Raw genomic sequence first — 71,762 nt, forward strand, 5'->3', positions numbered from 1 at the left:
TCTTCACAGCCTCCTCTGCACCTCCTCTCTACCAACCACATCCGTTTGTCACATGGCAGGTCGGAATCACTCCCTGATACATCCTCGACCACGTCACTTTCCTCCCTGAACTCATTTTGTGAGTTTTGAGCTCATCGGGATGAACCGCACCATCGACAAATGTGTCACGGCAAACTTCCCGCGGCCCCCCAGCCCTCAGTGCCCTCTCCATCCCTGATTTGCTGATGTTGGGCACAGTTCTAGCCACTATGCACACTCCAGAAATCTGCACGTGTGTCAATTTATACATTCATTCACCGGGTATTTCCTAGGCACACAGGTGCAGTGTGCACCGAGAATCGCCCGGATGGGGCACAGTAGGCCTTCAGAATCTCTGTCCTCGGGGAACTAACTCACCGACCAGGCGCTCATCCCCTCTGACTGCACTTAGTGCTTCTTTTCTGGCTTCTCCCAACATCCTCTGCCTACCTCCCTCCATCGTAACTCTCCTCAAAATAGAACTATCTCAGGTACTTCCCCGTAATCCCAGCGTACCATCAGCTCCTTGAGGGTAGATAAAAATTGTTTGCATCTTTATTCCCAGCGTCGTGACTTGGTTTTATAAAGTTTGTTGAATTTAGAAGTGCCTCTAGGGGCGCCTGGGTGGCGCAGTCGGTTGAGCGTCCGACTTCAGCCAGGTCACGATCTCGCGGTCCGTGAGTTCGAGCCCCGCGTCGGGCTCTGGGCTGATGGCTCAGAGCCTGGAGCCTGTTTCCGATTCTGTGTCTCCCTCTCTCTCTGCCCCTCCCCCGTTCATGCTCTGTCTCTCTCTGTCCCACAAATAAATAAACGTTGAAAAAAAAATTAAAAAAAAAAAAAAAGAAGTGCCTCTATGGTGTTTTGAAAATCCATAAGAATTGTCATCTGCATAAAACATGTGCATTATAAAACAACAGGCTATGACTGGGACTTCACATATAAAAACAGAATTAATATAAACTTTGAAAAACCTTAGAGAATAGAGCATAAATTATAGCCGAGAAGAGAAAACTGTACTAAAGATCTGTCACACACACACACACACACACACACACACACAGATCAGAGAGAAATCGTGTGAAACACAGAAGACATTAACAACGTCTATAAGAGCCTAGTTATTACCTGGACGGTCACAGTTTGGAGATGGAATGTTACAAGATGGATGAATGCTGTTGGGAAATGGTGATGTATCATCCGTCAGCGAGGGAAAAATGATGATGACTCAGCACAGAAAGCTAAGGATAAGAAATGCTTCGGAGAAAACAGACTTGAGTTTGGTTGGGGAGGATAAAGGAGGAAGATAGTGAGAAGAAAGAGGACTTGTCATTTCTATGCACAAGTAAATTCTGCACCAAAGCTAGTCAAGAGGATCTGGGATCAAGACACAGAGGAACTACCTCCATGGAGGTTCTGAAGGGAGAGTTTGCAAGAGCGAAGCTCACGCATCAGCATAAGCGAAAGTGGCTTTCACGCAGGCACGCCTGTGGCGGCATCTTGGGGGGCACAGCTATCCAGGAAGCACAGAAAAGGAAATGTAGCATCAGAATGTGGAATAGGAGGAAAGAGTCCGAAGTCGGGGAGAGGTCAGGAAGACAGAAGGTGTGCACACAGGGGCAGTGGGTTCAAGGTCGAGGACAGGTGCGGGGAAATGGCAGCCGAGTCGGGTGACTTGGGGAACCAAGGCAGGTGGAAGCTTCTAGGAGGGTCAAGCGGGAGCATCTGGCTGCAGGGAGGGTAGAACATGGTGTCCTCTGTTCACCCTTTGCTGATGGTTGGCCTCTGAGTGTTACAACCGCTGGTGGGGAAAAAGAAGGAGCCTCTATGGTGAGGAGTATTTGCTAATTCCAAGGCAAGATGTATCTGAACAGATAAGAAGGGGGTTAAAAGACTAACCAACAACGGGGTTGGAAGAGATTCCCGTAAAACAGCAGGAGAGCACGCAAACAGCAAGGAGGGAACGTTCTCTTACATCGAAGGACGGTTCCACAGGGTTACAAGCTGAGTGAAGACACGCTCCCTGTCACCCCCAGACCCTTTACCAAGTAAGAGGGTAGAGAATGGATACCGCTCAGAACCACAAGTTCAAGTACACCGACAATGGGCACCTGGATGGCTCAGTCGGTTCAGCATCCAGCTCTTGGTTTCTGCTCAAGTCCTGATCTCATGGTTCGTGAGTTCAAGCCCCGCCACAGGCCCCATGCTGACAGCGTGGAGTCTGCTTGGGATTCTCTCTCTCCCTTCTTTCTCTGCCCCTCCCTGTTTGCTTACTCTCTCTCAAAATAAATAAATAAACAAACTTAAAAATTTTTTAAAGACACTGACACCAACATGAATGCTTCACTTAAGGGCTAAAAAACAGCTCTCACTCATATTGAGGATATTGGTTAATTCTAGTTGATAAAAAGCTGTCAAATATAGACAATGGCTTTTTTTCCATCTTCCTATTGTGAATCAACTTGGGAATGTCTGAGGAGGAGGCCGGGAAAGCGATCAGAGCTCAGCGTGTCAGCTATCGTAGGGCGAGACTGTGGAGAAGGGTGTGAAGGCATCACCCAGACACTTGAGTGAGCAAATGATGTGGAACAGAAATAACGCAGAAGGAAAAGAAACCGAGAGCCCGTGTGACAACAACGTGTGCGAAGAAGCTTCCAGAAAAAAGTGACGACAGTGATAAAGAATGAAAGTACCTCCCAAGAAGAAGCAAACATTTTTCTCAAGTGATTAAACTTTAAAAAGAAATCAATTTCTGCTTTTAACATTTTATATTTATCTATTATTCTTGAAATGTCCCCGGGAGAAACTATGTTTGACATGTGTAGGCGTTTAATAATAATAAAAAAAAAATACATGGTATCTTTTTTTTTTTGTATACAATTTGGGATCATTCTTTGAAAAACAACTTCTGTCTGACAATCAGCTTTTAGGCTTTTGTTCAGGGGAAGCCGCATTATCACATTAGAACCCAAAGGTCAGACATCTGTGAAACATTGTGTTAAAAGCCAGGAAGCGGAGGTAGAAAATTTCTCTCTGCTTCGTCTCAATATAAATTGCAGATCAAACAGTGATCTGGATTGACAACGGCCATCCAATCTCAAATGAATTGTATTGCATTTAACATCCAAAATGTCACACTGGGTATTGTGTGTGGCTATAGTTTTCAACTGCCTGGCCTTGGACTTGGTATTTGTACCTTCCAAATGTGTCTTTTGACCTTCAGACGATAGGATTTTGTAGCTAGAACGACCAAGTGAAAGCTTTGTTACATGGACTGTAGCCAGTGATTGCTTATTTGCTAATCTAATTCATTTTTTAAACTATATCCACTTTGTTAATAAACAATAAGAGATATAATTTTAACTGACTTAATTTTAGCAGATGGTAACTCACAAAGAAAAATACCTTTAGCATTCTGCGCAATGGAAATATTTGACAACAGGAACTTGAAACCCCTTTTCTCAAGCAGAATCAAGAGTTAACAGATCGAATTCTAGTAATTTCTGTATATTTGACGTTCACTCAATGTTGCACATTCTACTGATGGTTGCTAAGCCTCGTGATAAAGTCATTTAAACACTCAACTCTGTTACTCTCCACGAAGGTAGTTTACTGTGAAGGTAAAGTGAAACCACCACTAGAAAAGTCCACTTTGAAAAAGCAAAATTAAGAAAGGAGATTGTTCAGGGCACCTAGGTGGCTGGGGCGGCCATGGGAAGTTCTTAGAGTAAGACAACAGAGAAGTTTGCTGCATCGATTGACTCGTCTTTCGTGAACGATTTCTCTGTAGCGGGTGATGGTTTGATAGCATCCAACCCCCAGTAGAACTTCTTTCGGAACTGGAGTCTGTCCTCTCCAACCTGCCACTGCTTTCTCAACTGAGTTCATGTGATGTTCTGTGTTGTCATCTCAACAGTCTTCACAGCATCTTCACTGGGACTAGATTCCATCTCAAGAAGCCACTTCTTTGCTCATCCGTAGGAAGCAACTTGTCCGTTCGAGTTCAGGTTTTATCATGAGATGCAGACGTTCAGTCCCACCTTTAGCCTCCACTTCTGAGTCCAGTTCTCTTGCTGTTTCACCACCACATCTGCAGTGACTTCCTCCCCTGAGGTCTTGAGACCCTCACTGTCCTCCATGAGGGTTGCAATCAACCTCTTCCAGACTCCTGGTCATGTTGATGGCCACCTCTCCCCATGAATCGTGAATGTTCTTACTGACATCTGGAATTATGAGTCCATTCCAGAAGGTTTTGTGTTTTCTTTACCCAGATCCATCGGAGGAATCACTATCTACGGCAACTAGAGCCTTATGAAGTGTATTTCTTAAATGATAAGACTTGGGTTGAAAGGACTCCTGACCCATGGGCTACAGGACGGATGCTGTGTTAGCAGGCATGAAAACAGCATTCATCTCATGGCACATTCTCATCAGAGCTCACGGGTGACCAGGTGCATTGTCAGTGAGCAGCTGTATTTGAACTGAGCATCAGGTGTCAACAGAGGGCTCCGAATATTCAGTCAACCATGTTGTGAACAGATGTGTTGTCGTCCTGCTACTCCCTCGATAGAGCCCGGGCAGAGGGATTTAGCAGGATCCTTAGGGGCTCTAGGATTTGGGGACCGGTACCTGAGCACTGGATTCAGCTTCACGTCCCCAGCTGCAGCGGCCCCTAATGAGAGCGTCAGCCTGTCCCTCGAAGCCTTGAAGCCAGGCACGGACTTCTCCTCTCCAGCTATGACAGTGCTGGATGGCATCTCCTCCCAACAGGAGGCCGTCTCATCCACACTGAAAGTCTTGCTCGGTGTGGCCACCTTCGCTCACTCTCTCGGCTGGATCTTCTGGATGACTTCCTACAGCTTCTACATCAGCACCCGCGGCTTCGCCTGGGGCCTGTATGTCATGGAGGCGGCTTCCCTCCTTAAAGGTCACGATCCAACCTCTGCTCGCTTCAGACTTCTCTTCTGCAGTCTCCTCACCTCTCAGCCTGCACAGAAGTGAAGAGGCAGGGCCTTGCTCCGGGTTAGGCTTTGCCTGAAGGCACGTTGGGGCCGGTTCGATCGTAAGTCCAGACCACGCAACCTTTCTCCGTATCAGCAGGAGGCTGTGTGGCTTTCTTGCATCCGTGCGCTCACTGGAGAAGCACCTGTCCTTTGCTTCAGGAGCTTGTCCTCTGGGTCTCCCACTTGGCCTCGCTCGCAGCCCATCTCAGCTTTGGACACACCTTCCTCTCTGAGCTGACTCCTTCCTAGTTTGTGATTCGTGACAGACCCGTGACTCTTCCTGTCACTTGAACACCGAGCGGCCATTACTGTAGGAGCATCAACTGTCCTGATTTCAGTATTGTTGTGTCTCAGGGAATCGAGAGGCCCGAGGAGAGGGAGGCGGGGGAACGGCTGGTCACTGGGGCAGTCAGAACCCACACACATTTGTCAAGTAAGTCGCCATCTCATATGGGCATGTTTTGCGGTGTCGGAAAACAATTACAATAGTAACTTCAAAGATCACTGATCACAGATCATATCAGCAGAACAAATAAATAATAGGAAAAATTTGAAATACTGCAAGAATTCCCCAAACACGTCACAGAAACATGGACTGATAGACTTGCTCGACACGCGTTGGCACAAATCTTCAATTTGTGCGACACGCGTTGGCACGATCTTCAAGCACTATCTGTGAAGCACAACAAAGTGGAATGTGATAAAACGAGGTGTGCCTGTTTACATCCAGATAGAGAACAGGCCTTGGAGTCACAACGGGGTGTGAGGGTCAAGCTCACCAACGGTTAGTTTTGTACCTTGGAAACCTTTGCTTCTCAAAGCCTCAATTTTCTCAGTTGTTCTGGCCTGAGCCATATTCGAATATGGGATAAGACGTCCTGTGCGGGCACTGCCCGGTCAGAACCAACAGGACCTGCAGTTCTAGAGACCCCAGGCCACGTGAGGCTCTGTGTCAGGACTTGCTCAGTGCTGCTTGGGGGCTGGGGGCTGGGGTTGGGGGGTCAGGGGCGTCCAGAGAATCTGGGGAGGTTCCTGCTGCGGCTGGGACAGAACACACTCTTGCCACAACAGAGGGATTCTGTTTTTAACAACCAACACTGCTGTCCTGGTGCAAGTGAGATGAACATCAGAGATGGACAAGCATTCCTTCTTTTCCTTTTTTTTCTTTTCTTTTTTTTTTTTTTTTTGGCTTTGAAGAGCCCAGTTTGGTGATTAAAGTTTCAGTGCCTCTGTGGATTTAATGTTCCAGGTTGGATGATACAGCTCTGGAAAGGGTGGGGACGGGGGAGCTTGTAGCTGCAGGGCTCCTACACACACGTGTACTCCTCCCTGTCCCCCTGTGTTCTGGGCACCTAAGGGACTGAATGGGGGCCAGGGGGAGGGCACGGGCACTCTCTCCCCCTGCCTTTCTCTCCAGACTTGCCTACAAGATAGGCGCTCCTGCTGGGGGACACGGTCCCCTGCAGTTCTCCCTCTTGGGCAGGGTCACTATGGAGCTGATTTAAGTCGCACACATGTCTTCCGTGCCATCAGAAAGGGCACTGTTGCCCCCCCCCACAAATGCGGAGCTCACCCACTGCCTCTGCCTGCACACCGCCCCTCAGAGGCACCAGCCTCACACCTGCCACACGCCCACGTCGCACCTGTCAGAGGCCAGCTTGGAACCTGGCACACCAGCCTCCCACCAGTTGGGCACACCAGCCTCGTACCTGTCACACACCAGCCTGTAGGCACTGGGCCTGCAAAGGACCTGTCAGCCTCTCCAGATGGTTCTCTGGAGCCCTCTCAGAATGTCCACTCCTGAACCCCGAGGCAAAGTCCACATTCTACGTTGTGTTTTTTGAGTAAGAGAAGGGAATACTGTTTTCTCCGACTTCTTCCTCAGACTCAGGGGAAAGCTCTCCTCTCTGAACTCACCCTCCTCGAGTCTACCCCCACCTCCACCCCACCCCCCATCTGATCTATCACCACTTCCCAACTCCAAAGTCAAGTCCCTACTGCTTGGACCGCTTGGACCACCTTTGTGGAGATTGGGAGAGGGAAAGGAAGAGGCTCCTGGTCTTGCTACAATGTCAAGAAGGTAACCAGGTCACCCTGGCTGCTGTGCTGCCATTTCCAGGGTCCATCGCCCCCCCTGCGCTGTCTTCAGCTGACGTGTAGCTCCCTCCAGTCCAGCCGTCCAGGTCTGAGCGTGTCCTCAGGCTGACCCCACCTGCCTCCTTTTCTTCCGCTTTACCCCTTCTGCGACCACCACCCCCGAAACGGCCAAAAGCGACAGTGTGTTCAGCAGCAGATACCATCTTTCAACTTTTCTTCAGGCAGTTGGTTTCTTTCCCCTCTTAATTTTATTACCAATTCATATTCAAGCAACTACGTATGTTCTACTAATAATGGTAAAAATTGAGAATCTCCATGTACAATAATAAAGACCTCCGAAATATACTACAAGTGATATTTGCAAAAATAACATACAACACTGATGAATAAATTATGATGGGTCACAAAATGATCTGTACAGTATGCGAAGACCTTCCATCTGATTGATGATGGAAAATGAATCTTCAATTTTAAAAACTTGGGAAAACAGTTACACTTCACCATAAAATCGAAAGGAAAAAGGAAAAGGAAGATTCAGAAAACAAACCCCATGAATAAAAATGCTGAAAAAATCTACATCATCTCACTCTGTAACCTTTGTTTCCAATATTTATCTTTTCACAAAGCAACCGATGATCACCAAAAAAGACAAAAACAAACTTATAACATACAAACAAGTTAGATATCCATGAAGGCCGGCCACAGCCACACAAGCCCAGACCCCACAAACCTCTTTCCAAGCTCAGTGTAAAGAGAAGGTAGCTAAAATTCCTCTCTGTGTGAAATGTCTACTTGCACACATAGAGAGAAGGGGGAGACGGAAGACTGAAAGTTCCGAGTTCTTGACGGCCCCTCTCACTTCCAAAGGCAATGAAACGAGTACAGACGTACAGTCTTCCCTTTAGCAGGGGCACTAATGGGACTCTGAACGTGCAAATACGAGTCCTGCGCTTAGCAACCTGGAGAATATACACTGTCCGCAGAGAAGGGGAGTCGGTTTTGGAGAAGATACCAAAATCAGTGAAGTCAGAAACAAAGTAAACATGTTGGCAGATATTAAGAGGTGAGTGGGTGTCTAACCATATGATGCATACATATCCTGCGTTGCTGTAATTAGTTATTAAAATCTGCGGTTATACAGGAATTTGTGTAAAACCAGAGCTAGGAAGGAGAGTAAAGGGTAAAAAGGACTTATGGCTGGAACACAGTTTGGTTTTGTTTTGATTATGGGAAAAAATCAAGGAAATAAATAGGCTGAATTCAACATTTAAACCGTCTCAGCAGAAGAAAGTGAATAATCGTAACAATTATAAGATGAAGAGCCAGGATTCCAGAATTTATGAACCCAAATAACGGTAGGAATGAAGCCCACAAAGATGTTCACAGCCCCTTGCCTTTAGCCTCAGAAAGAATTATTCCCATTTTAGAGGTAAGAGCCAGAGAGGTCAAGTGACTCGGGTATGGGAACTCAGCTAAGTCACCCTTGAAATCTAGAATAGCTGGATTTGTTTTTTGGTCTTTAATTTCTATTTTGTTTTCAGCGTATGGCTTATTTGGAGTTATTTTTCCCACTCCATGGTGTATTCAGAGGTGTCAACCCCACCTGGGAGCTTTGCGGAATAGTTATGTCCTGGATGAACACTTACAACAGATGCGTTAATCACATCATTTTTGTAGTGTGCTTCCTTCTTTCTCAAAGGAATAAAGGTGGTAACTTTTCACCATATCTAAGGGGCATGGTCAGCTATTAATTAGTAATAAATTTCTCAAACGTAGAGAATCTTTCCCCTTCCCACATACAATACTGTTTGTATTTGATAAAGTTTATAGTGATAGAATTTCTAGAGATACCAAGGGAAATATCATTAAAGTAACACAATAATTGGGAAATTTTTAATGAGTGGAGAGTTTTTTGATGCACCTTTATTCATTTAAAAATTTTAATACTGGAAATAAGTACCTTTGTATACCTTAATTTAAAAAATACTGATAGCCATATATTTAGAACTGACAAAAATACCGGTAAATTGCTACTTTTAAAATGGCACAGTACACTGTGACATTGAAATAGTGAAAGCCTTTATTGCAATCACCAAGATTTTTAAACATTTTCACTTCCTCGGAAACCAAAAAACTGTCCAAATCATGTTGGTTTTGGAAATCGTGTCTCTTTGCGATACAAAGAGATATTGGAAACGGCCAGGAGAGACTGAGTTTCATCATTTAATGCACCTTATTTAATGCAAATGTAAAGTTGCCTGAAGATTTGTGACTTTTCCCCCCATTATCATGTTTAAACAGAAAAAAAGCTTTCACAGGGATCGGCAATCTCTGTGGAAATATTGCAATATTGGACAGTAGATGGCTATGAATGAAATGGGGGAAATCCCCGAATGAGGCTTCCCCAAGCCCCTAGCTTTCATGCCTGTGGACCACAGCAATCCCTCGGTGAATCTCCGTGGCTACTGAGCGGTAAAAACCAAATCAGCTCAGCACTCAGCTTAATCTGCGAAGGGAAACATAACTCTTGGTGAAATGAAAGGAAAATATTTATATGAAGAGAAATTTTCTCCCTTGAAAATTAGAGGGAAAGCAACAGGGACAATCTAAACATGAGTAGAAGTGCAACAGATCCATAAACATGAGTTTGAGAACTGAAAATAATCCCTTTAGCTTTCAGGCTTTTGTCCCCGTGTTTTGGTTCATGACTGTCAGAAAACAAAGCGTCAGAAGCTGGACGGTCAGATCATGATTAGAAAAGATTCAAAAGGCTTTCGTGGGCATTTGCTCCTAGCGAGACATCCTTCCTTATGGAGGTCTCGCAGTTTGGTTGATGGTCTGTGTCCAAATGGCATGGATGCTGAGTTTTGATAGAATGACAGACTAAAACAGGGAACAGAACAGGGTGCAAGTGACAATCTATGCATCTGGAGCTAGCAAAGCAAGGTAAGAATTGCCTTATGATTCTCAATTTACAGTGCTACACATGGCGCTTCCTCTAAAATGAGAAGTCGTGTGTTGATCTGAAAACTCCAGCAAAGCCCGGCTGTAGCTGACTCTAAACTATTGCCAACTCGCAACACCACAGTTCATGGGCAAGTAGTAATAATAGCTTTATGAGTTCAAGGGTAAGGCTCGGAAGGGTGTTTCTTTTTTCTGTTTTTCCAAAAAATTTTTAATGTTTATTGATTTTTGAGAGAGAGAGAGAGAGAGAGAGAGAGAGACAGAGACAGAGACAGAACGCGAGTGGGTCAGGGGCAGAGAGAGAGGGAGACACAGAATCAGAGGCTCCAGGCTCTCAGCCGTCAGCACAGAGCCAGATGTGTGTCCTGAACTCACAGACCACAAGATCCTGACCTGAGCTGAAGTCGGACGCTTAACGGACTGAGCCACCCGGTGCCCTGGGGAAGGTTATTTCTTAATTGCTGTTTTAGTGAAACCAAAATTCGAGTTTGAAGTTTATTGAGCAAGTCGACATTAAAAAGTGAATGATGGGAAACCACGAGAGGTAAAGACTGTAAATCGTGCTGAACATTTATGCAGCTGGGAGAGAGAGAGTTCACTGGAAAACAAGTCTAATCCATGTGGTATACACTGAAGCGTTTACTGAGAGCACTTACAGGACAGGCTGTTCCTAAGAGTTCCTGCAGCCGTTCAGGTTCTAACTCTGTGCAAATATGGCTCTCAAAGGAGGCTTATGGAAGTGGGAGCTCACGTTAATATTACCCTCTGTGCCAGACACACATCAGGATGCCTTCCAAAAATCATTTAGCTTAGTTCTTCACAAGAAAGCTGCTCATCACTATCCCTATTTAATAAATGAGGAAATCAAATTCTTGATTTTACTTAAATTGTCCAAGGTCACAAATCTCCCAGATAGTTAAACTAAGATTGAATCCCAATCTCTTAGGACAAAGACCACGTTCTTTGCATTTTGCTATGAACTGTGCTGTTAGAGACCTGGTTTTCAGCACCTCAGGAAACAAGTAATCTCCTCTGATGAAATATCTTTAATCATCTGAAATGTATAGAAAATATAGTTGAAGGTACAAAATGATGAATAAGCTAGTTGTTGGAGCGCTGTAACTGACAGGTAATTAACATAGGCCCTCTCCACCCCCTCAGTGTCTGAAGCTATCAGTAAATGAAGTTTTTAAAGTTCTAGAAACCACAAATATAAGGCATGTGTTTTGGGGGGAAACCACGACTAATGCAAGTACGTAGAACGGGACAGGAACAAAAGAGCAAAGCAACTTCAAATCCACTTTAAACCTTTTACTGAGAACCAGGGAGGGCTTAAGATGCTGATGCCTGGAGGGAAGACAGTCTTCCACAAAGCCTGGTTTCATGGCCCAAACCCCTCAGGTGGGTGCAGGTAACTCCACTGAGTGCAGGTAAGGGAAAGAGCAGACTTTGGTGTTGCACGGATTTTTTCCAGATTTAGTTTTGCAACTTACTAGCTCTGTGGGCTTGGTTAAGTTACTCCGGTTATGCTTTCTTGAGCTTCTGTGTCCTTTCTATTAGTTTGGAATAATAAAAGTGCAGAGAGCTTCTGGGTGGCAGTTAAGTGAGAGCGTATTTATTACTTTTAAAATTCGAGTTGAGAGCTTTCGGATTAATAAATGTGAACTTCATCCATCCGGCACAAGGTTTCCACAGGTGCCAGGTGTGGCCCATTTTCTTTTCCAAATCTCAAAATATGCACCTTGGTTTAGAATTTGCTGTTGCTTTTTTCAAAACACTAAGATGATTGGGTCATGAAATTTTCAGAGAGGGTAGGTTTTTTTTGGTTTTTTTTTTTACATTTTTATGAAGGAGAAAAGTACCTAGTATGTCTTGACTTTGTCAATATATATTGGTGTCCTGTTACTGAAGTATTCAATCTTCATGCCTACCTTCTTTTTTTTTTTTTTTTTAATTTTTTAAATGTTTATTTTTTTTGAGAGAGAGACAGACAGAGTGTGAGCAGAGGAGGAGCAGAGAGAGAGGCAGACACAGTATCCGAAGCAGGCTCCAGGCCCTGAGCTGTCAGGACAGAGCCCGATGCGGTGCTTGAACTCACGAACTGCGAGATCACGACCTGAGCCGAAGTCAGATGCTCAACCGACTGAGCCACCCAGGTGCCCCCATGCCTACTTTCTTTTAAACAAGTTGAGTAATTGTGTCAAGTTCTTTGACTTGAATATAAAATTCTTTCCAGAAGTGTAACTGGTCCAACCCTGTTTGTGTTTAAGATATTTATCTTGAGAAACAAGAGTTTACTGGCCTGGAATTTGGTGTCACCAGCTCCAGGACACCTGGTAACGGTTGATCCCGTGTCTCTTGAGTAAGGGGACCAAGTCTTCTCTAAAAATTACTGGCAGCCAAGCTTTGAAATGTCACACAGTGGTACCAACAAGGTAAAAAAGCAAGCAAGCAAGCAAACAAGCAAACAAAAACCCCCCAAAAACAAACAAAAATAAAAAACAAAAACAAAAGAAAAACCAGGCAAATGGAAACCAGACCACATATCTTCCAGCCTAATTCAGTGCAATCCATAACATTCCCCACCAGGCCTTTTGGGAGAAATAGATCAGCCACCGCATATCTAGGAACGCAAAGGATCTAGAATAGCCAAGTCGTTTCTGGAAATGAAGAAAAAGCTACAAGACATATACTTCCCAATTTCTAAGTGGATTAGGAAGGTGCAGGAGTCCGAACAACGTGGTGCCACTGTAAGAATAAGAAAGTTGATCGATGAAACAGAATCGACAGTTCAGGAAACGCAATGTGTTATGGCCAATTGATTTTTAGCAAAAGGTGCCAAGACAATTACATGCCGAAAGAATAGTTGTTTTGACAAGCGGTGGTATGATAACTGGGGCGTCCGTATTCACATAGATGAATTTAGACTCGTACCACACACCGTTCACAAAAATTAACTCAAAATGAGTCATAAATGTGAATGCAAGGATTAAAACTAAAAGTCTTTGAGAAGAAAACAGAAAAAAAAAAACATTTTATAACTTCTGCTAGCCGAAGTATTCTTAACAGTTTAAAAGACACGGTTAAGAAAATGAAAGACAAGCCACAGGCTGGGAAAGAGATATTTTCAAATCATATACCCGATAGAAAAGACTTCTATGGGGCGCCTGGGTGGCGCAGTCGGTTAAACGTCCGACTTCAGCCAGGTCACGATCTTGCGGTCCGTGAGTTCGAGCCCCACGTCAGGCTCTGGGCTGATGGCTCAGAGCCTGGAGCCTGTTTCTGATTCTGTGTCTCCCTCTCTCTCTGCCCCTCCCCCGTTCATGCTCTGTGTCTCTCTGTCCCAAAAATAAATAAACGTTGAAAAAAAAAAAAAAAAAAAAGAAAAGACTTCTATGTAGGACAGAAATAACTCTTACAGCTCAACATTAACTAAACAAATAACCATTTTTTTAAATGAGCAGAACATTTGAAAAGATATTTTGCCCAGGAAGGTATGCAAATGGATAACAAAGATATGAGAAGATGGTCATCCTCATTAGTCTTTAGAGGAAAATGCACATTAAAACCACAAGATACCACTTTACACCCACTAAATGGTTATACTCGAAACTACTGGGCACACATCCATTACTAGGGATCTACTCAAGATCAATACACACCTGTTTGCGTAAAAACTTTTTAGGGAATTTTCAGAGCAGCGTTATTCATAAATGTCAATAACTAGAAACAATCCGATTTCCAATTTCACTGGTGAACAGATAATCTGCATGTGGTATGTCTATACATTGGAATACATTCATCAGTAAAAAGGGACAAATTCCCGATGCATGCTACAATATGGAGCACCCTTACAACATTGTGCTAAGGCAAAGAAGCCAGATGCAAGCAAACTCTACATATACTATGATTCTGGACTCTCCAAGAAAGGCAAGTCTCTATAGAGACAAAAAAAATACATCACTGCTGGTCTGGGACTCTGGGCAGGAACAGGGATTCAGTGCAAACAGGCAAAAAAGATCTCGTAGGGGGCGAAGGAAATGACAAAACTGATTGTACAATCCTGTAGATATAATAACATCATTGAATGTTACATTTTAATTAATAATTCATATTTCAATAAAGCTATTTTAAAAATTAAGCAAGCCAATTGGAAGTCCTTATTCCTAGAGCAAAAGTGAAGACACACACACACACACATGCACACAACACACACTTCAAATATTATTGGTTGATAATATTTACTGGTTTATTGGTTGATAAACACAAAAGTTTTCCTCAAGACTTTGAGCTGGTACGAACACCTTTAGAATAACTGTATTCTGCCATATGATTAGCTTACTACGTAGATGTTCCCATCAGATATACAATTTGCCTTAATGCATTAAAACACCTGCACCAAAGGAATATTTATCAAATTTTTAAATAAAATTTTTACTATGTATTTCATAATACTAGCTATTGAAAAACACCCTATAAGTTACTATTATCAAAATAACTTTAAAAAATTCAGCAAGCTAAATTGTGTAAGTTCTGAGGTCCTACTTGGAGAATATTTGAGACATAGAAAAAAATCCATCAGCCAATGGTCTAAAATGATATAAACATAGAAATATTCCTATGTTTAGGCATATAGGAAAGAGGAAACACTCTTGACAGTTATATCACCCATAATGAATAAAATTTAATACATATTTAGGGATCTTTTGAAAATATCCTGGCGCATGTGCTTTATTTACCTAAGTCACTATTATTGCAGCCTGTGAATTAATGCAAATCACAATGGAATTACATTTTAGTAATCTGTGTGTGATATGTGATGTGGAAAGCAAAAAAGTCAGTGATTCTGTAGAGAAAAGGGTCTAGTGTTAAAATTATAGGAGAAAATTTAAGAGATTTTAAAATATTACTTTTCAGCTAATGTTTATGGTGTAAGATACACAAACACACATATGAAGATATGTGTGAAGATAGAGATAGATCGATCAAAAGGTAGATAGATAGAGAGATAGATAGGTAGTGTATATATGAATATACAGACCTATTTATATATAATGTTTTATTCATTGGATTTCCCATGACTCACTTAGAGGAACTTGCCACAGGACAAAGTCTGGAAATACAACTTCAAGTCCTAAAACAATGCTGGGAGAGCTGGACATACCAACCAGAAGTTCTGTGCAATGGGAAATCAGCCTCTCAAATATGATATATTGTCTTTAATGTTTTATAAAGTACTAGAGGCATTTTTCTGTAGACAATTGCAAAGATCTGTCTTATGACATTACTTATATTTACTTAATGCTCTATGAATTTCAGATGAATCTGCCCCATAATCACTTCATGCATCCCAATGAAACAGTTGATGTTCCATTTGAATGCTAACATAAGTACTATTTTCAAAACCATTTCACATGCGCTACATAAAAGCTTCAACATGAGTGAGGAAATTTTGTTTCCAGGAACATATGCTTTATTTTTTATCTTCCATTTGTTCAGTGACTGAATAGATGTTACCATCCTAATAATGAAAATATAATGCCCATATCAATTACATGGGAAGGGAATTCACTTCACTTCCTTCCTAGTTGTGCTATTATTTTTCTGCAACAGAGGAAGAGTGAAACAAAATTTCTATATATAATTTATGGAGGGCATCAGAGTTTGATTAGCTGCAAACAAGCACTCTTTAAACCTATAAACACAATTTGTGTATTTGCAACTTCTTTGCTGCAAATGTGACGTTTTCTAAACTATGGAATTATTTTAACCTGTTGGTTATGTTGAAATTAATGTAAATGTAAACTTTGTGCATTTAAAATACAGGATATTCATATCTAATGTACCTAAAAGTTTCTTTGAACCATTACTGTCCAATTGAACTTTCTACCAATGGAAAGATTATAAAATTTGTATTGTCTGGTATGGAAACCATTAGGCATGCATTGCCACTGAGCGTTGAAATGTGGCTAATGTCATTTAGAAACTAAATTTTTAATTTTATTTAGTTTACCCTAACAATATTTAAATTTAGACCTAAAGTGAGGTCATTTACTACATTTGGGGAAAAAATGATTCGAAAGTCAAGATTTCCACGGAAAACTTTTTTACATGTTCATTTATTTATTTTGAGAGAGAGGGAGAGAACGATTTGGGGAAGGGGAAGAGGGAGGCGGAGAGAAAGAATCCCAAGCAGGCTCCGTGCTCATTGCTTAGCACAGAGCCTGATGCGGGGCTCCATCTCACGACTGTGAGATCATGACCTGAGCCAAAATTAAGAGCCGGATTCTCAACCGACTGAGCCACCAGGCCCCCCAGGAAGATTCCTTACTGCTAGCACAGGGAAAGCATTTCTCATTAGACTAGAAGTATGTACAAAACACAAATCACAGCGGAGCTTTATTAAAACCTCAGCGCAAAACTACCGATTTGAGAGCTGGCACGAATGCATCCCAATGCATTCCGCCAAAATTTTTCTGAGAACTTTCCATAGTACATACCTCCATTTCTTTGCTTTAATGCTTCTATGTAATCTGCTTTGTATTCACTCTATATAATCTGGCTTCTAGGTTCTTACCGCTTTATCAAACATTTCTCTCAATAAATTCTAACAATCACCCTGCTGTTAAATCCAGCTGGTAACTTCTACCCCATCTTACTCGACCTCTCAGTATTTCTCTTTTTTGGAAACCATCTTTTCCCTTGACTAAAAGCACACCACACTTGATTGCATTTTCTTTTACCACTCTAGACTTTTCTCTTTCATTAAAAACCATCTTTTCTCCATAAATCCATAAGCTACCAGGGTTGCTCAACTATACTGGTTCCAGCCATCTGTTCCTTTTCACTATATATTGTCAACCTAGAGAATGGCATCCATTTCCATGGTTTCAAGTTCCTGTATATTTACAACTATGAAACATATATTTCCTGTTCTGACCTTCTTCCACATCCTAAGCTTACTTGTCCATGTGCCTTAAAAATATGTATTTGGTTAGCCAAAATTCCTAGAAGGTCAACAGGAACAAGTCAGGGATCTTTCCCTGTCATTCCCCACACAGGACTCTCTTCTTGTTAGAACCATTATCTAAGAAATTATAACATAATTCATCCTGTCGCAGAGCCAGAAATCTAAGCTCATACTTGATACACAGTTTAGCAATTTCAGTGTATCCAGGTCCACTCAATCATAACATGTATGGATTATTCCACTTGAACACATCAAGTTATTCCCACCTCCACTGCCCCTGCACTAGACAGAGTCATCCTCCACAAATGTTCTCATCTTTTCTAAAACTAATGGAATGGTATCATCTCCCAGTCTTATCTTTCTTTCTTCCTTCTTTTCTTCTTTTTTTTTTTTTTACCCAGAATTCAGGTTTAAATTTACTATACTGAAATCTGACTTGCCATCTAATAACCAAGAAACCTTCAATAGCTTTTAATTCCTCTTATGATAAAACCAGCACCCTTAAAACAGCCTACGAAGACCTGGCATAAACTACCTCTCTCATAACGTGCATGTAACAAATTATTAATTGCTTACCACTGGTTATGAGCAAACATATATCCATCTCACACCCTCAGTGAGCTTGCTGATTAGGAAAGGAGAAAGATATCAATCAAATAATTCTATAATTCAGGGTGCCTTGTTGGCTCAGTGGGTTAAGCATCCAACTTCGGCTCAGGTCATGATCTCGCAGTTGGTGCGTTTGAGCCCCACGATGGGCTCTGTGCTGACAGCTCAGAGCCAGGATCCTGCTTCAGATTCTGTCTCCCTCTCTCTCTGCCCCTCCCCCGCTCAAGCTCTGTCTCTCTCTCTCTCTCTCAAAAATGAATGTTAAAAAAAATTTCAAATAATTCTGTAATGAAATGTAACAATTAACTGTAGTCAGTATTAAAAAGTCCACAGAGTTTTGTGAACCTATGATAAAGAGGCTTCATCTAGGCTCATAGGTAAAGGATTTTGAGCAGAAATCTAAAGAAAGATTAAGAGTTAACTTTAATTAAAAAAAATTAAAAACAGGTGCTCTGTCTTTAGAGTACATCATCATTTTTAAAACATAGAGGAAATTATTTAGATCCTTTACAGAAATAAAACACACTTTGCATGGTTCTACTCTTTTATAAGATGCATTTTATGACCAATAGTATGGACTTGTTTGACCATGTGATGTGCACTGGGGAAGAATGGATATTCTCCTGTTAGGGGTAGTATTCTATCAAATATTGTAAATGGCTTACTGAAATCCTAACTGTGACTATAGATTTATTAAACCTCAGTCATTTCTCCTTGCAAATCAGCTAGGTTTGATTCGTATGTTTTGACGGTTTCTTATTAGGTGTGCATAAACTTTTATGATTATTAAATTCAAATGATGAGCTGACCACTTTATCACTATGAAATTACCTTTTTTATTTCTGGTAGTATGTTTTGTTTTGAGTATATGTATATATACTAAAATAACCACCCTAACATTCTTTTAATTAGCATTAGCACGTAAAGTGTTCCCGCCCTTTTACTTGTATCTATTTGTCTTTCTATTTAGTGCATTTCTTAATGTAATTGTTTTGTTTTTGGATCCAATGTGATCATCTCTGCCTTTTGTGTATTTAAGGCAGAATAGTTAATGTAACTATTCATATAATTAGCCTTAAAGTCTATCGTTTTGCTATTTGTTTTCTGTTTCCCTCATCTTTTCCTCCTTTCCTTTTTCTGCCTTCTTTCAAATGTGGTATTATTCAGATTCAAATTTATCTTTTTTGGGGGGTTATTAGCTGTGACTCTTTACTTTCATATTTTAGGAGTTGCTTCTATTAGTTTTCTATTGCTGTACAACAAATCACCACAATTTAGCATCTTGAAACAACACTCATATGTCATGTCTCAGTTTCTGTAGGTCAGGATTTCAGGCAGTTTCTCTGGGACAGGATTTTTACATTCTTCTCGGGGGACTCTAAGGTTGCAATCAAGATGTTAACCCAGCAGCGTTCTTCTCGGGAGGCTCAATTAGGGAAGAATCGGCTTCCAAGCTTATCTAGACTGTTGGCAGAGTTCAGCCTCTTGTGGTTGTGGGATGGAGGGCCCCATCTTACCAGCTATCCGCTAGGATCTCTTCTCCAGCCCTGGATCCCACGGGATCCTCGCCGCTGGCCTTTGCAACCCGCCTGTTTGCTTCCCCGAGGCCGGCAGGAGAGCTCTCTCCTTTGGTTTGCTGGGGAACATTATACAGCGAAAGGGCATCACACGAGTGTGTGATTTGCTTAATGCAGCCTAATCAACAGATTGATACCCCATCACCAGTACTATATTCTGTTGTTTAGAAACAAGTCACAAGTTTCACCTTCACTCAAACAGATTATACTAGGGAGTGACTCACTAGTGGCCTCCCTGGGGCGGGTCACACGGCTTCTTAAAGAGATCACAGTCCACAGCTTTATCTTTAGCCCAGTCTACTTTCACCTCACACACAACTTTAAATAAACAACAAAGATGTGTAGTTTACTTGTGTTTTCTTTTCTCCCCACACTTTTTTTTGGGCTACATTTTACTTGCGCATACAATTCCCCCGATTGCTATTTTTATTAATATAGTTTATTAACTTTTAAAAAAAGATTTAGTGGTAAAAAAAAAAAGATTTTTATTCGTGTAGTTGCCATTTCTGGCACTGTCCATTTCTCTGTATACATTCAGATTTCAATCTAATGTCGCTTCCTTCTAAGTTAAAAGATGTCTCGCCCATTTCTTGTAGCATGGATCTGCTAATGACAAATTCCTTCAGCTTTTGTATGTCTGAAGTGTCTTTACTTAACCTTTGTTTTTGGAAGGTATGTTTCCCGTAACTTTCTAGCAGTGCTTTGAAGATGCTGCTCTAGTGTCATGTTTTTTCCATGGTTGCAGTAAGAAAGTTACTGCAATCCTTATTGTTGTTCCTTTGTATATAACATATCCTCCCACACAAAGCTGCTTTCAAGGTTTTGTCCTATGGGTGATTTCAAGCTGTGCAATCATGGTATGTCTTGGGATAGTTTTTTAATGTTTTAATGTTTATTTGTTTAGAGAGAGAGAAAGTACGGGGGGGGGGGGCTCTGTCAGCAGAGCGCGCCGCTCCAACCCAAGAACCCTGAGGAAATTTATCTAGCAGAAATTATGGGTCTGATACTTAACAGATGGAGCCACCCAGGCGCCCCTTGAATAGCTTTTATATACAATTATGTAACCTTCTCCACATTTTAGAAAATGTAACCTTCTCCACCTTTACCTCCTACAAGAAACCCCATGTCCTCCTGCAGTTGCTCTCAGCAGGCAACCAATGCCCATCTCCCCACCCTCCTGCTCCCCTGCCCCCACCCCAACCCTGGATGACCACTAGTCGGCTTTCTGATTCTCTACAAGTGCCTAATCTGGGTATTTCATGTAGATGGAATCATACAACATGTACTCTTTTGTGACTGGTTTCTGCCGCTTACCACAATGTTTTCGACGTTCATCCATGCTTCGGTAAGTAGATCTCATTCTTTTATTTCTGAAAATACCCCGTTGAGTGGATGCAGATTTGTTTTCCAGTTCACCAGCTGATGGACATTTGGATTGTTTCTACTGTTTGAATTCTGTAAATCATGCTGCTGTGGGCACATGTGTGTAAGTTTTTGTGAACACAGTTTCATTCCTTTCAGATCTATCCCTACAAGAAGGACTGTGGTCCATATGGTCACTCATGTTTAACATTTTGAGGAACAACTATACTGTTTCTCCAGGCAGATGAATCATTTAAAAAAAAGTTTTTTTAAACGTTTTACTTTTCAGAGACAGAGAGAGACAGAGTGCAAGCAGGGGAGGAGCAGAGACAGAGGGAGACACAGAATCCAAAACAGGCTCCTGGCTCCGAATTGTCAGCACACAACCCCATGGGGGCTTAAACCCAGAAACCATGAGACCATGACCTGATCCGAAGTCCTACCCTTAACCGACTGAGCCCCCCAGGTGCCCCCTAGGTGATCATTGTAAGTTTTCTTTAATGTTTTTTTTTTTTTTTGAGAGTGAGTGGGGGAGGGGCAGAGAGACAGAATGCAAAGCAGAGTGGGGGAGGGGGGACCGAAACACACCAACTGTGAGATCATGACCTGACCTGAAATCAAGAGTGGGACACAGCAACCTGAGCCACCCAGGCGCCCCCAGATGCATCATTTCGTATTCCCACCAGCAACGTGAACATTCCGCTTTCCGCACGTCCTCACCTTTTATCATCTTTTTCATTATCTCTTATTTTTTGAACATAACTGTTTTTAATATCGTTGCCTGTTTGATTCTATTTGCTCTGATCAGTGATTTTTTTTTTTTTTTTTTTACTTCTCATCATGGATTTTCTTTACCTCTTTTTTTGCAAACTTGGTAGTTTTTATTTGGCTGCTGGACACTGTAAATTGTGTGATACTGGCAGCTGGACATTTTTGTTTCTATAAATATTACTTTGCTCTGGCCTGCCACTTACTTGGTGATGTGCTAGCAGTCCAGCGCTACCTGCTCCCTGCCGCGAAGGCACACCGGGCAGAGCTCTCAGCGCAGAGCCCGCGGCCGCTGAGACTCCCATCCTGATGGGAGGAAACTGCTCCGGCTGTTTATTCCACGTTCCCTGAGCCAGTTCCGGGAGGGCCCGGGGGGCGGACCCCGGCCGACTGGTGGGCGGACCCCCACCTCCTGGACGGCCCCAGGCCCCCGCCCCTGCGCCTCCGGGATACGTGTTCTTCCCGACTGAGGCCAAGCATCTGGGGAGGTAGACCCAGTGCTTTCCTTCACCCCAACATAGTTTAAGCCAACTGGATGCCGAGTGTCTCCCCAGAGCCCAAACTCAAACGTGGCCCTCGGTCTCCCGCTGGACTAAAACCAGCTCAACTACTCTGTCCGGCCCACGCCACGCCCCCAGGCTCCAGCACCGCCTACGGGCAGCGCGCGCAGGCGCAGAGCGACGGCGCGCCGGCCACGCCCAGCCGAGACCGCGCCGGCGCTAAACAGCCGTCACGCCAACGGCTCGTCGGCGTCTGCCAATCAGAGTGCACGCTGACCCTCGCTTCCCGCCCACTGGCGCGGTAGCCAATCGCCTGCCCCGGTGCTCACAGCGGCGAATTCAAAGCTCACTGAAGGCTGGAGGCGGAAGAGCGGGAGCTCGCCGTCGGCAGGATGGAGGTGGCGGAAGACGGGGTGCGGGGCGCCGCGCTAGAGTGAGTGTGTGCCGCCGGATGGCCGCCGGGGGCGGGCTGGGAGGACCTTGCGGGACCCCGCGTACTCCCGGCGTCCCTGGACCTCACCGCGGGACGTGCAGGCAGGCACCCCCCTCTCCCTGCAAGAACCCCGGCTGGGTCCCGGGGGCCGCTCCATCCCTGCGGACCCCGAGTCCCTGGACCTCGCCGCGGGACGTGTAGGCACCCCCCCCTCCCTGCCCGCACCCCGGCTGGGTCCAGGGGGCCGCTCCATCCCTGCGGACCCCGAGTCCCTGGACTTCGCGGCGGGGCGTGCAGGCAGGCATCTCCCCCCTGCCTTCACGCCACCCAGCTGGGTCCTGGAGGCCGCTCCATCCCTGAGGACCCCGCGTCCCCTAGCGGGTAACACCGTCCAGGCATCAGATGTCTGGGAGGGTCTCTTAATTTTGGTCTGGCCTGTGTCAGCGCGCACTCTTCGGGAGACTGTTCTACCCGCACCCCTGCCTGCTGGTGAGGCGGCTGGCAGAGCCTAGAGCAGGCACCCAGCTCTCTGTCCGATCCCCGCCCCCAAGTGTCCCCTGCCCGAGACCCCCTGCTGCCCATCGGAGCGCTGCCCCTTTCCTTCCCTGTCCCGTATTCCCTGATGGCCTTCAGACCTTCCACCCAGTGGTTCCTCTTCCGTGAGACCTTTTCTGCCTAAGATCCTAGCCCCTTATCCTGACTCCCCCTGCTCTGCTTGTTTTTACTCTCCCTTCCATCCCCAGACAGCACTGCAGACCTTCCTGTAGATTCTGGTTAGGGCAAGACCCAGCGTTGTTGCGCACCTGCCAATGCGTCTGTGCGCACAGGTCGGCCAGGACTAGCGCCCCAGGAGTGTCCAGTTTTCTCCTTTTTCTTGCCCCGGCAGGGCCCTGGGCAAGCTGGCACACGTCCTGGAGCCTACAGGCCTGCAAGAGGAGGCAGAGCTGCCGGCCCAGCTCCTGGCGGAGTTTGTGATGGTATGGGCAAGCCTGGGAGCTAGGGAAGCTCCGGGGTCCCCTCGTGGGGGTACTCGGCAGACGGCCCTCTTCTGCCCTCTCTCCGAACAGGACTCCCGGAAGAAAGACAAGCTGCTGTGCAGCCAGCTGCAGGTGGTAGACTTCCTGCAGAACTTCCTGGCTCGGGAGGACACTGCCCAGGGACCAGAGCCCTTGGCTTCTGAAGACGCCAGCCGTGAGCAGGAAGGGGTTGGGGTGGAGGTGTGTCAGGTCAGCAATTTGGCTGATGGGAGGACGGAGGCCCCAGTGTGGCAGGCAGACAGGCAGGCCAGTCTCATCTTTGTTCTTGTCTTCGGCGGCTCCTTTCAGGGCAGAAGGCAATGGCTGCCAAGGAGCAGTGGAAAGAGCTGAAGGCCACCTACCAAGAGCATGTGGAGGCCATCACCAGGGCCCTGAGCCTGGCCTTGCCCAGGATGGAGGAGGCCCAGAGGAAGCGGGCGCAGCTCCAGGAAGCCCTTGAACAGCTCCAGGCCAAGGTGGGGCCAGGAGGAGGGAGAGGAGGGCAGGCACGCTGGGGTGGACCCCTGGCCACCTCCCAAATCCAACCAGAGAAACACTCTTCCTTCTTTGTTCCCCTTCTTTGCAGAAGCAAGCGGCCATGGAGAAGCTGAGAACAGCCCAGGAGCAGTGGCGGCTGCACCAGGTGGGTCCAGGCCCCTGGGGGAGCATCCCTTCTGCACCCCTGCGCGGCACTGGCCACGTCCTCTGCCCTGGAAACCTCCATTCCCTTCTCCTCTGTGAGGCCTCCCCCCACGGGCCAGGTCCTCTTCCCACGTCCTCTGCCCGGAAAACCTTCACCCCCTTCTCTGTGAGGCCTCACTGCTCGGGCACCAGCGGGGAGTTAAATCGCAGCCTCGCCACTGACAGTGTTAGGACCTTGGGTATCCCCTGACATCCTGTGCTGTTTTTTTGTCTACTCCATAAGCCAGGTGGATGACGTCATCGGTATAGCAAGTGCTTAAAACAGTACTTGGCACATGACAGACTAACGTTCGTTTGTGTGCCCCCTTCCTCCGAACACTTTGCACTAGAATAGCTTGTTCTGACCCCTAGACCTCTCTAGGCCCCTGTTTCCCCTAAAGTGAGTAGAGTTCCTCTTTCCCTCTGTGGGTCTGCACCCCAAGTCGTGCCTAGGCTGGGGGTTAAGAGCGTGGCTGAAGGACCTCCACACCTGCTGAGGCGTTTTGCTCTCACTCCGGTAGGAGAAGCGTCTGCAGCAGCTGGCAGAAGCTTCTGCGGAGGTGAGGCTGCGGCAGACGGGGGCCCAGCAGGAGCTCCGGCGTCTGCATCAGGAGCTTGGAGCCCTACGGCAGCAGGCTGGGCAGGAACGGGACAGGCTACAGAGGTGAGGCTGGGAGAGTGGGCTGCACACCCCCGTGTGGCCCGGTTTTCCTCCCTCACCAGCCACCTCTTCTCTGCAGGCACCAGACCTTCCTCCAGCTGCTGCACACCCTGCAGGGTCAGCTGCCGTTTCCCGAGGCGGAGACGGAGCCCCCACGGAAGCTGGACCCTGCTGAGGATGAGCCCCAGCAGCGGAACACCGGGGATGCCGTGGGGAGAGACGGGGCTGGGCCATCCGAGGTGAGTGAGAGGTGGGCCGGGGGCAGGGAGGCGGACAGAGGAGCTGGGAGCCAGGCCTGACCCGTCACCCGCACCGTGTGTCCCCAAGGCTGACGGCCCACCACCTGCCGTGGACGCAGGCTCGCCGTGGCTCCCTGAGGGGCAGCGCCACGGGAAAGGAAGCTAGAGCTGCACGGCGTCCCCGGACTGCAGGTATGGAGGGAGGGGCGGCCTCAGTCCACCTCCTCTCTGTGTCTGAGCTGTTGTCCCTTGGGGGCTGGAAGTGGGAAGGAGCAAGGATTCATCTTGTGGCTGAAGCCTAGCACCTCGCTCTGTGCCCAGCCTGCCCCGGGCGAACCCCTGTCTGTCTTCTCACCGTCCCCCGCCCCCATCCTTGTGGCGGGATGCTCGGGGCTCTGGAGTGCAGCCTGGTTTCTGACCGGGACCTGGGTGGGGTGGGCTCCCGAGCCTGGAGCTCTGTCTGTTCCCCCTTTTGTGTCCGTGGTCACGTGTCGGTGGGCAGAGCCACACGTGGAGCTAGCAGTACGGCAGGTGCCGGGACCAGTGTGGACAGAGAGCGAGTGGGTGGGGAGGGGCCTGGCTCGCAGCCCTGACGCTGCTTGTCCAAATCCACGGCAATCCAGCTCGCCGAGCGTATTCACTGGAGGAGGAGGATGCTTCGTGCAAGGCGGTTGGCTGTGGCGCGGTGACGGAAGTGGTGATGGCGTCCCTGCCTCAGGCTGGCCCCTTGCTGCGAGCCGGGGCCCGGCAGCCGCGGTCTGGCTAGGCCGCGCACACCTGCCCGCACAGTGTGGTCCTCACAGAACAACCGGGATGAAGAGCAGCCCTGAGAGCAGAGGGAAGCCCTGTGTCTGCCTGAGCTCCTACTTCTGTCCGTATTTGTGTGTGTGTTTCCGCGTTCACTGTCTCCGTCGCTCTTGAGTGTGTGGCTGGTGTGGGGACACCGGGGGCACCGCTCTCTGGGGGACAGCGCGTCCCTGTCGGGAGCGTGAGGACTGCCGTGTGAGAGACACCAGCGACCACCCCAGCGGAAGACCCGTCGTCCATATGAGGACGGGACCTTCCTGAGTGAGCGGGACCCGGGACCCCAGCGGCTCTGGGAAGAGCCTCGGGGGCTGTGTTTTCAGACGCCTTCCGGCAGGTGGAGATGGATGGAGGTCTTTGAGTCCTGCTCTGGGCTCTGCTTCTCTGAGGGCCCGAGTCCCTAGTGTTCTTTCAGATGTGTCGGCCCCGTTGTTTAGGTGTGAGATAGGTCTGATCTCAGAGGTGTTTGAAGACCCCCTCAGGGCTGAGTGAGGGGTCAGGATTGAGGACGCTTCTCAGTCTACCATGTGTGAGGGAGCAGGCTTCTAGCTCCCAGGTGCCCAGTCCCACTCACCCCTCTTCTTGCTGGGGGGCTCCCTCCCCGACCTTCTGCCTTATCTCTCTGGCCTTGTGGGCCCTGGGATTTCTACACGGGAGAGCAGGCACATCGGCCCTGGGGAGGAGAGCTGCTCAGGGGCGCTGGGGTGCGGTTGGGATGCTGTGGGGTTGCCCGGTGCCTGCGCGCCGGCGGCTGCTGGAGCCCGCAGGGACAGGAAGACACAGTCCCCGGAGCCCCCCCAGGCCGCTCCCAGCCCGGTCAGGGAAGAGCTGGGTGGACGAGCAGCGATCACACGAGCACACCCGAACTTCTGGCAAGCAGGCTTCCCTCCCCGAGTGGGGGCGGAGCCAGTGCGCGCGTGAGGCCCAGGGGAGGGCGGGCTGGTGTTGCACCGGCCAGTGTGGCTGCAGGACTGACCAGCTGGGGGACCGGGCTTTATTCGCCGAGACGAGCAGGGTCTCGGCCGTAGCGGTGCCCTGTGCTCCCGGTCCCCTACGGACCATCCTGGGACCCTGGTCTCATACACGCGCTTGGGCCTGTGGGCCTGCTGCCTGCCGGGGACTTGCTGTCTTTTCCACCTGCTGGAGGGACGGAGGCCAGTCCCTGAACCGCTGGTCTGGACGCCATTGCGCTGTCCTAACCGAAGTCTCCATGGTAACTAACACGGAACATTGGCCCAGTCCAGCACCAGAGAAACTCTTCTAGTTAAGAATAGTGTTTTCCTTTTAAACGTGATATTCTTCTGTGGCGAAACACTGCTTTGCTTTTTCTTGGCTAGCTTTAATTTCCCGCTTCCCAGCTACTGTTACGTTTTTCTAGGAATTTCTCATTTCTCAAGCATATTGGTGTACCGTCATAGTATATTTTTTATTCTTTTAACGTGTGCACACTGTTGCAGGGTGGCCTAATGTGTATTCCTGATATTTTTGTGCCGTATCTGATGTTCCCTTTGATCTGTCTTCAGCTGTGCATTCATTTTCACATATTTAAAGATTCAGAATTGCCTTTTGCGACCAGCTCTTGTTTGTGTCTGCTCTGGTTCATTGGCCTGTAGGCCTGGCTTGGCCATTTCCTACCTTCTGTTTCTAGGTGGAGAAGATGTACTTGTTTTGTGAACTTTTAATTTTTATCAGATAATAAACTTGTGTATCTGGTTCTTTGTTTTCTCAAATAAAAGGTAAGGCTACACATTTCTTGTGGCTTTCTCTAAATATGTTCACATTCAGTTCATAGAATTTTCTATTTCCCATTATTTGATTCGTGAGTTTCTTAGAAAAGTACTTTTGCAGTTTTCTCTGCATGGGAGGATAATCTTTCTAAGTCTACTCTAATTTGGTCAGAGAATGTCCTCTATATAAGAAATCTTTGGAAGGTGGCGAGGGATGCGGGTAGAGCCAGGAATGTGGTCTCTTGTCTTTTCTTTTTTTGTGCTTCGCAGGGGTTTGAAAGGACCTCTGTCTTGGAATTGTCCCCTGTGGTGGTTTCTATGTGTCTGTCACATTTTGCTTGTTATTTTTTCAGTTTTTGCCTCCCGGATACCAAATTTTTTGTTTTCTGAATGTCACCTCCTGAGAGGTGTGTTCAGGTCTCCGAGTATGATCTCCTTATGATTCTGGTAGATTCTGCTTCCCCTGCCCTGCGCCTACTGTGTTAGGGCACAAGTTTACACGTGGGTCTTCCTCTGAGCCGGGCTGTACCACTGTTGACGGGCGAGTGTCTCTTAGCCTTGCGATCTGCCTGCATTGGTACCAAGAAGACTGCAGCTCCCTGTGTACCTTTGCCTCGTCTGCCTCTCTGACAGCCTTGTGAGTTTCAACTTCTCTTCATCCTTGTGTCATGTTGTGTTTTTAGAGAGCGAGCGAAGGAGAGCAGGAGAGAGGCAGAGAGAGAGAATCCCAAGCAGTCTCCGAGCTGTGAGCACAGAGCCTGATTTGGGCTCGATCCCATAAACTAGGAGATCGTGACCTGAGGCCGAAATCAGGAGTCAGAAGCTCAAACATCTGAGCCATCCAGGTGCCCCCACTTTTTATTTTTATTGCTTTTATACCACATTAAAGAATGATTTTTTATTTTTTTATTTTATTTTATTTATTTTTTTTAAATTTTTTTTCAACGTTTATTTATTTTTGGGACAGAGAGAGACAGAGCATGAACGGGGGACGGGCAGAGAGAGAGGGAGACACAGAATCGGAAACAGGCTCCAGGCTCTGAGCCATCAGCCCAGAGCCCGACGCGGGGCTCGAACTCCCGGACCGCGAGATCGTGACCTGGCTGAAGTCGGACGCTTAACCGACTGCGCCACCCAGGCGCCCCAAGAATGATTTTTTAAAAGCCAGTTTCATAATTTTTCTATCTTTGGTTTTGCTTATTTTTTTATCATTTTGTTTTCATTCCTTTTATCTTTGTTCTTCTGAAGGTTGTCACTGGTTGTTACCCCAGTTTAGCTTTTGAGTTAATAACGTCTAAAGTTAAGCGTAAGAGTCTCGATGTTGAACAGGAAAGGAAGCTTGGCACCACTGATGGGTCAGCACACTCTTGACTAGTAAGATGTTTCCATCTGGTTCATTACTTCCAGCCTGTTCTCTCCTCACAAAGCGGACTGACTCTTCCCTACATTTTCTGGTCATGTTTACTCATTCACTTTGGTTTTCTGCCTGCCTGATTTTATATGTCAGAGCTTTCACATGGGGTGATTTCCCATCTGAAATACATGTGTCGGACTTTCTTTTAGTTATAGGGTCGGTAGGCTGTGCAACACTTCACTGTTTCTTACTGTGAAATGCTTTTATTCTGTTCTCATTCTGGAAAGAGGTTTTCATTGCGTAGAGAATGCTTAGGGCACAGGGGCTTTCGTTTAGAACATGACTCTAGCTTTCACTGTTGCCGATGGGAAGTCAGCTGGCCGCTGAAAGTTCTTCCTGTACGTCCTGTTCGTTCATTCGTTCGTTCGTTCATTCATTCATTCATTCGTTCATTCACAATGCTTGTGGTTTGTTGGGCTTTCTAAATCTGAAATTGCCAGTCTTTTCAACAGTTTAGGAGTATTTTCAGTATCTTCTGTATAAGGTTCTTCCACACGAGTTAGGCATCAATTAGATTTTCTAACTTTGTTCTTCATGTTATATAAACGTTCTTCCATATTTATAGTTACTTTTTTCTCTCTAGAATGCATTTTCTTTGTTTAAATCTAGTTTGTTAACTGTATGTTACTAACCTATTGGATAACCGTTAATTTCATTTTTTGTCATTAATTTTTAAGCAGCTCTCTTAGACCCCAGTCTACGTTATTTGGAGTTTTTGTGTTATTCTGGCCTACAGTTTGAGCTGATCCTTTCTGACCCTCATACAACATGTTCCAGTCTTTCCCCGGCGTTGGAAGGGTGCGTAGTTTCCATCTTTGCAGGCCTGCCTAGGTCCTCACCTTCCTCATGTGCTCCTTGTTTCTTTGTGTGGTTTATGTAGTTTTACTACCAAGTGTCCATTTTTATTGAACTTCGCTGTTGCGAATACTTTGTGGCTGGTCACAGGGGGAAAGGGTGGGTGTGTTTTCTTTTAGTAGCTCGTGGACGCGCTCATGTTCCTTGTGTCTCCTACTTCTCATTCTTGCTGGTTGAAGACTCTCTTTTTCATTCATATTTCTCAAAGACTTTTTTCTATTTTCTCTTTCTTTTTTTTTTTTTTTTAATTTTTTTTTTTTTTTCAACGTTTATTTATTTTTGGGACAGAGAGAGACAGAGCATGAACAGGGGAGGCGCAGAGAGAGAGGGAGACACAGAATCGGAAGCAGGCTCCAGGCTCTGAGCCATCAGCCCAGAGCCCGACGCGGGGCTCGAACTCACGGACCGCGAGATCGTGACCTGGCTGAAGTCGGACGCTTAACCGACTGCGCCACCCAGGCGCCCCACTATTTTCTCTTTCAAAAGCACAAGCTTTTGGCTGCATTTTAATACTGCTTTAATGTTCTTTCATTATCCTCCTTTCCAAGGTGCCACCCTACAATTCTTTATTGAATTCTATTTTTATGTGACTGTTTCCACCAGGAAGATAATTCTTGTCAACACTTGGATGGTTTCAGCAAAGTTAATCCCTTGCATTCTATCTTTACAATTTTAAAATTTGTAAAGCCGAGATTTCACTTTGGATATTCTACCCTACTGTGAAAAGAAAGCTATTCTAAAATAGAATAATATAAAATATGGTATGTGTTAAGTAATAACAAATTACATAATAATTAAAGAAAGCTATTCTGGCCATTCTGGTTAATACACGCCATTCCTATCTTACAGAATTTATGCAATTTTTTGTATTGTAATTTTTATGGGTCTTCTTTGAGGCAATTATGCGTAAGTTTTAAAATACAGAGGATGAGGGGGCGCCTGGGTGGCTCAGTTAAGCATGCGACTTCGGCCCAGGTCATGATCTTGTGGTCCGAGTCCCATGCTGGGCTCTGTGCTGATGGCTTGGAGCCTGGAGCCTGCTTTCGATTCTGTGTCCTCCCCTATCTGTACTCCTCCCCCACTCGTGCTCTGTCTTCCTCTGTCTCTCAAAAAATAAATGTTAAAAGAAATAAATACAAGAGGGTGAGGGGCGCCTGGGTGGCTCAGTCGGTTAAGCATCCGACTCGCAGTTTGTGAGATCGAGCCCCGTATGGGGCTCTGTGCTGACAGCTTAGAGCCTGGAGCCTACTTCACGTTCTGTGTCTCTCCCTCTCACTCTGCCCTTCCCCTGCTCACACTCTGTCTCTGTCTCTCAAATAAACATTAAAAAAAATTTTTTTTAAATACAGAGGATGAAATAAATTAATTTCATTATTATTCCTAACCCAGTCTTTAAATGCCCCTTTTGCTACTTTGAGCACTGGGCTCTGAGGAATTTAGTGTTTGGGCCTTGATAAACTTTGCTTTTGAAATTTGGGATAACCTAGGCATTAGATCTCAGTCTCAGGAATCAATATCTTTTAGTTTGTTTTCAGGACTTATTAAACAGTTTTTTGAGGGCACGTACATTCTTTTATTTATGTTGTTAAATTGAATTTATATAACTGTCGACGTAGTTAGGAAAATCTTCACAGAGCTCTCAGTATACCAGATTAGGTGTCGGATGCCTGTTCCCATGTACCTATAACTTCTAAACTGTCAGATGGACTCCAGCAGACCCACCTATGTGGACACGCGTGACTGAGTTCATCGTGCATTTCTTCGTCGTCACGCCCTAGTGAGGAGTTGATAATTACTTAAATGGATTGATTACTATACACCTAAAATTGCATTTCGAAATAGGAAAAAGAAGGAGTAAATCCAGAACTATAGGAGATTGTCGCGTATAAACATTATAAAAGAACTAAACCATAAAAAATCTATATGTGTATACGTAATCTGGTATGGAAGTGTTCTATTTACACATACTATAAAAAAATCACAGGAGAGGCTAATGTGAGTTGGAGTAATCAAAGTGAGGTTTGTCTTAGGGAAGAATGAGTTTAAAATATCCGCATGATTCTCAGTGTTATGAAATTACATTGCAAAAACTTCAGGTCTGATCTTACAAACCAATCATAAACAGTGAGCCTGTTTCATTAATTAAAATACTAGCTTAAAAAGGAGGTATATTAAATTCTCAAGTTTTTCATATAACTTAGCAGTGGACAAGAAGTCATGTTTTGCATGTCTTTGAGGGAAAACACTCCGGGCACAGAGGCCAGTCCCCCATCTCCGTGTTTGTAAAGTCTGGATTACCTGGGCCAGATGTTCTAGAGTTAAAAGAGGGATTAAAGTAATGCATTTAGTGAAGTTTAACGTTATCTCTGGTTGTTCCACTTGGTCACCACGAAGTCAGGACTGTGTGGGAAAGACACGCAGATTTCGTGTTTAGACTGCTCTTGACGGTGACCCAGATGCTGATCCTTTTCCCGGTGTGCCTTTTTCAACGCGCGAAGGAGGGGTGTGTTCAGAGTGCGTAATACTTGTCACATAAACACGTGGACACGTACAAGTCCACACCTAAAACAGGTGGGGAACACGCGGATCAGATGGGGGAAGTGGTTTCAGGCTCCTTTTCTCGGACGCAGGTCCTGTCATTCACACTGGCTCTGATTCCTCTGTTCGGGAACATGCGTAACTTTCGTCCACAAATGAACTCACACCAGTGCCCTCGTAATTTAAAAGGACTTAAGAAACGCTCATTGCATTGTATCCAGGGAAGACTTCTCAAAGAGCTGCCCGTTGAACTCAATTTCAAACAAATGCAATTATCCAGAGGCAGATTTCATCATCTGTTGAATGTCAGCTGTGTGCTCAACATAAGTTTTGAGAATTAGAAGAAACAAAAGGAAGATGATAAAGACAATCTGAGCTTACATTCGGAGACAGGAAGGAAAAACTAACTCTAACGAGCAGTGCTGACTGTTCTCATGGAGTGAGGGCTGGCGTGTTCAGCAGCACCGGGATGGCCACGTCCCCAGTAAAGCGCAGAAAGTGACACCAGTGACCTCAGGAGCACAAGAGGCCGGGCAGAGCCTGGATCACACTGTCAGGGAGGCCGTTACCCCGATGGCTGGGGGGAGGCCAAGCCTTTACCCAGGAGCCAAGGAAACCTGCCGAACAAGGTGTTTTCCACCTTTGGCAAAAAATCTCCGAGCCCCTTTTAACGCATTGAAATAGAAACTCTCAGGGAAGACCCGCCCCCGGGGAGGGCCTTGTGAATCCTGGCAGATGCCCACGTAGCAAGCGGTCCCGCTGCCTTCGCTGTGCGCAGGTGAACAGTGTCCCTGAGCATCCACTGCCTGTTCCTGCACGTGCCACAGTGGCAGCAAGCAGAGGGCTGAAATCCATTCGGGCTCCGGAATGGACCTCTGCTCTAGAATGCTGGTGCTTCACACTAAGTGCGGTAGTGATCACGATTACGAGCTCTCATGTTCTACCCAGGAAGACCGTCACTAGAGCCGCTCAATGACGTAGTGCTCTTGGCTGGTGACAGTTGCCGTCAGGACAAGTGCAGAACAACCAGACTGATGGATGGCCTCTCCCACAGCTCACTGTTTGGCGTGTTACTGGAGGCTCATGACTCCGTGAGAATTTTGGAAAGTATCACAACGCAACATCACTCACTGTGCCTCGGTTGTAGGCTACTTGTCAAGGTTTCAGGGACTTACAGTTGAAAACGGGAAAAATCCTCAGCCATAATTTAAAATGTTTGTGGTAAAGAATGGTGAACTATTTCCCATCAGTTAGCAAAATGACTGTGGTTTTTAAACCCTACCCTGTGACTACCATAATAACTTTGGTGTTAATGATTACATTGAACAATATTCGGAGACTTCCGGAATGTAAAGATGAGAGGAGCTTTATGTTAGGAGTCTTGTCACTGCTGGTGCCGGCGACAGGCTGCTCTTACTCTTTGGAGAAAGAATAAGACAAATATTGTTTGATTAAAACAGAAGTGTGGTTGCTACCATAAGAAGAGATTTTCCATTTTCCCCCTTCCATCTATCTCTATCCCATCTCAGGGATTTTTAGTTTTCAGGATCCAATGAACTAATTAACTCTGTTAGGGTGGTGGTGGCAGTGGTCTAAAGAAGTAGGCAGTGAAAAACAATGTTACGTTTATAACAACAGAAAGAAAGGGCTAGTAGGTATTCAGGTAATTCTAATAGTCATTATTGCATGTGGTATATCTTTTATGTAGGCGAAACACTGAAACTGTGGAGTTCCATGTGCCTCAAGGAAAACAATTTGTTTTATAGCTAAATAATGGAATTGGGTTTGCTTGTTTTCGACATTATACAACAGTTACTGGTGTGAGTCACAGTGCCTGCAATTTAGCCTTGCCATTGTCCAGCTCGAACAGGGGATGGTCTGGCCAGTGGTGGTGAGATTTTCTTTACAAGGTTTACGATTTCTGGCAAATTTCTTGCCTTGTTTGTTCTTTTTCTGAAATTGTGTGTGTGTGTGTGTGTGTGTGTGTGTGTGTGCACGCACACACACACATACGCAGTCATATTCATTCATTCCTTTATGTTTTGAGACTAAGTTGTTAATTACATGCAGATTCAGAATCGTACTAACTCCCTGGTAGTTGTGTTCTGTTAGTATTTATTGATCACACACTTAACGAACATTTCAGAGTAGCTATGTGTCAGTTACTCTTCCGTTTTTTAATAAAAATATATTTGACATAACGTATACATTTAAGGTGTACAACATGTTAATTTGATGTGTTTATATACTGTAGTATGATTGCCATTGTTGTGTGAAGCTACCCTAATTAGTACCTCTGTCACATTAATAATCATTCCTTTCAGTGGTTAGAATACTTAAGTTCTAGGCTCTTAGCAAGCTTGGTGATTATATAACAGTATTGTCTGGGTTCCTTTGTTCTGTGCATTAGATTTCTAGGGCTTACTTACTACCCGTTACAAGTCTGTCCCTTCAAAAGTGTCCATCCTGTTTTCCCCTCCCCTGTCCTTTGTAGTCATCATTCTGATCTGTTTTCACGAGTTCGGCGTTTTTAGATTCCACGTGAGTGATCCCATATGCCTTTGCCTGACATACGTCACTTAGCTTAACTGCTCAAGGTCCATCCACGTCTCAGATGGCAGATGTTCTTTAACATGACTGGATGATAGGTATGATATGTGTATGCACCTGGATATGTACGATATATATGGAGACTATTTTATATAACGTGTAACGTATCTGCTTCTTTATCCATTCATCCAACAATGAACATGTAGGTTATGTCCACATCTTGGCTATTGTGACGAATGCTGCAGTGAACAGGGGAGCTCAGATCTCTCTTTGACACCCCGTTTTCATTTCCTTTGGGTGTACACGCAGAGATGGAGCTGAACCAATGTACATTTCCACCATCAGCGGAAAGGTTCCCTTTTCTCCACATCCTCACCACACTTGTTACCTCTTCTTGTGGAAGTTTAATTCTGAGCTCTGTATTCTGTTCTCTAGGTCTACTTGTCTATTTTTTATGCCAGTGGCATATTGTATTATTACTGTGGTTTGTAGTATAGTCAGGACGTGTGAGGTGCCTCCAGCTTTGTTCTTTCTCCAGTATCGCTTTAGCTATTCAGGGCCTTTTGTGGTTCCATACGAATTTTAGGATTTTTTTCTTTTTTCTTTTTAGTTTACTTGAAGCCATTGGAATTCTGATGGGGATTGTGTTGAATCTATAGATGGCTTTGGGTAGTATGGGCATTTCAACTATTCTTTCAATCCACGTACACGATGTCTTTGCATTTGTTTGTGTATTCTTCAACTTCTTCCAGCAAGGTCTTGTATTTTTGAATGTACAGATTTTCACTTCCTTGATCAAATTTATTCCTAGGTATTTTATTGTTCTTGAAGCTATTGTGACTAGGATAGTTTTCTTTATTTCTTTTTTGGATGTTACATCATTAGTATATAGAGTTGCAACTGATTGTTGTATGTTGATTTTATATCCTGCAACTTTACTGAAGTTCCAACAGTTTTTTGGTAGAGTCTTTGGGATTTTGTATATACAAAATGAAATCATTCACAAATAATGACAGTTTTACTTTTTCTTTCCCAATTTGGATGCCTTTTATTTGTCTTGACTAAATGCTCTAGCTAGGACTTCATTACTGTATTGATTAAGAGGGGTGAGAGTGGGCATCCTTGTCTTTTTCTTGATCTCAGAGGAAAAACTTTCGATTTTTCTCTATTGAGTGTAATTTTAGGAATGGGTTTGTTATACATGGCCTTTTATATGTCATGTTTCTTTGGTACCCAATCTGTTAAGAGTTTTATCATGAACGGATGGTGCATTTTGTCAAATGCCCTTTCATCATCTATTGTGGTTATTATGTGATTATTTAAATCTTTCATTCTGTTAATGTGCTGTATTACATTTATTGATTTGTATGTGTTTGAACCATCCTTGCATCCAGAGATAAATCCCACTTGGTCATGGTACATAATCATTTTTATGTTATTTAATGTGTTCTTGAATTTAGTTTGTCAATATTTTGTTGACAATGTTTGCATCTATATTCATCATGGATGTTAGTCTTTAATTTTCCTTTCTTGTAGTGTTCTCTTCTGACTTTGGTTACATGGTAATTTTGGCTTCATAGAATCAATTTGGAGGTGTTCCCTGCTGTTTAGTTTTTTTGGAACAGTGTGAGAAGACTTGGTGTTAATTCTTCTTTAATTGTTTGGTAGAATTCACCAGTGAAATCACCTGGTTCTGGAGTTTTCTGTGTTAGGTTTTTGATTACTGATTCAATTACTTTACTACTAGTTATTGGTCTGTTCAGATTTTCTGTTTCTTCCTTATTCAGTCTTTGCATACACTGTGTTACTAGAAATTCATCCATTTCTTGTAGGTTATATTTGTTGGCATATAATTGTTTATAGTAGTCTCTTAAGATCCTGTGTATTTCTGTAGTGTCAGTTGATTTCTAATTTTATTGGAGTCTTCTCCCTTTTTTAATTAGTCTAGCAAAAGGTTTGTCAATTTTATTTACCTTTTTGAAAAACCAGCTTTTAATTTCATTGATCCTTTCCATTGTTTTTCTGGTCTCTATTTCACTGATTTCTACTGTGATCATTATTATCTCCTTTCTGCTAACTTTGGACGTAATTTGTTCTTTTTCTAGTTCCTTGAGGTGTAAAATTAGGTTTTTATTTGAGATCTAATTAATAGATGCACATAACACTAAACTTTCCTCTCAGAGCTGCTTTTGTAGCATCCCATAAGATTTGATATATTTCCATTTTCCTTTGTTTCAAGATAATTTTTTATTTCCCTTTTGATGTTTCCTTTGACCCACTGGTTGTTCAGAAGTGTGTCGTTCAGTTTCCACATATTTGTAGAATTTCTACATTTTCTCTTGTTCATTCCTACTTCATACCATTGTGGTGAGAAAAAAAAAAAAAAAAAACCCTTGGTATGGTTTCAGTCTCCTTAAATTTGCTAATATTTGTTTTGTGTCCTGTCACAATCTGTGGTCCACGTGCATTTGAGAAGAATGTGTATTCTGATGCTATTGGATGGAATGTTCTATCTGTGTCGGTTAAGTCATTTGGTATAAAGTGTGGTTCATTTCCAGTGTTTATTTTGTTGATTTTCTGTCTGGATCATCTATCCATAACTGACAGCAGAGTATTGATGTTCACTACTATTTTTGTATTATTGTCTATTTCTCCCTTCATATCTGTTAGTATTTGCTTACCGTACTCAGGTGTCCCAATGGTGGGTACCTATATGTTTATGATCATTTTATCTTCTTGATGTATTGACCCTCTTATCATATAGCAGCCTTCTTTGTCTCTTGTCACTGTTTTTGGCTTGAAGTCTGTCTTGTCTGATGTAAGTATGGCTGCCCTCGCCATATTTTTGATTTCCACTTGCACGGAGTATCTTCTTCCATCTCTTCACTTTGAGCCTATTTGTGTGGAGAGCTGAAACGAGTCTCTTTTGGCGGCTTAGAGTTGGGTCTTATTATTTTTATCCGTTGAGTCACTCTGTGTCTTTTGACTGGATAATTCGGTCTCCTTACATTGGAGCGATTATTGATGTGTAAGGACTTGGAAACGCCATCTTACTGTTTTCCTTCTGGTTGTTTTCCATGGTAATGTGTTCAGTGCCCTCTTTTTCTAATAGTTTGTGAATCTAGATTGTTGCTTTGTGGTTACCGTGAGGTTTATGTAAAACATCTCAGATAAAAGTTCTTTGATGCTGAAAGCAGCTTATCATCATTCCCCTGGAAAGGCTCCACCCTATTACTCCTCCTGTTTTATGTTTTTAATGTCACAGTTTACCTATTTTATGCTGTGAATTTATTATACATTATAGAGTGTTTTTACTGTAGTTAAGTGGCCACGGTGCTTTTCCAATACAGAGTTAGTTTTCTAATTCTGGCTGTTTACTTCTCACCTACCCAACTGCAGTGCACTGTCCTGCTTTCGTGTCACCGATTAGCACCTTTGCATTTCAGCTTGAAGAACTCCTGTTAGCATTTCTTGCAAGTCAACTCTTGTGGTTGGCAACCTTCCTCAGCTTTTATTTATCTGGGGATGCCTTTATTTCTCCTTCGTATCAGAAGGGTGGTTTTGCCACGTAAAGTATATTTGGCTGGCCAGTTTTCTCTGTCAGCACTTTGAATGTGCCATTCCGCTCTCTTCTGGCCCGCAGGGCTTCTGCTGAGAGCCTAACAGGGTTCTTTTTAAGGGTTACGTTCCCTGGCTGCCTTTAAGGTTCTTTATCATTGAGGGGTGCCTGGATAGCTCAGTTTGTTAAGCATCTAACTTCGGCTCAGGTCATGATCACAGGGTTTGTGGGTTTGAGCCCCTGCGTCAGGCTCTGTGCTGACAGTTCGGAGCCTGGAGCCTGTTTTGGATTCTGTGTCTCCCTCTTTCTCTGTCCCTCCCTGCCTTGTGCTCGCTCGCTCTCTCTCTCTCTCTCTCTCTCTCTCAAATATAAATAAACATTAAAAAATTATTAAAGAAAGATTCTTTATCATTGATTTTCGACAGTTTCATTGTAATGTGTCTTGGAGGTCTTTTCACATTGAGATGATAGGGTGTTCTAGTAGTTTTGTGAACCTGTGCCAATTTCTTCCCAGGTTTGGGAAGTTCCCAGCTATTATTTAAGTAGACTGTCCCCTTCTCCTCTTGTCCTTCTGGTATACCGGTCACTCTTCTATTTGCCCTTTTGACCTTTGTGATGGAAACTGATGGCTCTTGTAGGGTTTCTGCCCTACTTTACAATCTTCCTTCGTCTCCTCACTGAGCTGCACTCTATCTGTGTCCTCGAGGTTACTTGTTCTTTCTTCTGTCTGGAGCGATGCTTCCTTCCTCCCCTCCTTTATTGAATTCTTCAGTTCCAGAATTTGCTTGGTTCTGCCTTATAATGTTACTCTCTTTCGTAAAGAAGTGCTCTGTTCATTAATTTTGTCCCTGAGTTCACTGAATTGCTGTTCTGAGTTTTCTTGGAGCTTGTTGAATTTCTTCATGACTGCTGTTCTGCATTTGTTATCGGGTTGCAGTTTTCCGTACCGCTGAGTTGTGTTGCTGGAGGATTACTGTCTTTCTGTGACACCACGTGTCTGGGATTGTTCATAGCGTTGGGAGACATGCACTTGTGCTTCAGCCTCTGAAGTATCAGTCACCGTCCTTAAGTAGGGTTTTCTGTTGACTGTGGGTCTTACAGTTCAACGGTTTGGCCATTAGGAACCTTGTTTCTTTTGGAAGGTGGCTCCGTAGCTGGAGCGTGGTTTCTCCTTTGACTCCTCTGGCAGATGCGTGCGCACAGGGAGCTGCTGGCAGAGCCCGGGCGGTTGTGGGCTAGGCGCCTGGGGCTCTGGGGGTCCCTCTGGGCCTGGCGTGGTATCCTCCAGGGCCCCAGGGCCATCCTGCTGCCGACGTCCTGAAGCAGATGGCATGAGGCCCGTTTCTTCACGGCGCTTTGCCACTGTCGTCTTCCTCTTTCCCTGGCCTGTCCCTCCCCCGGTCACGGGTGGTCCTCAGATGTGCAGGTGCTGCTGGAGACAGGGCCCCTCCTCGGCAGCCTGTATAGCTGCTGCGGGGGTCACTCTGCCCACGGGGGAGAAGGTGTGGCCTTCGCCTTGTAGTTCACCTGTCTCTAGACCTTGGTTCCCAGTCAACGAGAGCGCGATTTAAGGGAGCCGTCTTTGTTAAGTGACTCATCCATAAAATCAGTTTTTGTGGTCAGACAGGTTATAATATTTAATTTTAGTTTGGAAACTTAAGTTATAAAGCTGTTTAGTGTTGTGTTTTGTTTTTCCTGGCGAAGTATCTTGAGTGTCATATTTTTTAAGTGTACGTGCATTTACATAAATTGTAAACTGAAGGCAGGCATTGTTCTTTCTTTATAGCTTAATTTTATCTTGTGTTATTTCTTAAGGAGTCATTTATTTCAATCATGAAGGCACCCGGAAGCTACGGGAAACCTTCCTCACTTCATCGTAGGACTGATTGCTATCCACGGTCTGCTATTTTTCATCTGTGAATCTAGTTTACCTCTAAGGAAGCTGAATGGACAGCCTGGCTCATTTTAAATTTTGTATTAAGAACAGAGTGCACTCATTTTGTTCAATGTCAGGTGAAGCCTATCTAATATTTCCTAGATGGTTAAGTATATGAAATTATATATAATAAAAAATTATAGAAAAATTAAAAATCTGTCTTCCTCCAGGCATCTCTGTCCCCACAGAAGTATACATGCTTGGCAGGAATGTGGATGAACACTCTCCATCCTTGGGGCACCTGAGTGTCCCCGGGGGTTGGGCATCTGATGCTTGATCTCTGCTCGAGTCATGATTCCCGGGTCACAGGCCCCACGCTCTGCATGGAGATTCGCTCTCTGCCCCTCCCCCTCTCTGTTTCTGTCTCTCTCTCAAAAATAAACATTAAAAAAGATTTTTAAAAAAGGAGTTGGAAGGTAAGAGACAAAAGCAAATAGATGTTTAAACTATTATTCATTTATTTTCATACTGATTTTTGTCATCTTTTAGATTATCTTAGTGAAAATAGCAGAGTTTCGTCAGCATAAATTTTAATTTTTTTTATGTTTTATTTATTTTTGAGAGAAAGCACGGGAGGGACAGAGAGAGAAAGGGAGACACAGAAGCCGAAGACAGGCTCCAGGCTCTGAGCTAGCTGTCAGCACAGAGCCCCACGCGGGGCTCGAACCCACAAACTGCGAGATCATGACCTGAGCCGAAGTCGGACGCTTAACGACCGAGCCACCCAGGTGCCCCTGTCGTGTACAGTTTTAAATCAGGATTATTAGTCAGTTCATAGGTAATAGACATTTAATGGTTTTAGGCATTAACTAGTTACATCGCATTGTTACCGATTATAGTATAAATAACTGAGGATCTGTGGTTTCACCTACAGAAACAAACCGACTATAGCAGCAGCCGGGATACTCGGGGCCATCGAGCCCGGTTTCTTTCCACGGGTCACTGGCACATACAGTGACTCCCTGCAGTGACCCAGATGTATTTTCTGGGGAGACAGATAGCTAACCTTAAAGTGTGATGTGCAGTAGACTCATGTTGAGGTTTTTGTTGTTGTTTGTTTTGTTTTGTTTTAACGTTTATTCATTTTGAGAGAGAGAGACAGAACAGGAACGGGCAAGGGGCGGAGAGAGAGGGAGACACAGAATCCGAGGCAGGCTCCAGGCTCCGAGCTTTCGGCACAGAGCCCGTGGAGGGGCTCCAACTCATGAGCTGTGAGATACGACCTGAGCCGAAGTCAGACGCCCAAGCGACTGAGCCACCCGAGTGGCCCAGACGTGTTTTTTTAAATGTTGATTTCAGCTGTCTCTGAAGATTCTGGTTCCCAATCCCCTGTTCAGATTTTGCAAATTTGCCAACCCCCTCCCGTGATTATGACGCAGTGGATTTAGGGGCTGTTTCGTGAGAAACGCTGCATGATTCCCGTGACGATCTTGGCACACTCGGTGCTACCGGCTTGCTGGGCTGGAGACCCGGAAGCCATGGACAGACCCGTTTTGAGAAGGACTGGGGAGCCGGGAGGGAAGGGAGGGGCTGGTCTCCCGGGACGGCTGGGGCCTGGTGGGATGACAGGACGCGGTGGTGGCAGGAGATGCAGCCTGAGGCCGAGGGGGTGGTCCTGAGGCAGTGGAACTTGTGCTGGAGGAGGTGTGACGGCGGGCTTGTGCGAGCGCGGTGTGTACCACACGCACCTGCGGAGTTGTGCAGGACGGGCACACCTCCTGATCGGGGAGTGCACGTTTCCGTCTCCGAAGAGCTGACTTGCCGGAGTTTGTCGTAAGCAGAAGTAGAACGTGATGAGATGTCCCCGGACCCGAAGCTCGTCTGCGCTGAGTGAGGCCCCACGGGTGCAGCCCGGCTGAGACGGGAGTCCAGGCCTGCCGGTGGCCCTGCCCAGGCCCCCACCGTGCTCCCGCGCCGAGCGAGGACAGAGCTGTGGCAGGTGGCAGGCACGTGATCCTGCTGGCCCCGCCGTCGGCATCCGCTCCTGGTGCCCGGGCAGGTGTCTGCGGTGACAGGATCGTGTGCCCGGAAACGGCCACTTGTCCCTTGTCACTCCACGCATCTTCCTCTTGGGAGACAAGCCTGCGGGCGGCACTGGAACGCTGGGCTCGGCGCCGCTGTGGCTCCTCACCTGGGGAGGCAGGTGCCCCCCCCCCCCCCCCCGGGACCTTCAGCCCTGTCCCTTCGGGAGCAGCTGGGAGCGCGTGGGTCCTCCGACGTCCCCGCGTCCCAGGGGAACCAAGCGGAGGGACGGCTGCACCCCACCCCTCCCGGCCGGGCCCTGCCCTGCAACCAGGTGTGTGATGTGCTCACCTGTCACCTGGGGCCCCGGCGACACGTCCGAGTGACGCACCAGTGACAGGCGCCTCGGGTCCCGGGCTAGCTCAGTCGCTGCGTCTCCCCCGCGGTGACACAGGTACAGCCTCCCGGGGGGCTTGTGACCCTCTGCCCCGCGAGTTCCCTCCGACGGTCCCCAGGCCCACGTGCTGGGCCTGGACTCGGGGGCTCCGGGGAAGACTTCTGAAAGCTAAGAGCTCCTTCCTCCTTGCTCTGATTTCTGGAAGTCACGTGTCTCACGTGCGGTCCTGGTCCTGTTCTGTTTGATATTTCCTTTGTGATGAAGTCCCCGCCCCCTCTGCGCTCCCCAGGCCTCAGCCAACCCACACCGACTCCCCCTGCAGCCCGCATGGGGGGGGGTGTTGCTGAGAGCTGTTGGGGGGTGGTGGTGGTGAGGGTTCGGGGGCGGCCGTTTGTCACAGACTCTTCCTGACCTCAGTGGTCTCCAAGACTTTCCCTATGAGCAACAGTATCTTTTAAAAAAATTAATGAATCTCAAATAATTGTCATCTTTTTGTTAAAAGTATAATTAGTAAAAGTGAAAATGTTGACTTTGAACAGTATGGTGTTTTAATCTAATCTCGGAGGATCTCCAGATGACTGAGTTGCCATGGCAACCTGTTAGCGGTGGAAATGCAAGAAAACTTTAAATATGAAATGTTTTGATCGTGTCTGTTCCTAATTGGTACTCTCTCCTCTCCGGTGTTTCCGCTGATCTTTTCATAACACTTCAGTGGAGTACACATTTATCAGCAGTTAGAAGTTGTTTTATAGACAGTGAAACTATCACAACTTTATGATTGTTATCTTAAAAATATGTAATATATTTGTGACGCTTTGACAAACCTTTTGAAAAGCTGTTCTTACCTCAGCAATCTTTGGCGCATCTCAGAGCAGAGCCCCAAGATTGCTCCTGTGACCTTCCACACCCCGAGCCCGGTTCCACCTGGCACTCCCCATGTTTTAGGGAAATTATCACTGACACTCTCTCTTCCTTGTTTGTGTACTCTTACTACAGAATACACTGCCCTTCGCATTACAGGTACCCGAGAGTTGTTTCTTTCCTTATTCTTCGTATAACTTGTGAGCCTTATTTCTCAGGGGCTCGGACTCAGTTCAAGCCAGGCACGGGTCAAGATATATTTAAAATTGCACACGAATTGGGGCAGATGCAGCCTTTTAGGAAATCTCCAAATGAAGGAGAGAGGCTCATTCGTACTACAATGTAACATTTTGAAATATATAGATCTTGCAATTTTTTTAAAAAATGTTTATTTTGAGAGAGAGACAGTCAAGGAGGGGCAGAGAGAGAATCCCAAGCAGGCTCCACGTTGTCAGTGCAGAGCCTGACGCGGGGCTTGAACTTGTGAACAGTGACTTCATGTCCTGAGCTGAGATCAAGAGTTGGATGCTTAACCGACTGACCCACCTAGGCGTCTCAGATGTTGGAACTTTTTTATGGTGGAAAAGCATACATGACAAAATTTGCCATTCTAACTACAAGTGTACAATTAAGTGGCATTTAGTGCAGTCACACTGTTGTACAGCCGTCACCACTGTCTGCCTCCAGAACTTTTTCATGTTCCCAGACCGAAACTCCTTACCCAGTAACAGTAAGCCAGCCCCTAACAACCACCATCTGCTTTGTGTCTCTATGAATTTATGAGACTTATTATGAGACTTAATATATTTAGAGTTATTATGAGACTGAATATAAGTAGAATCCTACAACACTTGTTCCTCTGTGGCTGGCTTACTTTTAGCACGGTATTTTCAATGTCAAATTTTTCTTCATTGAGTCTGAATAACATTCTCCTCCTGTACGTATATATTACATTTTGTGTGTTTGTTCATTCATCAATGGGCACTTAGGTTGCTTCATGTTTAGGCTCTTTTGAACAGCGTTGCTATGAATGTGTATGTACAAATATCCATAGGAGTCCCTGTGTTCCTTCTTCTGAAATTCCGGAAGTGGAATTGCTGGATAATAAGGTAATCCTAGGCTCAATTTTTGGAGAAACTACCATACTGTTTTCCACAGTGGGTGCACCATCTGACGTTTCCACCAGCTATGCACAGAGGTTCCAGTTATTCTACATCTTCACCAAAACATGTTACTTTCTAGCTTTTTTTGTTGTTTTTGATAATAGCCACACTAATGGGTATGAAGTAGTATCTCATGGTTTTGATGTGCGTTTCCCCATCAATTCCCAGTGACCAGTGTCGAGCATCTTTTCATATACTAACTAGTTGGTCATTTTTTAGGTGAAATGTCTGTTCAGTCCTGTGACTTTTTTAATCAGGTCATTTGATTTTTTGCTGCTGAATTGTAGGAGCTCTGTATTTTCTATATTAATCTCTTACTGGATATATGATATGCAGATATGTTCTCCCATCCCATGAGTCACCTTTTTGCTCTGTTATAGCCATTGATGCACAAATATATTTTTTCTTTAATGTATATTTATTTTAAGAGAGAGAGCAGGGTAGGAGCAGAGAGAAAGGGAGCAAGAGAGAGAATCTGTGCTGACAGCACAGAGCCTGATGAGGGGCTCGATCTCATGAACCATGAGATCATGATCTGCGCTGAAATCAAAAGTCAGATGCTTCACTGACTGAGCCACCCAGGTGCCCTGATGCACCTTTTTAAAAAATATTTTAATATTAAGTGTTTTTAATTTTGATAAAATCCAACTTACCTAAATTTTTGTTGTTGCCTTGATTTTGGTGTCCTATCCAAGAAAACAGTACCAAATCAAATGTAGTGAAGCTTTCCCTCTGTGTTTTCTTCTAAAAGTTTCAGAGTTTAATTAGTTCTTAGATTTGAGCCTTTGATCCACTTTGAGTCAGTTTGTATATGGTATAAGTAAGAATCTAACTTCATTCTTCTGCACACAAGTATCCGGTTTTCCAACACCATTTGTTGAAAAGGGCCCTTTTCCCATTGAATGGTCATGATACCATTGTCTAATATTTTACCATACATGTGAGGATTTATTATTTTTTTGGTAACATTACTGAATTTGTTTATTCTTTTTTTTTTTTTTTTTTGGTGTGGAATATTTAGGGTTTTCTGCCTGTAAGATCATGTCATCTGTGAACAAAAATAATTTTATTTCTTCCTCTTTTATTTGGATGCCTCTTATTTCTTTTTCTTGTCTAGTTGCTCTGGCTAGGACTTCCATTTCTATGTTGAATAAAAGCAGAAAGAGGGGATCCTTGCCTTGTTCCTGATCTTAGAGGAAAAACTTGCAGATTTTTACTTTTGAATTTGGTGGTTACCATGCATTTTTCATATATGGCCTTTATTTTGTTAGAGGGTTTTCTTCTAGTTTGTTGAGTGCTTTTATCATGAAGGAGTGTTTTATTTTGTCGAGCTTTTTTTTTTTTTAAATCAGTTGAGATAACCATTTTTTTTTATTCCATTCTGTTAATGTGGTTTATTTATGTCATTGTTTGATTTTCATATGTTAAACCATTTTTGCATTCCAGGAGTAAATCCTACTTGGTTTTGTGAATAGTTCTCTTAATATATAATTTGAATTTTGGTTTGATGGTATTTTGTTGAAGATTCTTGCATCGACGTTCATGAGAAATAATTGTCTGTAGATTTGTTGTTACTGGTTTTCTTTGTCTCACTTTGATATCAGAGTAATGCTAGCTGCATAGAATGAGTTAGGAAGTTGTCTTAGTTCAGGCTGCTTATAAACTGGTGGCTTATAAGCAACAGAAATTTATTTTTCACAGTTGTTGAGACTGAAGAATCCAAGATCAAGGTGCCGGAAGATTCAGTGTCTGGCAAGGACCCTCTTTCTCGTTCATACCCCTGACCTCATTAGGTCCTTACATGATAGAAGGATGAGGGAGCTCTGTGGGTTCTCTTGTATAAGGGCGAGAATCCCATTCCTGAGGTCTCCATCATTATGACCTAATCGCCTTTCAAAGACCCCAACTTTTAATATCATCACTTTGGATGTTAAGATTTCAACATGAATTCTAGGAGGACACAAACAATCTCTAGCAGAAGTGTTTCCTCCTCTTCAGTGTTTTGGAAGAATTTGAAAAGGACTGGCTTAATTCCTTTTTAAATGTTTGGCAGAATTCACTGGAGACACTGGGCTGGGCTTTTCTTTGTTGGGAGGTTTTGATTACTGATTCAATCAACCTGTTAATTAGAGATTTATTCAGATTTATCTCTTAACGATTCAGTCTTGGTAGAGTGTGTGTGTGTGTGTGTGTGTGTGTGTGTGTGTGTGTGTATTTTAATGTTTAAGGGAGGGAAGTAGGGCCTGGAACATCTCAGTCCCCCATCTGGCTTATACCTCTGTCTGTTGCACTGTTTACATTGTGTTCTGTCCTGGAAATCATCGGCAGCAGCACTTACTGTTCATGCAGTAAGAGCTTCCTTCTTTTCCAGCCAGCTGTTCCCTCTCACTTTTGCATGTGGCGTACATATGGTTACACCACTGAAATTGATGACTAGGACGTATCAGTTCCCTTGCTGTGATTGAAGACTGTATTTCACCCTGAAGGCACATGTCTTAGTGCAGGGGGTGGTGACTCTGCTTTCGAGAAACATGGATTCGTGTTCCAAACCTGGTGAATAACAACACTAGTGTTTTGGAGACTCAGTCATCTTATCTGTAAAATGAGAATGTTAAAGTAAATGTTTTTTAAAGGCTCTGTTTTATCTAACTCTATGGTTTTATAATGTAGATAGTAATTTAAAATTTGATACAGTATAAGTGAGCATGAGAAGAGTTTTCTGTGTACCTACTCAGGACACAGCTACCTGGAGCACTTTGGATTAGGTCAACAGGCAGCCCTTATGAAAATAGCGAAGAGGGCACTGGAATAAGTTACTGGGACCTAAGGAAACAGAATCTGATTCTTAAATCAATATGCACCTGCCCCAGCCTTTCACAGAGTGTTACAGGTTGTCTGTGAACTTTTCCCTGAGGGTAAAATAGACCCATCTCTGGACATTTTCCTGGAGGAAAGGCTCGTTGTTGGCAGGGAGCGTCTTTGGAGAATAATACTATATGATATACCTCAACTATCCTTTGATTCTGGCCTAGGAGAATATGGCTCAAATTCTTTGATAAATAAGGTTATAAGAATATGACAGAAAAAGCCGTAATATAAGAAAATATGGAAGGAATGTTATCTAAGAAAATATGGAAGGAAAAAAAAAAAACAGTGAACAACTGTTGCAGACTTTGAGGCTGGAGTAATCTGTTGTCCAGCAAGAGATCGGGTGCAGAATTAACTGTGAGGGAGGCTAATGTCTAGGAGGAAACAAGAGCCAGGAGGAAGCGTCTTTATTAGGATCAGAAGGCTTACAAGCATGATGGACATGCACAAAGAGACAGTGAAACCGTGAACATTAACTCTTGCGTGAGGGAAAGGGGGTTACAAAGATATGCGGTGTTAGGGGTTTGGGTCAGTACAAAACAAAACCCTGGCGCGGGGCACATGGCTGTTTACAGCAGGCACCAGGCGCGTATCTGTTCATCTTAACTGGTCTAGGGGCTGAGACAGATGGTGCGTGCTACTGCAGGGTCAACAAGGCTCCTTTCTTTCACTAATTAGCTCCTGGAAGTTTCTCCGTGCTGTGGTGGTATGCCCTGTTTTATCTGTTTACCTACTCTGGAGGCTTTAGTCCTGTGGAAGCAGCTTTCTGCTTTTATACTATGCTGAGGCACTTTTGCCCTGTTTATCTATTCTCGGGCGCTTTTGTCCTGGGCCTTGTTAACTGATTGGTGCAAGCTCAGGGAATTCCTTAACTTACTCACCACAAACAACTTCAGGGTCACTAGAAAAATAAACTAGGCTCATAAAGGTGGAAGGAACTCAATGGTATTCAAATGCAAGAACCATCCAGAAAACTCACAAACCGGCCCTTCAGTTCCCAGAGAAAATAAGTTTGCTTTAATATTGCTTACTGCCGAAAAAAAATTATTATTGGTTATTTTAGGACTTGAGGCCTGTGTGTTTAACACTGCCGTGAAGAAAATCTGTGTACACAAAGGAGATTCTTCGTTATTTTCGGAAATCATAGCATGGAAAATAGAACACAGAATATACTTGAAGAGGCTTCTAAAAGGAAACAAAATTCTATAAATAGTTTACTTTCCATGTTAAAATGTAATGTTCATGAATAGTAGCCACAAATATTTCTTTTGATCAATACGCTGTTCTGTTTGCTTATAATTTACACATAATTGAAGGTTGTTACACTTTATAAATGTATAATAGGTGTTGCCATTTATTTCCTTATCCTATTAAAACGTGAAATGCCACTATCTTCTGTTATTTTCAGATAGTTCTTTAGCTCATGTTTTCACGCATGTGGCACCGTTGGTTATGTCACTTCTGCTCATTAATGTCAGCAACGATAGAGAAAAGAGAACTGAAGTATAAATGCTGAAGTATAAATGCTGAATCCATCACAGTGTGGATAAAACAGTTCAAAACTAGGTGAAAGTTAATGAACTTTGCAAAGGTGTTTCATGAAAGTGAAGTTCACTGATGTGAATTAGAAACTATCGTATTTGGTCAAGATACTCGGTTCTGTTATTTGCATTAGTTGGATTCAGGCAAAATACAAGAGACCCAAGTGTGAGAAAGTGTGGTCGTGTCCTCCTGCTGGTATCCTTCCGGCCCCTGTGGGGTGTCCTTCCGCCGCCATCCTGCCGCCCACCAGGGGTTTCCTTCCGCCTCTGACCTTCCGGCCCCCGTGGGGTATCTTTCTGCCTCCGTTCTTCCGGCCCCCGTGGGGTATCCTTCCGGTGCCGTCTTGCCACCCCTGTGGGGTGTCCTTCTGCCTCTGTCCTTTCGGCCCCATCCTTCTGAGCCCCCATGGGTGTCCTTCTGGCTTCGTCCTGGCTCCCCCGTGAGACGTAGCTGATACAGACACTTGAGGGAAAGGACCCTGGGAAGCAGGCAGAGAAGGAGGCACCAGGAATCAGTCTGCCCACCAGGGCAACACGTTGCCCTGATGGAACCTGTCTCCTGCACCTACTTTGGAACTTCGGAGACTTGAAACCTTACAACTTGCCGGGGATGGCTTAGATGATGCCTTGCGATTCATTTCAGTCAATTTCGTCTCTGAGCTCAGCAACTTTAGCTTTTGCTGAAGCGCAAGCCCCAGGGCCAACAGCCATGCGCGTGCGCCCAGAGTAGCTTGCCCCCAGCTGGCAGGAAGTCAGGGTGAGCAGTCAGGACCTGCCCTCCAAATATCCACAGTCTTGTTCTGATCCCTGAATGCTGCCTTGGACTATACCCTGGATGTCTGAATAAGACCTACTTGTCCCCCTGAGACTCACAAGTGACTGGGCAGCCTGGTTGAAGCCGGTGCATGGGTTGGCCTCATCTTGCTGCTGGAAGTTCTGTTGATAATAGCTATAATTATACTCTGTGCAGGACAAATTAAATATCTTTAGCCCGAGTCTCTGTTGGTCAGATTGATCAGGATGACACATGGAGCTGTATACTCATGTGAAGAAATATTCAAGTTCCGCCAGGAATGTGCAGGGTCAGATATTGGGGCAGGCAAACAGCCCTTGCCTGAGCATCACTGCTGGGCATGGCAAGAATGCACAGTCCGACCACCCTGCCTGGGCGATTTCTCAGGGTTGTATGTGCAGCCAGCCACCTTGAGGAAGGAAGTGACCTCTCTAGGAGAAAGTGGGTTTGTTCGCTGTCTTCTGTAAAAGATGGCCCCCATGGCCCCCCATGGCCTGTGCTCCTCCGATGTGACAAACCCACTGTATGTGTAGCTCACACTAGGGCCCTCCACGTTGGCCCCGTGGGACTGGGCCCCGAGGAGAGGGATGCTTTTGCTACTCAGTGTGCTGTGAGTAATAAAGTTCTTTGTCTCTGGGAAAAAACATCCAATCCAATAGAAGCCTGAAAAGAAAAATAAATACATAGTAAAGGAATGTATAAAATAAGATAGAAATTAGTCCAGATAATTGCTAATAAAAAATTTACATAGACTAAATATACTTGATAAGATGCAGCAATTTGAGAAGGAATTTTAAAATGATCTATGACGTGTACCAGAGACACTGCTATTAGAGGACAGGACAAGTGATGAAGATCCTGGAGCGGTCAGGCACCAAACAAATAATTAGGCTTCAGCTGTAAAATTTTAATATACACCAAGTATCTTGCTATATTAATATTTGTAAGCTCTCATCGAACTCGAAACAGTTGATCTTGTGAGAATGCCGCCAGATGGGATCCATATTGATCTTATTTAGGTTTACAACAAACTCGAAAACCAGGTGTTTTTAAAAAGCAGAGAATGGAGCTGTGAACCTTCGAGTAATTTCTCAAGAGCTTGCCTAGAACACGTGGCCCAACTAGGACTCAGTCTGCGTGTTTGGTTCCTTCTTTCCTTCCCTCCTCCACCCCTCCTCTCCTCCCGCCTTCCGTCCTTTTCTTTCTTCCTATCCTATTCCTAACTCCAAAGCTGTTACGCTTTTGGATCTGTCTTTGAGTCTCTTATTCATGCGCTAGTTACGAGTAACTTAATAAATATGAGATCATTTGGCAGCTGCCTAGGATGTTATGATAAGTAGAAAAGGCCGCATTACATGTTAGCTTTGGAGACCTGACCAAATTATTCCAACCTATTCTCTGTGGTGTTCTACCCTCACCGTTTCTTAAATAATGAGATTATCTAATGTCAGAAGCGCTGCGTCCTTTGCAGTGGTCTTGGAAGGGATGTGTAGGGGGGAGGAGGAGGCTAGAAGGCCTAAAGAATGTGCTACTGTACTTGTGAAGAGGGAGTCCTTTGTTCTCTGGGTCCTGTAGCTCTGGTGACAGTTTTCCCTTTTACACCCTAACGCCAGTGACTACAGAGAAGAGTGTGCTTTCTACTATGTGATCCCCTTTGCGGGTGGTGGGCGGGAAATAAGGGATAAAGGGGCCTGTTGCACGTGCAAGACGGTGGGCACATCGCACCTGCTCAGGAGGTCATGGGGCACGAACAGAAGAGCCGCCAGTTGCAGAAACGTGGCAGAAGCACAGCGGCACCTTGTTCCTTGTTCGTTTTTCTGCTGTTACAGCTTCAAGGCGACTCCCTCTGGGGCCCTGCTCTGCACTTTGGAGGCTTGAGTTTGGTGGCCCTTTTTACCAGTTTGCACCCCTTTCTCCTCAGGCGACCGCTCACACTGTGAACCCCGTGCCCGTATCACGGCACCTATTAGTGTCTGTGACCAGAGAGCACACAGACTGATACGCCCTCGAACTCTATGTAAACTGTAGAACACGCAAATTAGATAACTCGCTCGTGCAAGATGACTTTTTAACTCTTAAAAGACTAATGTACACAAAATGTAAAAAAGGACAGTTAAGCAAATGCCAATTAAAGCATCCTCTGAAGACCAGCAGCATCCGCAGGGAACTTCTTAGAATATTCTGAGTTCCCGCCCCCAATTACTGAGTGAAGGCCGTTAGTCTGCGGGATTTTTCTAAATGTTGATTTTATTTATTGAGAGAGAGAGTGAGGATGAGCAGGGGACGGGCAGAGAGAGAGGGAGAGAGAGAAAAATTCCCATGCAGGCCTCGCACTGCCAGCACAGAGCCCGACGCAGAGCTCGAACTCATGAACCATGAGATCATGACCTGAGCCAAAATCAAAGAGTCGTTTGCTTCACCGACTGAGCCCCCCAGGTGCCCCACGTGAATCTTTGTTTAATAAATACTCCAGATAATGTTAATGCAAAATAAAATGTGTGAACCAGTGGCATTTATTTATTTATTTATTTATTTATTTATTTATTTATTTATTTATTTTCTGTAGTGACATGGCAGGTAAGACTCCTTTGGACTCTTAATTTTATTTTATTTTTATTTTTTTAAAGATTATTTATTTTTTTAACGTTTATTTATTTTTGAGACAGAGAGAGACAGAGCATGAACGGGGGAGGGTCAGAGAGAGGGAGACACAGAATCTGAAACAGGCTCCAGGCTCTGAGCTGTCAGCCCAGAGCCCGATGCGGGGCTCGAACTCCCGGACCGCGAGATCATGACCTGAGCCGAAGTCGGCCGCTTAACCATCTGAGCCACCCAGGCACCCCTGGACTCTTAATTTTAAAAGAGTGAAGAAATAATTTCCAAGTAGTTCAGTGTTGGGTTACTGGTATAGAGGAGGAATTAATTTTGTAATAGAGCAGACCGACAAAAGTCGTGAGGATTTGGTAACATACGTGTGCCACTTGGACATGACATTCTATAAATGTCAATCATCACGGAATTCTAACATGCCCGCTTTTACATTTTAATATCTTCACAATCATGTGAGTCTTACAACCAATGCAATTAGAAGTGTTACGCTGATGAATTAACAGCTGTCCTCTGGCTTGGTTAAGAGTGAAAAAACGACTGCATGTTTGCATATGCATGCCATGTCAGTGTTTTCACGTTCTGTCTGTCTCGTCTCTGGAACACAGTCAAACTCTGATTTGTTCAGGTCTTAGCTCTGTCATGAACTTACTGTCCTCCTTAGTGATTCCCTGAGGTTATGTGAGCGACCGTCTTCATCTGCGAACTAGGCCGTCAGAACCGCGCTGTCCTCATCTATATGCCGGGGGAACCAAAGGTCTCTCCAACTCTAACGTTCTGTGGTTTCAATGAAATACTGTTAGAAATAAGATCAATTCACAGTGGTGGATGTAGACAGTTAAGGTTGCAAAACTGAACGGGATAAGAATGTCAGGAAGCAATGATTTTGCACAATAAAGAACTTTCTGGCCTGGACAGAAAGGATGCAAGAGGAGGAAATAAGATGATCCTAACAAAAATAATCCCGACTGGAGGGGCGTCTAGGTGGTGCAGTCGCTTGGGTATCCGACTTCGGCTCAGGTCATGATCTCACACTTTGTGGGTTCGAGCCCCGCGTCGGGCTCTGTGCTGGCAGCTCAGAGCCTGGAGCCCGCTTCAGATTGTGTCTCCCCCTCTCTCTGCCCCTCCCCTGCTCACACGCTGTCTCTGTCTCCCAAAAATAAATAAACGTTAAAAAAAATAAAATCCCGATCTATTCCCTTTGTCACACACGGAGAGACTTGGGATCATGTTTCCAGGACAGAATGTGCCCCAGGGGAGGTAATTCCCGTGCGCCTGTGGGTCCTCAGAAGAGCCAAGAGAGATCACCTTCTTGATCATGGAAGAATTAGGGGATGAGCATGAAGGCTGGGGGACACACCAGACGGCTCGGGCCGCTTCCAGCCTTCAGAGCGGCCAAGAGTGTCAGCAAAACGGGGGGACGTAATAAGGGGGCGAGCACACTTACAAGTCCCGCACGCCTACTTGGAAACAGGAATAGAGCGATAGTGCTGTGCTCTTAACTTTGTTTCCCAACATGCCGTGTGGTCAAACATGTTTGTCTCCTATTCCAGGTATTCCTTCAAGTGCTGGAGGCAAAAGTAAGTCCCCTCAGATACAGTCATAGCATAAATTGTCTTTGGCTCAAGCAGACCACCTGCCATAAGGGTCTGAGCACACGTAATTCGGGAGGCGGTTCTCGGGAGCTTTGGCCTTGAGTGTGGAAAGCACGGGAGAGGGAAAGGAGGGAGGCCCTTCCTGCACTGCCGCTGCAGGTGATCAGGGCACCGCCGCTCGCATCTCTGGGCCAGCGTGTAAAACGTGTACGGTGTGCCAGGCGGCAGGAAAGCCTGGCTGGATACGCGTTTGCCGGTCGTCCCGCATTCGGGTTGCTCAGAGGATGAGCCTGCTGGTCCTTTCTCCGCTTGCACAGCGTGTTCGGCTGCCAGAGTCCCGTACGAGACAAGGCAGCGCTAGAGCAGAGCGAGCAGGGCACCGGCGGCTTCTGCGGCCCCCTCTCGGCACCCCATGTCCGCCTTGGTCTCACGTTCCGCTCCTCAGGGCTCATCCTTGCTTTAGCAAGGTCACGGCCACTCAGGATTGTACGGCACACCTACAAAAACTCTTTGTTTTTAAATAATAATTGTAAAATCACATGCACTGTTAAGAAATAACACGGAGTTCTCGTACTGCACTCAGGTTTTCCCTTTTGTACCACAGATTCCAGATTTGCCGCAGCCAGCATCAACACACGTGACGATCTAGGTTGCCCGCTCCGCAAAGTGATCAAGATATTCATGTGTACGGACATCTGGGTTCTGTGCTCCCAGACCGTGATTCCTACAGTTGCCCACTGAAGGTCTTTGCGGAGGCTGGATGGCCCAGGAGGGACCCCAGTGAATCTCCTGAGCTCCGGATACACCCACCTTTGTCCTTGCTTGTCACAATCCCACCTCCCGACCGAAGGGTTAGTGGCTTCCGGTAGTAGAGTATTTTATCTCTTGGCCACCTGCCGGTCTACTGGCAGGAGAAACTCAAATAACCATTGGTTGTCATAGCTTTCTATTTGTCGAAATTCAAGTCTCTGCTACGAAGAATGTCCCCCACCCAGCCTTCCTCCGAGACAGAACCTGTTTACATAGACTGATTTAATAGGGGCGAGAAGTATAGATTATGCGCTGGATCCTGGGAATGATAATGAGATAGGTCACTCCTAACCACCACACCTTGGTTCCTTGACCCGTACATTTTAGCTTCAGATACAGATGTTCATGGATTGGGATAAATGGAAGAATAAATATCGTAAGATATCCATGCTGCCCAACCAGTCTACAAATTGCTTTCAGTCTTTATCACAATCCCAAAAGCGTTTTTCACAGAAAAGAGAAAAAATGATCCTAGCGTTCTTATGAAACCACAAAAGATCGTGAATACCAAAGCAATCTTAAGAAGAACATGAGGTATCATGAGAAATCTAAAAAAGTCAAACTTGTAGAAACAGAGACTAGGATTGAGGTTGCCTGGCTGGGGAGGAGAGACATAGGGAGATGTTGGCAAAAGGGCTCAGACTGTCAGTTACAAGACGAGTAAGGTCTCATGATCGAATGTGCACTGATAACTGGAGTTCACGTGACGGTATTGCGTGATTGAAATCTGCTAATAGACTAGAACATAAGTGTTCTCCCCTTTGCGCCCTCCCCCCCATAAAAAGCTCAATATGTAGGATGATGGATGTGTTCATCAACTTGGCGGGAATCCTTCCACAACGTACACGTGTATCAAATCATCACACGGTACACTTCAAATATATTACAATTTTATTTGCCAATTATTTCTCAAAGCTGAACAAAAAGCAAACACAAAAAGAAGGAACAATGTTCAAAACTCTATTCTCCTAGAAAACTGTATGTAAGGTCTCCAGAAAATTCATAGTAAACATTTATAAATCCTATTTTTTTGTGGAGAATTGGAATATAAAGAGAATGCATACACATTAGGTAGGAAATTTTTATCAGCCCAGTTTTGGCCAGTCAACTGTGAGAAAGGGGAGAAATGATGACTTTAGTATAATTTGCCCTAAGTCTCCATGAGAATACTACCCCCTCTGGGATTCCTTTCTGCCCATGCAGAGTTCCTAGAAGGTACTTTTTCCAAGCGCGTTGTGTGCAAAAACGTGACTTAGTTTCTTCGTGTCCTGACGATCCATGTACACTCTGGTTTGGCAGAGCCAGTTGTGCACCTTTGTGATATAATGTGTCACAGACGATTCACATGGGGCTTCTGATCATGAGTGGTTCTCCAACTCATGTTGGCAACTACCGGTGCCGGTGCCTTGTCTCGTTTTTGTGTGCCTACACGTGACTTGCATTTGAAATTGTTGTGTCAGGTAAACTGACTGCAGAAATCACGTTGTTATAAAAGACGTGAGCAGCCAGCCTTTGGAACAGAGACCTGGGGGTGGTGTAGACCGGGAGAGGAGCTGTCCGCGTGGGGGAGCGTGGAAGTGACTGTCGCCCAGGACGCACGTCCCGGGTGGCCTGGGCTCCTTGCTGTCTTGCTCCTTCATGCTGATTCTGTAATTAGTGACCCGTCAGTAATGTGTGAGGCCAGCCATTGGCCACGTGGGTTCTGATCAGGAACATTTGAAACCACAAAGGAATGTCCTCCCTTACATTTGTTAATCCAGGCTGCTATCTGGGAACCAAACGCCGTGCTAAATACACTGCTTTCATTTTATCTGTCAAGAGTTCAGATTTTAAGACACTTTACCCTATTTTACAGATAGTTAGGGGGCCCCTGGGTGGCTCAGTCAGTTAAGTGTCCGACTTCGGCTCAGGTCATGATCTCACCGTCCGTGAGTTCGAGCCCCGTGTCGGGCTCAGAGCCTGGAGCCTACTTTGGGTTCTGTGTCTCCCTCTCTCCCCGCTTGCACTCTGTCTCTCTCTGTCTCTCAGAAATGAATAAACATTAAAAAAATTTAAAGATAGGGAAACTGAGGCTCGGCGAGATTGAAAATGACTGGTTAGTTGATAAAGGAGAGCTTACAGCTCGAGGTCCCGACGCCCTGTGCAGTGGGTGGCAGCAGGTCTGGACGGAAAAGAAGCTGGCCTCTGAAAAGCTGGAGATTCAGTAATTGTCGGAGCTGCTGACAGTAAAACTCGTTTTCTAATCCTCTCCTGGAAACGTATTTTTGTGAGGAAAAGGAGAGTTTTTTCTGGTTCTTATATTAAACTCAGTTCTCATCTCGGATCTTAGGACAAACGGGAGCAGCCACTCTCAAATGACCTCATTTGGATTTTCCTCCCAAAGATACTGCCATTCAGTTTCTCTTGCAGATTTCTAACGTACGCGTGAGACCTTTCCCTCATGAAGGCTGCCTCCACTTGAGGAGGTAGGCGTTTGGTACAGTTTCCCTCAAAAACCTCAGAACCTATGAAGTGTGATATTTAAGGGCAAGAGACGTTATTTCCTCTCCAGCCCATGTGACTCACATTAAGATTTTTTTTTAATTTTTTTTTTAATGTTGGTTTATTTTTGAGAGACAGAGACAGAGCGTGAATGGGGGAGGGGCGGAGAGAGGGACACACAGAATCCGAAACAGGCTTCAGGCTCCAAGGTGCCAAAACAGAGCCTGATGAGGGGCTTGAACCCACAAACTGTGAGATCGTGACCTGAGCTAAGTTGGACACTTAACCGACTGAGCCACCCAGGCACCCCAAGATTTTATCATCAAGGTTAAAAGTTTTCTCAAAACCTTTTTTTCCTTCATCATAGCCTTTTTATCGCGATATCTTTGTTATTGTCTGAACATTTGACTATTTGCATGCATTACTCATATGTTTTGAAAGTTTATTTTGATTTGTATAGAGTCATGCAAAGTTCGATGGGTTGAGTGTTAGACCATAGCAAAATTTTCCCAAGTCAACTGTTTGTATTTAAATATCACATACTACACGGAAGTATATACTTTATACCAAATACAGTATAAATGAGAGAATTTAGCTGTGTGTTTCTAGAACTGCTCAGACAGTGATGTTATTTTCACTGTTTAAGTTTTCACCCTTCAGTATTTATGGGTTACCAGCACTGTTCCCCATTTTTAAGAATTGTCTTTGGTATGTATGTATGTATGTATTTAAATTTTATTTATTTTTGACAGAGACAGAGTGTGAGTGAGAGCTAGGGAGGGGCCGAAGGACTGAGAGAGAGGGAGACACAGAATCCGAACCAGGCTCCAGCCCCGACGTGGGGCTCGAACTCACGAACTGTGAGATCATGACCTGAGCCGAAGTTGGACACTCAACCGACTAAGCCACCCAGGTGCCCCTAAGAATTGTCTTTGGTATTTAAAATATAACTCGTGGGCTGAAGGAACATAATCCCAAGGTGTTTAAATGGTTAAACATCAAATAATGCACCTTGTTTGGTAAAAAGCATGACTCTATGCATATGGTGGTTGGAGGTTAAACTGGGAAGGTTATATGTTACTAACTTTAGAAATTATGTCCTGATGGATTGATGGTTGATTTAAATATAAATTCGTGCCAAGTACCTGTTTTGAGGAGTGGATTATTATGGCTGCAGTTTCCCTGAAGTCTTAGTTCTGTTTGCCTTTGTGTGGCTTTAAGAAAACGAAGAATGGGAATGTGCAAATTGAGTTCTTTTTTTCCCTTTTGTATTTATTTGTTTTTATGCTTTTCTATCAGACAAGTGCCCTCCTCAGTCCCCATCCCCTGTTTCACCCAAACCCCACCGACCTCCCCTCTGGTGACCATCAGTGCTCTGTGGTTAAGAGTCTGTTTCTTGGTTTGCCCCCTCTCTTTTCCTGCCTTTGCTCATTTGTTTCTTAAATTCCAAACATGAGTGAAATCATATGGTATTTATCTTTCTCTGATGGACTTATTTCACTTAACATCGTGCACTCTAGTTGCATCCATGTAGTTGCAAATGGCAAGGTTTCATTCTTCTTTATGTGTGAATAATATTTCATTGTGTATACATTACGCTTCTTCATTCATCAGCCGATGGCCACTTGGGCTGTTTACATAATTTGGCTGTTGTAAATAATTCTGCTATAAACATTGGGTTACATGTATGTCTGAATTAGCGTTTTTATATTTTGGGGGTAAATACCCAGTAGTGCAATTGCTGGGTCATAGGATAGTTCTATTTTAACTTTTTGAGGCACCTCCACACTGTTTTTCAGAGTGGCTGCCCCAGTTTGCATTCCCACCAGCAGTGGAAGAGGGTTGCCCTTTCTCTGCTTCCCCACCAACACCTGTTGTTGATTTTAGCCATTCTGATAGGTGTGAGGTGGTATCTCATCGTGATTTTGATTTGTACTTCCCTGATGATGAGTGATGTTGAGCATCATTTCCTGAAAACGTTTAGGAAGAAAAGCACTGACTTTAGCCAGGTTTTCCCCTTTGTGTCTCATAAACACGGACGGTCTAGGAGCTGGATGCCAAGTAGTGATGTAGCCCACTGAGGCACGTTGAGGCACTCACAGATAAATGTGCCCACCGTACAATCCCTCCCTCACTGCTGCACAAGCAGCTGTCCTGAGAACCTGGTGCATCTCCAGAAGCCAACGGCAGGTGTGGACGGGACGCCAGGCCTCCCTGCCAAGCACCGCGCTGGCCCGGGCTCGTCCAGCGTGGCCGTCGGCGCATCTGGTACACATCATCTCCAGTTTACATTCGACTCTGCTCTTTTGTGCAGCATCTCAGGACACGCTTACTTGCCAGTCACACACAATAGCACACACTTCTCCCAGTAGCGATTTATAAAAATAATTCAGATGAGAGACTACTTTCAGAATTGTTAAAGAAGTCAGATACAGAGAATGTCAGCATTTCTTTTCCCCAAACTCACATTCTTTTTACGATGCCAGAAAGCTTTTTCCAAAATGTCTTGGGCCTAAATAAACACTGCAGAATGGAGGTAACTGCGTAAAATAAACTGTCAGTATTAGCATAATGTGGTATTGGGTTTTAGACTCCATTCGCTTTCCTGGTATTTTCTATATGACGCATAACTATACGAAGTGAACTCCAATCAACAAGTATTGAGGCAAAATACCATTGCAGGTATGTGATTTTTGTTTGTTTTGTTTTTCCTGTTTTTCAGCTTTATTTCCTTGCTCCTATCACTTCCTAATCCGAGGAGCCCATTGCACCAAATTCCCTACGTCCCTACGTGGTAGTTGTGTGCTCAGGACTTCTTTTTTCCTCTTTCCTATTCTGCGGCTTACACTTCAGTGCAGGTGTTGAACAGACTGATAAATAAAACATAGCAGCAAAAAGTGCTGAGAATAAAAATACAGCACTGGGGAGAGGATAACTAGCTGAGGAGGGGGGTCATCATGGGGTTGGTGCTGGTTAAAGGGGGTCATCATGGGGTGGGTTCTGGTTAAAGGGCATCATGGGGTTGGTCCCGGTTAAAGGTATCATCATGGGGTGGGGTGCTGGTTAAAGGAGGTCATCAGGTGGGGTGCTGGTTAAAGGGGGTCATCATGGTGTGGGGTGCAGGTTAATGGGAGACATCATGGGGTGGGGTGCTGGTTAAAAGGGGTCATCATGGGTTGGGATGCTGGTTAAAGGAGGTCATCAGGTGGGGTGCTGGTTAAAAGGGATCATCATGGTGTGGGGTGGTGGTTACAAGGGATCATCATGGTGTGGGGTGCTGCTTACAGGGGGTCATCATCAGGTGGGGTGCTGGTTAAAGGGGGTCATCATGGTGTGGGGTGCAGGTTAATGGGAGACATCATGGGGTGGGGTCCTGGTTAAAGGGATCATCATGGGGTGGGGTGGTGAGTAAAGGGGATCATCATGGGATGGGTGCTGGTTAAAGGAGGTCATCAGGTGGGGTGCTGGTTAAAGGGGATCATCATGGGGTGGGGTGCTGTTTAAAGGCGATTATCATGAGGTGGGTGCTGGTTAAAGGCAATCATCATGGGGTGTGACGCTGGTTAAAGGGGGTCATCATGGGTGGGGTGCTGGTTAGAGTCATTAAATAGGGGCTCTGACAGTTGTGTTGAGGAGCCGGAGACATGAAGCCGTCTCATACTGAGATACGGCAGGGGGTGTGGTGTGAAGATGTGTACCACCTCTAGGACCTCAACGAGGGGTTATTGGGTTTGAGATCCAGGGCTGGACAGTCGGCAGCTGCATTCGCAAGTGTGCAGTCGGGTTGCGGTCCACGTGGAAATAAAACCTTGGGTGCTTCTGCGGTAGACATCATTTGTGACCGTAAGAGTGTGTGTGCTCAGCAAGGGTAGGAAGAAAAAAGCACGACCCAGGAGGAGGCCAGCATTTAAAGACGGGAGTGTCAAGATCTCGGTGCAGAGGATCTGGGGGGCGGCCAGGGAAGGGCACAGGAGGGAGGTGGGCGCTGAGGGAGGGATGGTCTCTTCTGAGGCCTTTTATTCGTTCGGTGGGGCAGTATCGTCGCCCTTTTCCGCAGTGACTTGTGTACCTTATGGTTTATGAAAAAATAAGAAACGTATGGTTCTGGAGATAGGCATTTTATCCGCCGAGAAAGAGAATTCGATGGATGTGGTGGAGATTTGAGGAGAGAGCGAGGTCTGTAGATGTTGTGTGGGACAGGTAAGCACTGTTGAATCCCGGGATGTGGGAAGATGGCCTCACTGAGGGTCCACGTTACTCCGCTTGGCCGTGTTGTGCACATACATGGTGTACGCGTATGCATATGCAGTGGGCTAACGACTGAATCTACCCAGAACTACGGTTTCGACCAAGAAAACAGCATGATTCAGCAAATCCTTCCATTGGGGATTGGCGTGACCATGTGGTTGGCTGTGGCCAAAGGAAGAGATGGGAGTGGTTTTCTGCCCTCTGGGCTGAAGCATTTACAAACCTAAGGGTCATGTTGGTGAAAGGACCTGGTATGAGCTGAGGTGGCCTCGGATGTTGACCGAGTGCAGGGGGAGAGCTCCCCTGAGGACTTAGATTGATGGAAACTTTTATGAGAACGGGAATTAACCTTTTGTTGTTTCCAGCTGCTGTGCGTTTGGTGGTGATGTCACTTGTCATCTGGTGTGTCCTGCCTGAGAAACAGGCATGTTTGTGGGAGCAGGTGCCTGAGGTCAGGGGAAGGACGGGGGCAGAAATGCTGAGATGTAGAAGCATGAAGCCTGTGAAGATTTAAGTCACCGGGAGTCGCGAGGGCGTAAGTGTCGGGTGCGGAGATGACGTTAGGACGGAGTGGGGAAGGAGGAGAGCATGGGGTTTACTGTGGTGTGTGACCTGCGACCACGGAGGAGGGGGGACCAAGGAAGGTTCTGGAAGTAGCTATAAAAAGCAGAAGGAGATAATCATAAAACAAAATTAACCTCAAAGGATGTGGCTTTTCAAAGGGAATATATCTGAAGCACATAACCTTTTATCAGAATTTCGAGGTCCATAGCAATGGCAACTTTAAAAATGGGTTGTGTTCTTGGATTTCAGACCTCAGAAACAGCATCGAAATATACTCCCAAAGTAAGCACTTTGCCATGTGGGAGTCTCCAAACAATAAAAGACTATATGGACTGAAATTATAATGTGTTCACACAAATTACAAACCTTGACCTCCACTAATGTTGCCTCAAGGTTGGTTTTTCTTCTAATTAATTCACAGTTATGATATATATATTTTTAAAAGTATATCAGTTTCTTACATTATTTGGAAAGAAAAAGACAACATCTGTCCCTTCCACTCAATTTTTTTTTTTAATATTTTTTTAATGTTTATTTTTGAGACAGAGAGACAGAGCATGAACGGGGGAGGGGCAGAGAGAGAGGGAGACACAGAATCTGAAACAGTCTCCAGGCTCTGAGCGGTCAGCACAGAGCCCGACGCAGGGCTCGAACTCACGGACCGTGAGATCATGACCTGAGCCGAAGTTGGACGCTTAACCGACCGAGCCACCCAGGCGCCCCACTTCCACTCAATTTTAACGTGAAGTCAAAACTGCGAAAAAATACAGTCCGCCTACTTCCTTTTACACGAATTTATATTCATTACACTTTTCTGTCAAAAACCTGGAGTCATATACTTGACAACGTGAACTTTTGTCTCTATTACCTAGTGATCAATAGTGTTTGCTTTTTCATTATTATTATTCGGCAAAGTTCGTTGTGTTGCTTGGCCTTGTTTAGTGCTTTGTAGAATTTAGGAACATGAAGGGGTAAAGCAGCACACACCGCACCGGACCTCCGGGCGGTTTGGGTAAATAGTACGCGGCCAACTATGTTACAAAGGGGGGAAGGACCCCTTGTCTTCGCTGGTATTTCAATGGCGCTTTTACGATCCTACTACCTGCTTTAAGTTTCCAAAGTCCTTTATAGTAATTCACTTGGAAAATTCCATAATTATAGCTATGTGTATTACACCTGTTTCCTAAAATCACCATGACAATCCCGTTAAAATACTTTTGGCGGGAAAACGAGTATTGTTTTCCCTCTGGATTTGGTTCAAAAATATATGTATTATCTAAACTGAGATCATGTAAAAGTGACATATAAAGGGGATATTGTGGCTTTAAACTTTACAAAATGAACCCTTTTCGCTGTTTGCATTTTGTTTCTTAATCAACAAGACTATTTGTAGGACCCTTTTGCCCATATTTTTTACAACCTTATGAGCAAATGAACAATTGACGGCACATATTGAGAATGTACTATCCGGTTGGTTTTCACATCCACGTACACAGGTGAAACTATGATGGTCACGATGACGAATGTACCACATGGAATACTGTCCTACTCCTTCGCAGCCCACCTCGCCAGCCACTGACCGTGTCCCCAGGCACAACTGATGTGCTGTCTGTCACCCTGAGTTTGCCTGCATTTTCTAGGATTTTATAGAATCGGAATCATGTAATACCCGCTCTTTCTTTCTTTGGCTTCCACTCAGCGGAGTCAGTTTGAGGTGCCGCGTCGTGTGGATCCTTTGCTTGTTGCATTTTGGCTTATTTTATTTTATTTTTAATGTATTATATAGACCTGTCACAATTCTCTTCTTCCATCACTTGTTAATGGGCTTGTGGTTTGGGCTGTCCCTGGTTCTGGCTACCACGAGTAAAGTTGCTGTGACGTTTCGTGTACGGTCGTTGTGTGAACACGTGCTCGTATTTATCAAGGGTAAATCCCCATTCCTGTAGGGGCTGAATTACGTGGAAGTGTCAGGAACTTTTGAAGAAGCTGACAGCTTCTCCAAGTGTTTCTGCCCCTTTACAATCCCACAGTCGTGTACGAGAATTCCGGTTGTGCCCTGTCCTCGACACTTGGTGCAGCTTTGTTATTTTTAGACATTTTTATGGGGATTTAACAGGTGTGTCCTTGAGTTTGACTCTTTAATTGGTTTGCAGCTACTAATGTCGAGCATCTTTTCAAGTGCATTTTTACCATCATGTATCCTGTTTGCTGACGGGCCAGCTCAAACCATTTGCCTCTTTGTGAGAAATTAGTTGTCTCATTTATTGTGAGTCTTTATATATTGTGGATATAGGTTCTTTATTGAATGTACAATCTGAAAATAATTTGTGGTTTGTTTTCTTTTTCATTCCCTTGACTTTTGAAGAGCAGAGATCCTTGGCGTTGATGCATTATGGTTGATCAGTTGTTTCTTTTTACGGCCCATGCATGTAGTGCTGTGAGTAAGAAACCTTTGCCCCACCCAAATATTGTCTCCGGCCCGGCCGTTCTTAGCCCTGTGTGGCTCTGTGGTTACGCCCTGTGCTCTCTTCCTGTGGTTTTTTCTCTGGAGGCCAGTGGCCTCTTCACACACATGTTCAGAACACATCGACACAAGGAGGACTCTCACATCCCCAAGCTGGTGTCTCTCTGTTCACTTCTTTCCTGTCCAGTATTCTTCCCCGTGTGCCCCGGCTTCCTCAGCCTCCTGGCCTTCCGGCTCCATCCCCTCAATTCAGGGGGACTTCTGGGCTGGGGCCACAGCCTGGGAGCTGTCTTGAGGCAGCAGGTGAGGCAATCGTGAGGATACCGTCATTATTTCCCCTTCCTCAGCGATCTGTGTTGTACACAGTCTCACCACCGTTGTTTCGTGTCTTTGTGTAGTTGTTCATTCGTTCTGGGTGATTCCTATCCCTGTTAGTCTGCCTCAGCCAGAAGTGGAAGGCCCAGTGGTGTCGACCTGACATCCACTTATTTCGCTCCCCTTTCCTGATCTCGTGTCTGTTACGTAGTCGCTTTGCTGTCCCGCTCTAACTGCTGTGACATGTGCTTCTTCGTTAGCCTCGTTACTGTTGACTCCAGAGTTGTCAATGGAATTGAGCGAATACATTACTAGATCTCCATAAATCAACTAAGTCATTTATTTCTAAGGGTCAGTCAGGATGAATTAATTGCATGCTTTTTGGGGAGACAGCTCTATGGGTTCTCGTGTTTCTGCGTGTCATGTAAGCAGAGGAACTAACTTCTTCTTGATTATCTTTTCAAAGATCTTTGCATGGAGACTCGTTGGAAGACAGAACTGACATTGTCCTGTAAAGCGAAGGGCATGTTTGCTTACAGTCTTGGAAGATAGAGATAACCTGTGCCTCCAGAGCAAAGGGCAGGCATGTTTAGTGCCCTTTATAAAACACTCGGGTTATCTGACTTCAGGTTTCCTCTCTTGTACTCTCTACCCACCTGTAATCTGGCCCTTTCCTTGTAGCCCTTTGGCAATTAGCACCTAGGGAACCAGCACAAGAAACTGTTAGTATTCTGACTGCTGCTGTTTCTGAGAGTCATAAAATCCTGTGTCTCTGACCAAGGAGTGCTATGCCTTCTGCCAATGCTCATGATACTGTGGCGGAGTAAATTCTCATTTAAAATAAGGGCAAAATCTCAGACTTTTTACAGTTTTGATGCGCTTTTGCAAATAATTTGCAAACACAGGTTGAATAGAATTACTAGTGGGAATAAGTTTCTTCTACTGGTTTTAAATCATTATTAATGTGTGACAGCTATGTAAAAAGGGTGTTTTAGACCACACTGGTGTGCTATGACACATCATGCTAACATCTCTTGAAAGTGAGTAAAAGGAACGAAGGAAACATTTTGGCACACTTCCTGAATTGGTAGTCAAATTTAACATCAATGCATCAAAAGAAATTCACTGCAACTAAGTGAGTCTTGAGGAATTTTTTTTTTACTGCTTGCCTTACCATTCTGTCTGGGACATATCAAAACATAAGGAGTGGCAGGAAATAATAGCCTCTTGGATAAAGAGGACTGACTTTTCCTTTTCTTCGGGTCTTTCCATTGGTCTCTTTTTCTGAGCAAGTGGAGAATGACAACTATAACAAGATGAGGTCACTTCCCATGTTTACATGTTCATGCTTGAGAGGTTGTAACCACTTGGATGAAGCAACCTGACTCCCAAGTAATTCACATTTATCTTGAGTGGTTGGTAATCTATCAAGCAAAGTGAAGTCCATAGGAAACATACACCACCATCAATATGAAAGACAAACACACGTAATGTATCCAAGAAAGTTTTGTGTTTCTTTGAGCCTATTGTTTGACCTTTGTGTGACTCTGCCTCCTCTTCTGGAAAAGGCAAAATAATGGCATTTACTTCAAAGGATTGTTGTAGGTGTTAAATGAGTTTGTATATGCAAAACATTTAGAACATAACCTTGCACTTAGAAAGGGAATTCGTAAGTCTTAATTGGCTCTAATTATAAAAGAATAGCCTCATTACCAAAGTGTTACACAATAAAATTAATAAGTGAAGGAAGAAAGATGTATGATTCCTGTGACAGCAGTAACAAACTGTCACAAATTGGGTGGCTCACAACAACAGAAACTTACTGCCTCACGATTTGGGAGGCCAGAGGTATGAAATCAAGGTGTTGATAGGGCTTTACTCCATCCAGACCCCACGGGGTTGCGTCTTCCAGCTTCGGGCAGCCCCAGACGTTCATTGGTTTGTGGCAACATAGCCCCACTCCCTGCATCCGCCTTCATATGGTTTCCTCCCTGTGTCTCTTCATCATCTTCCCTCTGTATGTATCCATATCTGTATCCAAGTTGTTCCTTTTCATAGGGCACGATCATATTGGATTAGGGCCCACCCTAATGACCTTATTTTAAAATCTGATTACCTCTATAAAGACCCTATTTCCAAATAAAGTCACATTCTGAGGTAGTGGAGGTTAGGACTTCATCACATCTCTTTGCAAGGAAGAATTTAGTCCATAGCAGGAGGAATTATGCTACCTGTGTAATTAAGTAATATGGATACTTTATTGAAAAAAAATGTATCTAAAAATGTAAGAATATGCTCCATAAACTTACCGTTACTTAACATTAAAATATTTTAGGGTAATCTTGACAACGTACAGAGAATGCTTTATTAGTTACAGTGATACCACCCAAGTGGCAATGGTGTAAATGCGATTTACGGTTCAGTTCACGTGGTCACGTTTCCTTGAAAGCATATGACTGGTGATCATGGGATGGGAGCAAAGATTAAAAGACATAGCAGTTTTTGTATTAGGTCGATTTTTCTTAATAAATAATAAAATAATTTGAATGACCTAAAACACAACTGCGTCGAGCAGCTGGGTCGCAGGGTGGATTTGTACGGAGCTAGCCTGCTTGTAGGCGGTGCCTGTTGAATTCAAAGACTCTGAAGTCTATGTGTCTGGACATTAAGTCCCAGTAAGTAGTGGGGCTTATTATACTTAACATGGTCCTAATTAACTGGTGACAGTTAAGAACCATTGCTTAGGTCTTCAAATCACATTCATTTGGTACAATATGACTTAGTTCATTCAGCTATGGCAACAAGACCTAAAGATATACGTTAAACAATTATCTCCATCACTTTACGTTTTAGATTCGAATTTCATCATTTTATTTCCTATTTGCAGTGACAGACATTAGGTAAGCTAATTCGAGCTAAAACATTTAGTCATAAAAAATATGCCCTCAGGAAGGATTAGAACTCAGGCATTGCATTCTGGACTCTTCATTGTCAGTGTAGCATGAGTTGGGGGAAAGAGTGGACAGCAGATCATCAGGGCTCTAGATCAAGCATTCTGACAAAGGGAGACATAGAAGGGATCGAAGACTCTACCCCACTGCCTCCACATCTAGGACTTTGTGGAACAAATGCTAAAATAATCCAGACGTTTTATCATACACCCAATCAAAGAACCGTATCACTTCTTCCCTGTGTTTTCTCAGAGCAGCGCTTCTTCAGAATTCCAGGGGCTGAGTTCAGTCAGCTACAAAAGAATCAGAGATTTTGAGAATATATGAAGGTGAAATATAAGAATTTCATGAGTAGACTATTCTGAGCCTTTCCTATAATTTAATGTTAAAGGAGGGTTGTATGTTAGCCAATCTGACAATAAATTATATTTAAAATAAATAAATAAATAAATAAAAATAAAAGAGGGTTGATTTACATTGGAAGATCTAAGGTATCACTTAGAGTTAAATTATTTTTAACAAATTCAGATGGCCTATGGTGGGGCAAAGTCTCACTGTACTGGGCACCATATTCTAAGTCTCTTTTCTACCATGAGAATTATAGAGCAATCCCAAATGTACAGGATACATTGCTTTATTTAAATTAGCTACAGTCTGGGGCGCCTGGGTGGCGCAGTCGGTTAAGCGTCCGACTTTAGCCAGGTCACGATCTCGCGGTCCGTGAGTTCGAGCCCCGCGTCGGGCTCTGGGCTGATGGCTCGGAGCCTGGAGCCTGTTTCGGATTCTGTGTCTCCCTCTCTCTCTGCCCCTCCCCCGTTCATGCTCTGTCTGTCTCTGTTCCAAAAATAAATAAAAAACGTTGAAAAAAAATTAAAAAAAATAAATTAGCTACAGTCTGACATTGCACAAATATGAATGAATAACAAGAAAAAGAAGCAAAACCAAGTGGAGTAAGGGCCCACGGAAAATTACTGAAATGTGGAATTTCCCTCTATTACGGCAGTTAATCATCTAAAAAAGGGACATGAGGGTCCTGAACTTGGTTTAGGAATGTAACAATGTCCATTCATGTATAATACTAAAGACAGTTATAACTCTAGCTATTGTATTTTGAATAGTCTCTATGTGTCAGACATTGTGATAAATGTTTGGTGATAGACATTTAATTAAAACAACCCATTGAGTTGATAATATTGTTCCTGTGTAGAGATGAGGAAAATAAGACTCTTGTATATCAAACAACATGCCATATCCATGAAGCTTCAGGTTAACATCATGGTAGACGTTGTTCAGGTGACCAACAGCCATCACAGTCTTCCATGGTCCTTGGTGAGAAGTCCACATATAGCATGAAGCCACAGTCCAGCCTCCCACAGAATCAATTGGAGAAGAGTTATGGAGAAGGAAGGATTCCAAGTAACTGCGGTGAGGCTACAAGCAGGAGTTATCTCACTGGGAGTTAGAATGTCAGACAGAAAAACTGAGTCTATTTAGTAGTAAAAGAATGCCAGACGTGGATTGTGGATGTACCACACTTTGCATTCACCCTGCCTCATCTTGACAAATTACCTGTTCGAAGTCGCAGCATAGTGACGGTCTCAACCAGGATTCAGACCCAGCTCTACCTAAGTGCCAAAACTATGTAATTTCCATGATATGTTAATAGTTTACCTGTAGGGACTGAAATAACAGGCATAAAGCAGGCATGGCCCCTAAATGTTCAGTTGCTTAGGAACTGGTGGAAAGTGACTTTAGGTGGCAAAATGACTTACCTTAGCTACTCTATATTTCAGAGGGTGAGAAAAAGTCTATTGAAGTAAGAAATTTAAATTTTTTTTTTCAACGTTTATTTATTTTTGGGACAGAGAGAGACAGAGCATGAACGGGGGAGGGGCAGAGAGAGAGGGAGACACAGAATCGGAAACAGGCTCCAGGCTCTGAGCCATCAGCCCAGAGCCCGACGCGGGGCTCGAACTCACGGACCGCGAGATCGTGACCTGGCTGAAGTCGGACGCTGAACCGACTGCGCCACCCAGGCGCCCCTGAAGTAAGAAATTTAAATAAAAAAGTGACCTGTCAGCTGGCAAATAAGCACATTAATTAATTAATTCTGATATTATCAGTTGATCTCTTTTTTGATTATTCATTTTTTATGTTTTTTTCTTTTTTTCTTTAAGTATAATTAACATACAGTGTTAGATTAGTTTCAAGGGTATGATGTGGTGATTCAACACTTCTATACATTGCTCAGTACTTATCACAACAAGTGCCCTCTTTAATCCATCACCTATTTAATCCATCACCCCCCTCCCCAACCCCGCCACACTTTCTGGTAACCATCGGTTTGCTCTCTATATTTAAGAGTCTTTTCATTTGTCTTTTTTCCCCTTTGTTTGTTCCTTGTGTTTTTTTCCTCAAATTCCACATATGAGTGAAATTATATGGTATTTGTCTTCCTCTGACTGATTTTCTTCACTTAAAATTACACTCTCCAGCTCCCTCCATGTTGTTGCAAATAACAAGATTTCATTCTTTTTATGGCTGAGTAATATTCCAGTGTGTGTGTGTGTGTGTGTGTGTGTGTGTGTGCGTGCGTGTGTGTGTGTACCACATCTCCTTTATCCATTCCTCCATGGATAGATACTTGGGTTGCTTCCATAATTTGGCTGTTGTAAATAAAGCTGCAATAAACATATAGAGGTGTATATATCTTTTCAAATTACTGTTTTCATTTTCTTTGAGTACATTCCCAATAGTGGAAATAGTGGGTCATAGGGTAGTTCTATTTTTAACTTTTTGGACAAACCTCCATACTGTTCTCCACACTGGCTGCACAGTTTGCATTCCCACCAACAGTACAAGAGGGTTTTCCTTTCTCCACATCCTCGCCAACGCCTATTGTTTCTTATGTTGTTGATTTTCATCATTCTGACAGGTGTGAGGTGGTATCTCATTGCGGTTTTAATTTACATTCCCCTGGTGATAAGTGATGTTGAGCATCTTTTCATGTGTCTAGTGGCCATCTGTAGGTCTTCTTTGGAAAGATGTCTATTCTGCCCATTTTTAATTGGATTATTTGAGCTTTTTGGTGTTGAGTTGTACAAATTCTTTATATATTTTGAATATTAACTTCTTATCAGATACATCATTTATAAATACCTTCTCCCATTCAGTATGTTGCTTTTTTGTTTTGTTGATGGTTTCTTTGCTGTGCAAAGTTTTTAATTTTGTTCTGGTCCCAGTAGTTTAATTTTGCTTCTGTTTCCCTTGCCTAAAGAGACATACCTAAAAAATGTTTCTACCGCTGATGTCAGAGAGATTACTACCTATGTTTTCTTCTAGGAGTTTTATGGTTTCAGGTCTCACATTTAGGTCTTTAATTTATTTTGAGTTTTTTTTTTGTTTATTTTTGTTTTTTGTGTTTTTTTTTTTATATGTGGTGTTGGAAAGTGGTGTAGTTTCATTATTTTGCATGTAGCTTCCCAGTTTTCCCAGCACTGTTTATTGAAGAGACTGCTTTTTCATCATTGTATATTCTTGCCTCCTTTGTTATAGATGAATTGATCATCCAAGTGTGGGTATTTCTGGGCTCTGTGTTCTGTTCTGTTGATCTGTGTGTCTATTTTTCGGCCAGTACCACACTGTTTTGATTACTACAGCCTTGTAATATAACTTGAAATCTGGGATCGTGATACTTTCCAGTTGTGTTCTCCTTTCTCAAGATTGCTTTGGCTACTCAGGGTCTTTTGTGGTTCCAGACAAATTTTAGGATTATTTGTCCTAGTTCTGTGAAAAATATTGTTGGTATGTTGACAGGGATTGCATTAAATCTGTAGATTGCTTTAGGTGGTATGGAAAGTTTAA

General features: G+C 44.5%; 1 protein-coding gene across 3 annotated transcripts; it reads left to right on the forward strand.

The window, feature by feature from the left end:
• The first annotated feature begins 22,232 nt into the window (after window positions 1–22,232).
• ZWINT (ZW10 interacting kinetochore protein) lies at window positions 22,233–55,344 on the forward strand. Of its 3 annotated transcripts, none has more exons than XM_047088738.1 (9): window positions 22,233–22,298; window positions 23,185–23,275; window positions 23,366–23,489; window positions 23,624–23,790; window positions 23,901–23,957; window positions 24,517–24,659; window positions 24,736–24,895; window positions 24,984–25,087; window positions 54,670–54,740. In XM_047088738.1, the coding sequence occupies exons 1-8, from the start codon at window positions 22,258–22,260 to the stop codon at window positions 25,059–25,061; spliced, it is 861 nt and encodes a 286-aa protein (XP_046944694.1). In that variant the 5' UTR covers window positions 22,233–22,257; the 3' UTR covers window positions 25,062–25,087; window positions 54,670–54,740. The 3 variants fall into 3 exon arrangements, with proteins under 3 accessions (XP_046944694.1, XP_046944693.1, XP_046944695.1); XM_047088737.1 differs by lacking the exon at window positions 54,670–54,740 and adding an exon at window positions 25,519–25,605; XM_047088739.1 differs by lacking the exon at window positions 24,984–25,087 and having other exon boundaries at window positions 54,670–55,344.
• Window positions 55,345–71,762: the final 16,418 nt, after the last annotated feature.

This window comes from Lynx rufus, unplaced genomic scaffold (genome assembly GCF_022079265.1).
Source record: "Lynx rufus isolate CCGP_SWC_20201006 ecotype Redwood Valley unplaced genomic scaffold, mLynRuf1.p SCAF_25, whole genome shotgun sequence".
Classification (NCBI taxonomy): Eukaryota; Metazoa; Chordata; class Mammalia; order Carnivora; family Felidae; genus Lynx; species Lynx rufus.

Excerpts from the sequence above, each read along its gene's own strand:
- ZWINT (XM_047088738.1), top strand. The coding sequence starts at position 22,258 with ATGGAGGTGGCGGAAGACGGGGTGCGGGGCGCCGCGCTAGA. Across the intron at positions 23,490-23,623 it reads GGCTTCTGAAGACGCCAGCC|GGCAGAAGGCAATGGCTGCC; the intron begins GTGAGCAGGAAG and ends GGCTCCTTTCAG. Across the intron at positions 23,958-24,516 it reads AGCAGTGGCGGCTGCACCAG|GAGAAGCGTCTGCAGCAGCT; the intron begins GTGGGTCCAGGC and ends TCACTCCGGTAG.